The sequence below is a fragment of the Pseudonaja textilis genome, chromosome 1, assembly GCF_049901715.1.
Source record: "Pseudonaja textilis isolate UNSWEBS1 chromosome 1, rPseTex1.2, whole genome shotgun sequence".
Taxonomy (NCBI): domain Eukaryota; kingdom Metazoa; phylum Chordata; class Lepidosauria; order Squamata; family Elapidae; genus Pseudonaja; species Pseudonaja textilis.
Window position 1 is genome coordinate 210,303,839 of NC_141990.1, and position 72,089 is coordinate 210,375,927.

The following is a 72,089-nucleotide window of genomic DNA, read 5'->3' on the forward strand; positions in this document are numbered from 1 at the left end:
ATGGTTGTTGACTTCGCTCATCAAGAAGGTCACAAATGGTGGTCACATGACCTTGGGACACAGCAACAGTCATAAGTATGAACCAGTTTCCAAGCATCTAACTTTTGATTACATGTTCCTGGGGATGCTGCACAGGTCGTAACTGTGAAAAATGGTCATGTCACTGTTTTCAGTGTCGTTGTAACTTTGAACGGTCACCAAATGAACTGTTGTAAGTTGAGGCCTACCTGTACAAGCATTTTCAGATTTTACTGGAGAATTACAACCAAGCTCATAAGCGACAACTGTATGTATCCTAGGCAAAAAGCAATGAAGACCATTACAAGTTAGAGGGATTAAATATTTAAAAAGCAATAGTATGTCCATGCTTTGGTTATCAGTTTGGAAAAGTTATTGCTTCAGCATCATAACTCGAGTCTTCAGCACATTTCATGTTCATTCACATTCATTTTTTAAAAAAGAAATAAATCCATAAAAAGCCTGACTGCAGAAATAAATGATGAATGGTTGGCTTCACCACCATTCAACAACGGCTCCAAGAATGATTGTTGGAGGCTACTTTACATTATCTACAGTGGGAAATGTATCTGAAGTCCATTTCAATAAGAAACATGTATAGTATTGCTTTTTCAGCTATTAGCATCTAGTGGATGTCTGGATTTTTGTAACTTGAATATCCAATAAAGGAATCCACATTTCATAAGGGAATTGTAATTTGCATTTACAGAGTTCTTTTTGAAGCATATGAAGCACTTAACATTGTACCAATTCATAACTCATACTTAAAATTGGTATTATTTTTCTGGTATTTCAGACCTTAGCTGAAAGCTTGGGTTACAGACTTTACAGCTCCATTTGGGTAATTGTTGTACTGACAAGTGATACCTCAAATCATTTTAGTTTAATGCAGAAATAAGGCTTATTGAAATCAGCTAATAGATTTTCTGTTTTAATTTCTCAGCTACATCAAGAGTGGCAACACCTGGTGGACCTTGGATCTTCTAAAAATTTAAACAGGATCTCATCTGGTTAATATTTCATAGAATCCCAGAGCTAGGAATAGGTTGAAAAGGTGGAAAAAAACATCTCAGAAAATCACTGGAAAACAACTACTTTGTCATGGACATGAGTCACTCAGAGTCAAACTCAATTTGAATGAGATTTCAGTTTTATTAGTTTTCTCACTGAAGAATATTGGTAATACAGCCTGTGGTAGAATGTTTTGCCCGTAGTATTGATATACATTTGCTTAGTAAATAAATACATATTAAAAATCTGCAGATCTTCACTAGTTTCCAAAACAGTGGTGGTATTCAGCCAGTTCGCATAGGTTCAGGTGAACCAGTAGCAAGGATTTGGTGTGGGTCACCGAACCGGTAGTATGTTCTGGCTGGTCACAACCCTGACCCGGTCGCCCAGTTGTCACTGGCTCGCTTGCCCCACCCGCCCAATGCTCGCTTACCTTGCCCTCCTGACGCTCGCCCCTTAAGGTTTTTTTTCCCACTCCCGACAATCATCTGTTCATATGATCAGCTGTGCCGGATACTCCTAGCTGTCTCACTGCTTCGCCCAGGAGGATTCCCCGAGGCCCAGGAAGGCAAAAAAATGGAGGAAGGGGAACAGGCCCCATCTTCATTCTTTGCCTTCCTGAGCCCCAGGGAAGCCTCTGGGAGCAAAAACGTCCCCAGGAGGCTCCCCTGAGGCCCAGAAGGCCCCAAAAAGGAGTGAGGGGCGGTGCTGCTCCAGACTCCATCTTCTTTCTTCCTGAGCCCCAGGGGAGCTTCCTGGGAGCAAAAAGGCCCACCTCCAGAGGCTTGCCTGAGGCCCAGAAGGCCCCCAAAACAGGTGGAGGCAGTGGCTACAAAAAAGAAAGAAAAAATGCCACACCTACCCAGTCACATGGCTACGCCCACCAAGCCACGCCCACAAAATCGGTAGTAAAAAGTTTTGAATCCCACCACTGTTCCAAAAGCAATTTCACGGTTATATGACTTTCCACAATGTTACAAGAAGCAATGCACAGAATTTAAGTTGGATAGATTGAAACACAGGTGAAACATGGAAGATGGACAAAAGGAAACCAGTCCACGGGGTTGAATATGTGCTAAAATCCTTCCTCCCTATTCCCTATCTTTTGACTTCCCTATTGAAACAAGTTGATCAAAGCAATTTCCCACCTTCAAATAATTTGCATTGTCCAAAACCAGTTTCCACTATTATCGATGGACACTGTTTAAAACAAAATTCCAATGTTGAAAGGCAGATGACAATACAGGAATATTAAATCCTAATCGCACAGTGAAGATGTGTACATATGTGTGTGTCTGAAGATGTGCAGATGATTCCCTCACAGTAGGACTTCTCCCTTTCCCCAGTATGATACCAAAAGTGACCTCTACTAGCTTATAGGGCATTTCCAACACAGGATATTTATTGTAGATGTCATCAGAATGGAAATTGAATGCTACAATTTGGGCTAAATAAAATTGTTCTTGTTTGAGCCTTGCAGACTCTAAAGGGAACCTGACTACCACTTTATGAAGTAAACATGTCTATGCATATGGTAACAGTTGCCTCGAGGGATAAGCTTCAAATTCCTTTTTGATCATTGCTTTACATGTGGATTATTTCCAGGTTCAGTTTTGCTCCTTGTGAACACAAGAGGGCAAAACAGAGCACTGTAAACCCTTTTTTTCAATATGGTAAGTTGGCCAAACAAGTTAGAAGTTTTTGTTTTACATTTTACTGATTTATTCTCTGCTTCAAACATGATCCGTGTATTGCAACTGAAATCTTAACTAGTGCAAAGATAAAATGAGAGAGGATTACATTTTTGAATAATACTGAAAAATGTGTGAGGAATAATGAACTTGATCACAGCAAAAAAAGAAAAATTCGGCCTGAAGTTCTTCAGGGACCCCTGGCCTTCAGCTTCGACAAAAGCATTTCATTTTTCCGGCATTCCTGTTGATGCAAAAGAGACAGGTGGATGCTTCAAAACTTAAAAAGAGACATCTAGGCTAAACAACAATGCTAGTCCTGCCACCCCAGGCACCATTAGAAAGATGTAATTCACACCATGTTAATGGAAGCTCCTTCTCAAAAGTGACTGTTAAGAGTTTCAAGATGGCTGCCTACTTTGAATTCAAATTCCATAAACATGAGAACCTGAAGCAAGGGAATTTGACAGGTCAAAGGTAGAAGGAATAGAAAGGGGATCAATTTGGCCTGTTTGGATCATGTTGAAAAGTAAAAGACTCTCTAAAAAAATCACAGTAGCCCTAAATAACAATGCTATCTAGGTTAGTTTTCACCAGTATAGGCAACCCATTCACTATACACAGCCTTCCCACCCCATTTGTTTGCATTTTTTTTACTTTTCAAAGGGGTGGGAATGAATCCATTGTTTCACAGAGGTCTCCCACTTCCATTTTCTAAACATATGAAACAAGGGGTGGGGGGGAAATGGGTCAAAAAAAATTGTCCTTTCCTTTGACATCATTATGTCTTCTACTCTGGTGTGTGTGCATTGGTGTGTCTGTCCTAAAAATGCTCAAGACCTGTAGATTTCTATCCATGTTTCTGTCAAGTAGCCAAGATGACAGAGGTCAACAACACACTAAATAATGAACTATGATCTGTAAGTCAGAATGGTTTGGGTTCAGGCTGATATGATAAGGCAGAGTTCCCAACCTTTCTGGGATGGTGGCCTGGAGGTGGGAGGGGAGGAAAAGGGGATGGTTTTGTGGGACAGGTTGGTGTGTATGTATGTGTGCTCATGTGAGTAGGACCGAGAGCGCCCTTGACACTCGTGTGAGTGGGGTCGACCTTTGCACAGGTAGGGCCACAAGCCTCTGTGACCGATCGGCCAAGTAGGTTTGCGATCGCCTGCGACACTTGCATGAGTGAGGCTACGAACCAGTGATGCTTATCCAAGTGAGGCCACAAGCCCCCGCAACACTCGCATGAGTGGGGCTCTGCATGCACAACAGCCAGGCACTCACACATCCCACTTGTGAATAGGCCGCAGCCTGGTATTGGGCTGTGGCCCCACAGGTTGGGGACTCCTGTGGTAAGAAATAAAACCACCCAAAAGTCACTTGTTGAGATGGCTGGCTATAGAAATCAATCAATCAAACAAACAAACAAATAATAGTCTAAGTCCTGGTCTGTCATAATGTGTGACCCTAACAATCCCATACACTGCTTTCAGCTTTTAACAACCAAATTAAATTCCACTGATTACATAAGACTGTTTTATGTGACATCAAATGATAAAGAATATATGGTGATATCAAAAAAAAACCCTTTGCTGAAAAACAACCCTATTTTAAAATATTATCAAGCTATGATGTATCATATGTAAATCAATATCTGTTCCTCCATGTAGCATAACCATACCGTATTAACCTAACCCATTGTGAAAACCATTGAAACCTGGTTTAAGGAATGACCCGAGATCTTTGAATAAAGTTTTGGTTGTGCATTATTGTCTATTACACAGCTGTCACATATTGCTGATTGTTCTTTCCTTTCTAAAACCCCGGTACAGTACCTGGAGTGGCAAGCTGCTTAGAACTCTAGGAGAGAAAATATAAATTATACCAGTTCCATAACCGACATCCCTCTTTTACCTCTTTAAATTCTTTGACTGTTTTGAAGTAAAGCCTCTGCTTCTCTAGTAATTCCAAATATTCATCATTTAATTGGTCCCTTCTCATTTTGTTTTCTTGTTTTTTTCTCTCCAACTGTTGTAAGGAAAAAGAAAAAAAAAAAGACAGGTGGCACTATGCAACACTATTCAACACACAGTAACTACACCAAATCAAGCAATATATAAAAATATATTTATATATACATACACACACACACAATAACACACACACACACAAATAAACTTTCAGGGATTTTTCTCTGTACTCCCCCCCACCCGCCCAAACAAATTACCTTGTTCCACAGCACCTTAATCTATAAATCTTTAAACAGGGAAATGGGGAAAACAGGCATACCCTGAAAGATCATATAATAAAGTTCTATAAACTCCTCAATACCCTAACTCTGTTACCTGTGTTGTAACTTTCCTTGCTCCTTCTGCTTAAAAAACAGAAGTTAGAACAGCTCTGAGGCGCCACTTTCACGGTCCATATTCATATGAAAATCTAGATCAAATGGACTTTTATTCTTCTCTCATAGGCAATTTCTCTCCTATCTGAATCCACAATGGATCAAATGAAGTTTAGCCAGAGAAAAGCACAACAGATTGTGCTTGATTTGAGCATTGGTTGCTTTGAACTATGACAGTTAAAATTGATTAAGTAAAACTAAATGCTTTGCAATATCATCCAGTTTGTTAATTTATAGCAAGATATCATCTTCAAATAATATAGGGTACAGGCAATATTGAACAGCCCTTATCTCATCCAAAAGAATCTACAATTCCTTTGCCAAGGTGAATTCCCCTACCTCAATGTCAAAGTTTTGATAGGCCCTATCCAGCCTCAGCTACCCCAATCAAGGCAATATTTTCTGTGGTTGAACAACTCTTAACCCTTCCATTGACTTCTCTGAAAATGTTTGCTCTAATTCAATTCTCTGTAGCACATTGAGTTATGCTTATATTTAGAGGAAGTGAAAGGGTACCAGCAAACAATTCTACTGACATTTGAAAAAAGGAAACATGCACACATATCAAATATCTGAAAAAGGCTATCTAACCTTCATTCGGTTCTGTTTAATTCCTTCTACAATCTGTTCCATTTGTCGCAGAAATTGGTCTCGAGCACTAGGGGAAGCCATGGCTCTGAAAGGAAAAGAAAATGTTTGACATGGTGGACAGGAAGATTGAGACTGGGAAAGTGAAAAAAGCTACATTTTTGCCCAGTTTATTTTTCTACAGCAATATACAGTTAAAGAAGGATAGCATACATATATGTTCATTCTACTCTTTTTATATAGTCTTATTTTCCAGCCTTTGATAAGTCCCTGCAGTTTTCTTGGCAAGGTTTTCAGAAGTGGTTTGCCTTTGCTTGCTTCCTAGGGCTGAGAGTGAGTGACTGGCTTTGTGCCTAAGGCAAGCCTAGAATCATGGTTTCTAGCTTGATGCCTTAACCATTATACCAAACTGGGTCTTCATAGTCAATGGAGTTATTGTAAGCTTATGGATTCTAGGATGATAATAAATCATCCTAGAATGAGAGGAAAGATGTAGACTTTGTTTCATTAAAACACTATTTGGAAATAGTATCTTGCATCTATGAAAAGCAGTACTGAAAGTTTAAGGCTCTCAAACCTACAAATCATGGCCAAACGTAACCTTCAAATCCTTGCAGCCCTCCAGAATTCTTTGTAGAAATTGAGATACCGCCTACCGATAAATGATATCTAAGCAAAGGTACTGAATATCCAGGATGAGCTACAGGGTATGGAGTGGTCTGGTTCCCATAACTTGTCTCAGTCCCATTTAATAGCTATCCCAGCTTAGGAGGGTATGGTTAAGTGGTCTCACAGTGAAAACCTCAAAGCTGATCCTGGCCAGTATCTCCTGTTCTCAGACTATGGCAGGTCATGCCTTCAGGTACAGACAAGGAGGAAGTGAAATTTGGTCAGGGAGGATAAGCAGGAGACCAGGGCAACCACGAGGAGAGGTAGTTGAAGAGGAGGAGTCTGGCCATCCCTCCATACTACTCCCTGTCTTGAGCAAGGACTAGAAAGACAAAAAGCAAGCAAGATTTTTCTGCCCAGCAAAAAAAGGGAACAGAAAGGAAACCAAGGGAAAAACTATCACTCTAGTCAAGAAAAGACCAAAAAAAGAAAAAGGCAAGATTTGGGAAACTTGACAAAGCATAGTTTTCCTACAGGGTTATTTCCTTCCTTCCTTCCCTTCCTTCCTTCCTTCCTTCCTTCCTTCCTTCCCTTCCTTCCTTCCTTCCTTCCTTCCTTCCTTCCTTCCTTCCTTCCTTCCTTCCTTCCTTCCTTCCCTTCCCTTCCCTTCCCTTCCCTTCCCTTCCCTTCCCTTCCTTCCTTCCTTTCCCTTCCCTTCCCTTCCCTTCCCTTCCCTTCCCAATCCATCCATCCATCCACCTTGAATTCTGGCAACTGCCTGCAGGGTTCCTGAAGTTTTCTTAGCAACATTTTCAAAAGTGGTTTGTCTTTGCCTAGGGTTGAGAGACAGGTCACCCAGATATCAGGTTTCTATTTCAAAGAAATGGTTTTGTTGTTGTTGTTAATTTAATAACTATATGATTAACAGTATGCTGTGATACTTTTCATTCTCTTTATTTTTTGCTTGTCCAAGTCTTTTGTATCAATTTAGGAATATGAGGAGGCTTTAGTGTGGCAATCTTCCAGTTAATGGAAGTAGTTCTCACTGTGGCACTCGTGATGATTTAAGTTTGAGACCCCGTTTTAACAAGTGCTCCAAATCATGTTCAATGAGCATAAAGAGCTCTTACTAAAACAAGACAATCTGGCAGGCAAACACTCTCAGGAACCCCATGAAATCTTTCTGTTCTCAACGAAAGTCTCTGTGTGTTTGCAAACACAACCACGACCAATTATGGTTTAGTTGCAAACATGCCAGGGGACTCATTTCTTTAAATGGTATAACTGCAAACCAACCTTTTATGGTTTCTTGGATGATGTACAAAACTGACATGGTTATTAGTTCCAGCCATGCTGCCTGGGGACAAGCAATTTTATTTATGTGCCCTAAATAAATAACTTAGATTCAGAAGAATAGTGCTAAAGCACAAGAAATACATGAAAGCCAGTTTCGGATAGTGGTTAAGGCACCAGGCTAGAAACTGGGAGATTGCAAGCTGCCAGGAGTCAAGAACAAAAAACCAAATACTTAGAGGACCATTTTCTATTTCTCCCTGGAATGCAACAAATAGCATATGTATTGTTTATTAGATTTTTTTTTACCTTGATTACTTTATAAATTACCTTATTATTTATATATTTAAGATGGCTAACATACCAAATACTCCTCCCTCCTATTTTCCCCATAACAACAACCCTGTGAGGTAGGGTGGGCTGAGAGAGTGACTGGCCCAAGGTCACCCAGCTGCCTTTATGTGCCTAAGCAAGACTCAAATTCAATCTCCTGGTTTCTAGGCCAGCACTAATCTAGTTGGCCACTACTCTGAACTGATTCGGTTTAAAAACTCAGAGAAAAATAGCAGGAGTATATTTTGCACAAGCAACTATAACTAAGATAAAATTTAAAATTTATTGTCATTGTACTCAGAACCTGAGAACAACAAAATAAGGTGCTCTTTCACAACATACAACTGAACAACACCAAAGGACATATACAAATAACAATGTAAAACAAATTAAAACAAATAACAGTTAAAAACTATACAACCAGGATATATATATATATGTTAAGACCACCAGATTCATAACTCTGCATTTAACCTGATCACAGCACTTGGGTAAAAGCTATGTTTAAATCTACTTGTCCTGGCTTTCAGCACTCTATATCGTCTTCCTGATGGTAGGATCTCAAACAACGAGTGGCCTGGATGTGAAGGGTCTCTCAAGATCTTTTGTATCTTCCTTCTACATCCCATGTAATACAAATCCTCCAATGAGGGAAGAGAGCATCCGCTGATCTTTTGTGCCCTTTTTATCACTCTTTGGAGTGCCCTTTTCTCCGCCTCTGTACAACTCCTGAACCACACACAGAGGCAATAGGATAAAATGCTCTCTATAGAGCTTTGATAAAAGGCAACCAACAGAAACTCTGGGTAGAGTTTTATAATTCATAGTATGAGATACTTTCCTGTATATGTAAAGGCTTTACCAGTGTTTCTTAAATTGAAACTGAACATGAGAAGTCATGAAACTATGCTAAGCCCAAAGGGAAAAAAATGTGATCAGTCTACTTACTGCTGGAAGTTATCATGAACAGAATTAAGCAAATTAACCTGAAAAAGCCAAAATATAAAGTGTAAAAAGTTTTGTAAAGTCATTCAAGCAATAAACTTGCTAAAAAGCAATTTTTACATGATTACTGGCACAAGAGCATGTGAACTCTTCATATCCTGGTTTGTAAAAAAATGAGATGTGATGCTTGATAGCTCATTTATGCATACCTGCAATCATCGCAAGAATATTTATCCATGAACCAGCTTGTGTTTACCTTGGTATATTAAATGCAAATGCTACCAGCTATCACATTTCCAGCACTATACAAAATGCGTGCTGGCAGGAAATTTAGATTACCGCAGTCTAAAATATCCAGATATTTATTGTATTTTGTTCAAGCTAGCACAGATATTTAGATAAACATAACATAACATATTTAGATAAACATTACTATAGCATACTACAATTTCTCACTTATTTTCCCAAATAACCTAGAAGAAATTCAAAAACCAAGTCAAAAGGTTCATAGGTGTGGGAGTATATACAGCTATATAGCCAGAGGGGTACAAGCTAAAAAGAAATAAAATGAATTCTGACAATAAGGCTGCAATGTTTTAAAAATAATAAAATACTAAATAAAAAATACTAGATTCACTGAGTCATCCTCAGAACAGAATCACACCGAAAGCAGATTAAGCTCCTAATAAGTTAGTGGAACAGGCTAAAACTGACCAAATTGAAAAAAATTCTAAATAAAACAAATTATGTTTGGCGGTATTCCGTCTTCCTGCTTCCAAGGCTGAAGAAACCAACATTAAACAGAATCTATGTGGAAAAATAGAATTCCTACCCAGCACCATAAGATGTACAATTACATTGCATAATCTAGATGTATCCTCTTATCCCCCCTTGTATCAGCATGTGGCCATTGGGTCTAGGACACCTCATCACAGCCAAGTTGCCACAGGACAAAAGTTACATAATACTGAAGAAATTGTGAAATAGAAGAATTAAAGAAAGGATGCAAAAGGAGGAATAAAATGAGATGTGAATGATAAACATGAAAAAAATTTTTAAATTATTTTAAATAATTAAATGGAAATGGAAATAGGCTGGTCACAAAGCCAGAAGAACTGATCGCAGGTGGACCAAGGCAGTCATAGAATGTATTCCACTTGATAAAAAGCATCCACGAAAGAAACCTAACACGAGAGGGATCGACAACATCAGCAAGTATTGCGGGCCCAAATGGCAAAAGAAACCTCAGCAGCACATTGGTTGGATACATGCGGAAGAGGCATTCATCCTGCAGTGGATAGACAATGACTAAAATGATGAGTTAAATAAAATAGTTGAACTGTCCCATGGCGAAACGGCCGCAGTGAATTGTCCTGTGGTGAGTTGATCAAAGTGAGCTGGCCACCATGAGTTAGCCGTGGCAAATTGGCAGCAGCGAGTTGGCTGTAGCAAGTTGACCGTAGCAAATTCTACTATTCCGTGGACATCGGTCGCATATTGATTCACTGAGACACAACACTACTGAACCTGTCTTTATATCCATAACGTGAACAGTATTTTTAAGCAAAGGGTTGTTTGTTTTACAAATTCCAAGTGTACCCAATATAATTAGTTAATAAGCAAGTATAAATGGATTGGAACGGATTGGAAAAGGAATGGATTGGAAAAGTGAAAAAAATTGCAGACTACAGGAACCAGGAGCACTACTCTGTTGACACTAAGGACATAGATAAAACTTCAAGTGCTTCAAAGACCCTTTAAAAGGATGCAAACGAGTATAAATCCTTCCATTCTCTACTATCCTGTCAGAGCTGGAGAAGCTTCTTGGATGAGAAGCGAAATGTCTTCAAAAGAAAAAACAAAAAAGTCCCGTTGCTTTCTGAAAAAGCACCTTTGGGACAACCATGACCTGGATGACGGAGAATCTCTGCAGACTTTAAGCAAGCATAAAGTATATTTTAGATCTAAATAAGCAGGTGTAGGATTTGCAGCCTTAGGTGAGTTATTTCATATTATCCAGCTCAAAAACAGGCTTTGTGTTTTCCCAAATTACTGCGAAACTTATTTACCTCTTTTTCCAAATACACCTTTTTATCATCCAGTGTGTTGTAGAGGGTAAAAAACTGCTTTGTTTCTTTGTGCGTTGCTGATACTGTGAAAAACCAAGAATTCAGAAAAGCAAGTTAAAAAGGTAGCAGACCACAACTGGTTGTATTTAATTTATTTAATGCATAGCCCAAACTCCAACAAATATTCAAAGATGCTGAAACAAAAATTAAAACACAAGGAAAACAATTTCAAAATGCAGATTAAAAGTAAAAGTAAAATAGCTCCCAAATCATTTAAGACTTAAATGTCTAAATCAGGGGTTCTTATTTTGACAATTTTAAGATAAGTGGACTTCAAATCTCAGAATTCCCAAGCCAGCATATATCTTTTAAGGACAGTCTCCTACAAGTAGTCCCTGATTTACGACTGTAATTGAACCTGGCAATTATGGTTGTAAATCATGACAATCATAAAGCAGTTTGAAAAAATCATGTTTGACCAATGCAGCTGTTGTTAAGCCAACACAGTGGTTGCTAAGAGAACAATGAGGACATTAAGTCCAGCCAAAATTGTTCACTATGGCCTTTTTTTTGTTGTTTTTGCTGGAAAGTAGAAGTAAATGCCAGTTTCTTGCAGACTTATTGTAAATTACTTATCATGTGATTTCAGGACACTGCAAAAAAAATCTTTTTTGGGTGGGGTCTGCTGTAACTTTGAATGGTTGTTAAGCAAATAGTCATAAACGGAGAACTACCTGTACCATAGTAGTTGAGATGTGCTATAACAAGGCAAGGCATGGGTAATTATTGCTACATCTAACTGACTTAGAATATGTCACAATCCAGGTATCTAGCACATCTGTTCAAAGGAAATCCTCACTAGGCTGCCATAAGTGAACCCAATGTTATTGCAGAGTATTTTGCACAAATAATTTTTTTTTCCAGTTATCCGGTTCTTTTCCTTATGCCAAATGATGATTATCGGGAGTGAACGTCTGTGTTCACCTTGGTACTGTTTTGATCCATGATGTTAAAGGGGTTTTTAAATCATGCGTTCAGGATGTTTTCTTTTCACAGATCACCACTGTTCCCTTCGTGTTTTTATATCATTAAAGTAGCACCTTTTCTACTTTACGGCTCAATTCTCGTGAGCGAATAAACCGCGTAGGGATAAGATCGGAGCCTCCCCCGATTGCCTTCCAGCATTCGGGTGTCCCGCGGGTAAAAATAACACCAAAAAAATTCCTTTCACAGAGGCAGGCAGCCACCTTGGTGCTCCCTGGCTAACATGTGCCATATAATTGATAGATAGATAGATAGATAGATAGATAGATAGATAGATAGATAGATAGATAGATAGATAGATAGATAGATAGATGGGTAGGTGGGTAGGTAGGTAGGTGGGTGGGTAGGTAGGTAGGTAGATAGGTAGATAGGTAGATAGGTAGATAGATAGATAAAGCACCCTTTCTATATTTCAATGTTCAGAAAAGATCTAATAAAAACATTCCATTTAAGAAAGCAACTGTATGGGTTATTAATTTCAGCAGGCATTCCCCTGGGTGCCTGGGTTTAGAAGAGCATCCATTTTTAATGTAATTGTTCCTACATAGATCTGTTTCCAAAACAGTAAATTACTAAACTGTATCCTTAATCTACACCAGGTGTCCCCAGCCTGTGAGTCATGGCCCACTACCGGGCCATGGCCTATTTGCAAGAGGGCCACATGAGTGGTGGGCCAGTGCATTAGCAGCCCACTCGTGCGAGCCCCAAAGTTCTCAGCTCCATTCACACAAATGAACCCGGATGCTCAGGCACCCATGCCTGATCCTCGCACAAAGAAGATCCTTCTTCCCACCCACCTCCATCCCCCACCAGGCTGCCAACCCTGAAAGTTTGGGGAATGCTAGTTTACACCATGGGTTTTACAGTTTCCCCGATCTTAAGCAGATCATTTAAATTTTATAGGCAGGTCATACTATATTCCATCAAATTACTAAACAAACCCGCTAGTAAAATCAAGTATTTTCAACCATCTAAAAATGTTTACAATTCCAATTCCAATACCCCAATTTGGGACTAAGCATCAGACAGTGGCTGGAACTTTTTTCTGTTATGAAAACCACCCATAATGGTTATAATGGATTTGTATTAGAACTTCAAATATCTAGCCCTGACTTATTTTGAGTCAAGTCTCTTTTAAATTATCAAGAGGTTATCAAAAGGTAAGAAATGACTAAGAAGTTGGCTGTATCTGTTTATATATATATATATGCTTTCTTAATACCCCTCAGACCTATAGTCAGTTCCAGAGGAGCACCACTACAAAACCTAGCCAAATACCTAGCAAAGCAGCTACAACCCCACGCTGAAGCAGCAGCTTCACATGTACAAAACTCATACCACTTCTTGGAAATGATCAAAGATCTACATGTGGAGCAAGAAGATCTGCCTGTAAGTTTCGATGTGGTTTCACTATTCACTCAAGCCCCAATAAAATAAACTCTCAAAATCATCAAAAATAAATACCAACCGCCCAAACACCTCATGGAACTAGCAGAACACTGCTTAACCAACACATATTTCATATACAAAGGACAAAGATACAAGCAAATTGAAGGAGCCCCAATGGGATCAACACTGTCACCCGTCATTGCAAACCTGTTTATGGAAGAATTCGAATCCAGAACCCTAGCCAATGCCACCCACAAACCCAAACTATGGTTAAGATACATCGATGACACATTTGTGATTCGGCCCCATGGAAAAGAAAACCTAAACAATTTCCTAACACACCAAAAGAGCACATACCCCAAAATCAAATTCACCATGGAAACGGAAACAAACAAACAACTACCATTTCTAGATGTACCGTATTTATCGGCGTATAACACGCACTTTTTCCCCCTGAAAATAGGGGGCAAATGATGTATGCGTGTTATACGCCGATGTCCAGGGAGCGGAATCCTCTTTAAGGGATCCCGTTCCCAATAGTGCCTAGCGGCGGCGCAGCATCGTGACATGATGTCAGCGCTGCGCCCGCCGCATATTTTTTTCCTGAAATTTCCCTCTTAAAGGGAATGCGTGTTATACGCCTGTGCGTGTTATACGCCGATAAATACGGTACTAAACTACAAAAAAACAGATGGCACACTAGGACACACCATATACCAGAAGAAGACACACACCAACCGCTACCTCAATGCCCAATCCCACCACCACCCAGCACAGATAAACTCCCTGGCCAAAACACTAATCGCCAGAACCAAACGCCTGGCAGACAAGACACACATAAAGATTGAACTATGCACCCTGACTACAGTACTGACAGCTAACGGCTTCCACAAAAGCAAAATCACTGGCTTGATCCACAAAAACACACTGAGACATAATGGAGACCTAGAAGATGAACAGACCTATGGAACAGCTGTCCTGCCCTACATAAGAGGTACTACAGACAAAATCAGTAAGATACTACAAAGGCATCACATCAAGACTGCCTTCAAAACAATCAGAAAATTAGCAGCCATCCTAAGAAACCCCAAAGATAAAATTGATCTGGAAAACCAAGGCATATGTGAAGTCCCCTGTGCATCATGCCCTGCCACATACATTGGACAGATCAATAGAAGAATAAGTACCCGCCTGGATGAACACAAAAATGCAGTGAAAAAGCTGGAACACACTTCCTCCCTAGTCCAACACATGAAAGCCACAAGTCATAGCATCGACTTCAATGGCACCAAAACCCTAGCCACTATAGAAAACCCCAGCCACAGAATCATCAGAGAAGCCATAGAGATTGAAAAAAGACCTGAAAGCATGAATAGAAGAGGTGATTCCACCAGACTGTCAATTATCTGGAAGCCTGCACTCTCAAACAAAAAAATCTCCACACCACAAGCCAGGCAAACACCTGGGCACAAACAGAACTCCCCTGATACCTCCAACTCAAACAAACCCCAACCAGGCACCCAGATGAAACCTAGCTTCCTAACAAATGATGGCCGTCCATTTACTCGGAGCCAAGCTGCACTAAAAGCCTCCAATACAGGAACACAATGTTGCTAGCCAACCAAGACAAAAAAAGCCACAAAACAGACAGAAGATATTAGAAACACCAATCAAGCAGAACACAGCAAACTCCAAGACCAATAAACACAGACCAAGACTCCCAACCAATCAGGATGAAGAAAAAACCATCCTGGCACAGCAGTAGGCTAGCCCCAAATTTAAAACTGAAACAGCTGTGAAAGTCTGACTCACAGACGAACACAATACAGAAGCCTGATGATGGTAGATGAGATTCTGCCGAAACGTTGCCATAACTTTAAAAGCACAACTATAATGACGTGGGAAAATACCCGAACAAAGCTGAATACCATACATGTAAGTACCCGCAAAAACTTAAGAAAACATGTGTGGGTGTGTGTATGTATGTGGGTGTGTGGGTGTGTGTATACACACACACATACATACATACACACACACACACACACACACATATGTTATTGTATTTTTTTCTTTCTTGGAGTTTGTATTTTAACACTGCGAATAAAAAGTATTGAAAAAAAGAAAAGCCTAAGCTGGTAAGTAATCAGCCAGTCTAAAAACACTAGGCAATAGATCTTAACATAAAATCAACATTCTGTGAATTGTAGCTCACGTAAATTTATTGGAAGTGACAGAACTTCAGCTTGTAAAGCAAAAAGGGTTATTTTAAATGATTTGTAATGCTCGTTTAAGCATCTATCAGCCAGGCAAAAGGTAGAATTCTCCTAAATCATCCATTCACTACATTAAGCACAACCAAGAGGAAAAAAAAGCATCTGTTCTAGAGACAAATAAGGCAGATTCTGACACAAAACACTCTTAAGGCTATTAATGGTACTGGAGAGCTTGAAAAGGCATAATGGTAAAACTCATATATTATTTTGGTGTGCCGGCTGATCCATCATATGCATGCATGGCTATGCACACACAAATGGATCAAACGGATCAATCTGCTCTCTTATATTTTTACCGTCTCTTACTGCTTGATGTGTGGTTCTATTTTCCCGCATTCTTTACTTCCGTGTCTATGTGTATACACACACACAAACACTATTTTTAACTCATTGCCTCAACAGCTTTTGAGGAAAGCTGATGTACTTCTTTTATTTAAAGTAATTTTTAAGAATAAGTAATGACAAGTGCCAACTAGCAAAACATCAGCCTGGGAGTACAGCAGCAGTGATGGGAAGAACCCATTCAGTGCAGAGATAATGTCATTTTCTACCAGGATAACCTTAGTATTGGTCACATTACATATACAGAGTAAATTCTGCTTTCACAAAGCACAACACACACATATATACTGTCAATCTCATCTCCAAACCAAATGTCCAACTTCTGTTTAAGAAAACTGAGAGACACAAACTACATTCAATTTCGGAATACACTGCCCTACAGGGGGAACATGAGTTAATGTCTAAAAAAGTTCCTAGACCTTATGGTTGTAAGCAAGGATCTGTCAATACTCGCATTTCTGGAGGAAAACAACCCAGAAAAGGGTAAACAGCTGTGCTCTCCACTTAGTTTCCCAGTTTTACAATTCATCTACTACCTGCAGCAAGAAATAGGAATTTTCTCATGCAAATGCATACATTGGGAAGCAGATACCATGTTTTAATGCTCCTAACGTTAGTATTTATCCAAAGGACTTTTCAAATCTAAACAGACTTTAAACAACCTCAGAACTCTAAAACACCTAACCCTTCTGGCATTTATTACCCAATCTTCATAAATAGGGTTACAAATGTCACTTTTGCAGTTAGTTTCCCAATAATGAGTTTCCCAATAGTGAGTTTCCCAATAAAAGGAACTTTTGGATTAGTGGTGGGATTCAATTTTTTTTTACTACCGGTTCTGTGGGCGTGGCTTGGTGGGCATGGCAGATAAAGGATACTGTAAAATCTCCAGTCAGAGGTGGTATTTGCCGGTTCTCTGAACTACTCAAAATTTCCGCTACCGGTTCTCCAGAACTGGTCAGAACCTGCTGAATACCCACCTCTGTTCTGGATGTGCTACAGGCAAATGAGGCTAAGAACAAATGAGTTATTAGAGCCAAAAGGACCTTTATTCAACCCTGCATCCTGACAGCTTCTAGGATTTAAGTTTTCCCCACTCTACAGGTAGTCCTCGATCTACAACCATTTGTTTAGTGACCATTTGACATTACAACGGTACACTTACGACCACTATAGCATCCCCACGATCCCCACGGACGCATGATCGAACTTCAGACGCTTGGCAACTGACTCATATTTATGACAGTTGCAGTGTCCCAGGGTCATATGGTCCTCTTTTGTGACCTTCTGACAAGCAAAGCCAATGGGGAAGCCAGGTTCACTTAACAATTACAGTGTGATTCGCCTAACAGCTGTGGCAAGAAAGGTCGTAAAATGGGGCAAATCTCGCTTAACAGCTGTCTCGCTTAGCAACAGAAATTTGGGGCTCAATTGTGGTAGTAAGTTGAGGACTACCTGTTGTTAACTAGCGAATGGGTAGCAGCATTCTGTATGGAAGTGCTAAGTGATCTTGATCTGGCTATCGTCCACCTGTGTCTATCCGCCCATTTGTATGAACAGGGCCTAGTTCTCTGCTGATACACTTCCTACGCCAGTGGTGGCTAACCTTTTTGGGCTCCTGTGCCAAAATTGCGAGCTCGCCAGCACGCCGCACTCACGTGCCAGCACGCCCGCACTCATGTGCCAGCACCCAGAATGCAATGTGTGCGCCCCCCTCCCCATGCCCCCTGCGCATGCCCACCCCCACCTCCTTACCTGCCACTGCACCTCACAGCTGATTTTTCAGCTGGTTTGAGGCCTTTTTTGGCCTCCTAGAGTCTTGGAAAAAGCTTCTGCAAGGCTTCTCAGGACGAATGATAGGCCCATTTCGTCACTTCCGGTATTACAGGAAGTGACAAAACGGGCCTATAATTTGGCCTGAGAAGCCTTGCGGAGGCTTTTTCCAAGCCTCTGGGAGGCCAAAAAAGGCCTCAAACCAACCGGGGAAAAAAAATAAGCTGTGAGGCGCGGGATTGCGCAGTGATGTAAGTTTGCTTGCAGCTCACGTGCCAGCACAAATGGTTCTGCGTGCCACTTGTGGCACGGGTGCCATAGGTTCACCATCACGGTCCTACGCCCTCGTGTAGAGAAACATGATGCTCATGGAAGGTATGAACCTTTCCCACATTTTATGACTCTATCCAAGAAGGCAATCCTGCATTTATGCAGTTTTCTTGGCAGCGTTATAGACATGGTTGGTTGTTTTCAACTTCCTAATCTTGCTGTACAGAGAACTAATTTGGTGGGCAATGGTGATTTGAGACCCCAGGGTAGAAATCAGGAGACTGTGAGTTCCAGTTCCACCATACGCACAACACCAGCTGGGTGACCTGGGAGAGAACTTGTCACTCTCTCAGCGCAAAGAAACAGGTAAGGCAGACTTCCAAATATATTGTCAAGAAAATTGCAGGGACTTGTCTAGGAAGATAACTGACTCGAAGGTATTCATCATCACCTCCACTACTATCTAGTCTCCAGCTCTGGAATTCCCGCCAAAAATACTAACAAAGGCCAAGCCTACATAGCTTCTGAGATCAGCCAAGATTGATTAGATCAGGGGTGTCGAACTGGATTTGTTTGAGGGCCGGATCAGCATTGTAGTTCTCTGTTGGCCAGGGTGTGAGGGGGAGAGAAGATAGATGTTCCTGCAGCACTCTGCTGGCTAAAATGGGCTGGACCTTTGCTAATTCCAGGCTGACCCCATGGGCAGATTTAAGCACCCCCACGGGCCAGATCAGGCCTGCGGGCCTTGAGATTGACACCCCTGGATTAGATCCTGCCATCTGCTGAAATACACGCTTATTACCCTTTACCCCTCAAAATCATAGAAGTATCAAATCTTCAACCTGCAGGCAATTATTAAAGTACCTGAGATTAGAGGCACAGGAGGTGACTATCCAAAGGCAACTAACAAAGCTAGTTTTAATGAGGTGCATTATCATGCTCTGTAAGTTCATGCTATTTAGCAGTGAGAAATATACATACCTTGACCATACAGTTCAATAAATCTCTTCTGGTACTGTGTCAACTCTGCTCTGCTAGGCACTTCATCAATCTTACGTTGCAAAATAGCTATTTCCCTATTTCGGTGGGCCTGAAGGGAATGAAAACAAATATAAAAACTAAGTAGTTTTAAAAAATGGAGCGATATCTCAAAAGAACAGAATCGACTGTGCTACAGTGCAGCTGCTTCCCTGGGATAGCGCTTCGTTAAAACAGCTTTTTTAATTTAAAAAAAATTAATAATTGGTTGAAACAATGTTTACATTATGAAACATTTGTTTTAAGAAATTAACATTCATATATTAACCAGAAATTAGGTCGAACATGATAGGAAGACATTTAATAAGTATGTTTTCCACATCTTACTTACTAGAAGCAGCCTGATCTTCTGCAGTTTCTCTTTTTCCGTTTTATATTGTTGATCTATAATTTTAGTAGGTTCCTAATATTCAAGACATAATAAAAATAATATCCACATTCATAAGCTTTATTGAAACCAATCTGAGCAGCAGAACAGTATACAGCGATATAGGTAGGCCTCGATTTAGTAACTGTTCAATGTGATTTAATTAATAATGTGGGATGACAATGTTTATGAAACATTGTGACCATTACACCACTAACACAGCATTCATACACAATTAATTTTTCATTTAATTTTATATACTTTTTACATACTTTTATTACCTTTTTAATTTCACAGAGACATATGTTTTGGTTCACCTTAAATCACACAATCACTGTCCAAATTTTTTTTTAATGCCTTCAATAAAGAAATATTAAAAAGAAAAGAGCTATGTGCCATCTAAGCGTTATTTACCATATATTCAACTACCGGTTTTGAATAAGAAACAGCTTTCAATATGGATGAGACAGGAGAAACATTAAATCAAGAAGTGTATTAATCTCAAAGTGATTATAGGTAAATTACATCATACAGATCTAGGACCTGCCAGCTAGAGATTAGCAAAAACAACAACAACAACACAAAACCACGTCAGTTTCTAACCAGAACTAGCAGATAATTGCAAGGGTTTTCTCAATCAAAGATAATTATCAAGGAAGCAAAGGATAGAAAGTTCCAATACTTGCTGTTTACCCTTTCCTCTCCATTTTCAGCCGCTTCTGCTTTTAAATTTTCAATGTTTTGCTGGAGGCGTGCCATCTCTTCCTTAAAAAATGATAAAAATAGAAATAATTTATTTCCCTTAGCAAACATGGTACTCTTTATGAAAAAAAAAGCCAAAAACTGAATAATCAAGAACATAGGTTGTGTTTAAATTAGGTTAAGCTACACGTGGACTACAGGCAAAATAAAATTAAAACATTGTTATTTAAGATAGAACTTCTTTTACTGATAAATGGGATGCTCTATTATTGAGAGTTGCATACTTTGGGGGCAGGGGCGGGAAAGAAACACAGATAATTTTTTTTCTGAAATATTTTTTGCACCGGAAAATAAAAGATGTATGCTGGCTTGAAAATGTTAATATATCTACATTGATTAAAAATGTATCCACCATCAAGATTACAAGAAAACATAGTTGAAACATGTACCCGCAAAACAACTTTCATTTTAAAAAAAAAATCAAAGGAGATTTTGAAGCTACAACATTTTAGGGCATTGAAATGAGTTCGGTAAAAACAATTCCCTAGCAATCTGTAACTGTTATCCTAAAAGGTGTTAAGCTACTGGAGCTGAAAATTCATGACATTTCATTTCTCCTATCTTGATTCCTACTTTTATTCTAATGCCTTTTCAGAATAAAATGCATGCCATTGCACACCAAAAAAGTATGCAACAAATTTCTGTTAACAAGGTGCTGTTTTAGCCTCCATTTAACATTAAAAACTCATGCAAACGTTAATTACAGCCTAAGACTACAGACACAGTAATATAGGAAGCAACCTTATACCAGGTTAAACAAATGATCCATTTACCCAAGAATGTAATTAGAAATTTTCTTAGTTGAGAATTCTGGGAATTAGAAAACATATATCTGATTAGGAATAACTTAGCTCAAGTCAATCCAATGAAGTCTATTTTGACCAGATGTACCTGAAGATGCCTGAAATTGGACAGGGACCACTAGAACAGTAGCTATGTGACACCCATACTGATATTTAACTTAGCTAACCTAAATTAGCAAATGCCAAGGCAAGATTATTCAGTTCAACTTTGCTATTTACCAGACTCCACAATCTACTGTTAGATGGAAATAAGTCTGATCTAAAGAACACAGTACCCAAGTGTTCCAATCCCAGAGCCATCTTTTCAAACAAAAAATCTATGGCTGATTATTTTAACTTTCTTCATCTCAGTGGATTAATTTAGATTTTTTTTAAAAAAGAAATCAGCTCTTAGTGTTACAAAATAATCAGGATTACAAAGCCTTTGCAAATTTACAGCCTGCTCATTCCTGCATAATCTACCTATATAGCATGGTTTGATCAGAGGTGAGCAATTATTTTGCTATACCATACTGCAAAATGAACATATGTAACAAGATCTTAAAAGAGCTTCTGATACAGCATTACACAAACAACAGAAACGTATCTAAATAACTTTCTCAAACTTACTCTACAATGTGCTTTAAATTCTTGTTCTTGACCCTTAAGATTCTCATTCATTGCCACCAGCGCTCGAAGTTTCTGCAATACACTAGGATAATAATGTGTATGAATTAAACCCGAGGATTTAGAACATCTGTTCCAAGCAAATGTAAGCATTAGATGAAGAGAAAACCTTTTCTTCTAATTATGTGAAACGCTCTAAGCTGGTGCCACAGAATGAAAGATGGCAAATAGGCTCAGTAAAACAAAACATTGTGAAAAACAACCAACTAAGTTACTAATTACATTTCTTCCTACATATATTTCTAAAATGGTAATTTTGAAAAAGAAAAACTCAGAAAAGGAACTATACTTTGAACCTACTGTATTTATAAAAGAAGTCTAACAGGTAAGGTTCAGACCGAAGTTCCTAAAAGGAATATGCTTAACATTCTGTTCAAGCAAGTAAAACTGAATGGCATTTGCATCATGTTGATGGTGTTCTTTCAAAAATTATGCAGTAAAAATAGGAATCAAAAGTTTCATTGGGAACATTTGTAAAACATTTTGATCTATAATTTGTTTGGACATGATTTGACCATTTTGGAAAGTCTCTGAATTCAAATCACCATTGATCAAAAATTAAGACGTCTAACCTACCGTTCTACCCATATGTATTTAAGTGCTTGAACACCATATAGGCATCTTTATGGTGGAGAGAAACTGAGTTAGAGGAATCACCTTTTCCTCTGTTTAGAGACACTTGGGAAAAGCTGTTGCTTTGGTTTTCTTCACTTTGTCCACTGGGTACCAAGTGTTCATTCGGCACACTTGTAGCAACTTTCCTTTTTATCCTCTTGGAGATCAAGAAAATATGGCTGTGACCTTCCTGAAGCCATAGATTAGTAAAATCAGATCACCCTTTCTTAAGAGGCCTTTCTCTTTGAACATACACAGAGACAGAGAGCTTTAAAAATATTGTTACCTCTGGAATGCACCCTAAAATTGTCCTGTAAGTCTTCCTGGCAATAATAAAATACTAGTGAGTATTACCTACCTTTAAAAGTTATGCTAATTAAGAGAGTACAATGTTCCAAATTTAAAGAGGAAAAGGGAAATTAAGGGTGAACATGGTGAACCTGATGGTAATAGTTCAAAGATGTCACATTTTTCCTGGGATCACTATGCTACCGATTGGAAAAGGTCCAACAAGAACAAAAACATGTGAATTTGCATGTATACACATGTATGGGTACACAAATACAAGCCAACATCAAAGGATAGGAAGACCTCCAACATGGACAATATTTCTGTCTGTCTGTCTGTTTCTTTCTTTCTTCTCTCTCTGTATGCGTGTGTACGCACAGATCCTCTAAATCAGTTCACCAATATTAAATTTTTATGCATATCAAATTAAAGTAATTTCTGATCACTTAAATATTACCAAATGTTATTTGCAAGTTCTGCTTTTAAAAAAAATACATATAAAGAGCCCTGCTTCAAAAATAATTTTTAAATTCATTTACACTCTAGTGAAACTAATGCCCTAACACTTGGTAAATTAGAATTAAACTGCGACTCATTTAATTCCAGGGAGAAAAACAAGGATGTAATTTAAAAATAAATCGTCATCAATATTTTGTATCCAGCCACTGCCAAACTTTCTGATTCTTTCGAAATGCCAATGCTTGCTGCATGTACCTTTAAAACTACTAATCCTTCCTACTAATTCTTTACTACTCAGTGTAGTAAATAATGAAGAACAGAGGCTATGAACCAAGGCCTATAATTTTGGGATGTAACATCTGGGTCTCTTATTCACTGCCATTCCAAGCCATGTACTTTGTGTACATAGTGAAAACAAAACTTTGAACCAAATAAACACAAGTAAAAAGTATATGCATTTCTATTGTGTGCATGCTCTTTCTAGCTTTGCATAAAATAAAAAACAAAAACAGATAAATGAGTAAATCTTACTGAAGGTAAGATTCTATTTGCTACAAAATATAAGAAGCACGGTGGCCCACATGGTTAGGGTGTTGAGTAGATTAGCAAGCCCACGTCCAAGACCCAAATGCTGCCGTGGGGAGGAGTTGAGCTCCTATCCCTCGCTCCAGCTCCTGTTGGAGACATGAAAGCCCCCTTCCCCAACTGGGCATCCCCCAGACAATGGTGATATCCTTTCAGCTCAGAAGTATTTCAGTGCTTCTGACACAAATGCTGTGCTATTAAATACTTTGTGGGGGGAACATAAGCAATCAAGGACACCACTACGAAAGGAATACAGCAGAATGGGAATAGATGTAGCACGTACTTTGCATCTGCTTGGGATTCCACCACTTCCAGAGCCGCCAATTCCTTATCTAAATTTTCACTATACGATTTAACCTATGAAATCAGAATTTATGACAGATGGTGTAAATATTTTGAGGATCAAAAGATGGTTAAAAGAAGTCAATCTAATCAGCAAGAAACACTCTCTAAGATGTTTATCTGTTTCTGTTATGAACTCTTGGCAACATCTGGCAACGTTTTCACTGTATAATGAGCATGATTTCTAAAAACATAATTGTTTCCCCTAAACAAACAGTGGTAGCAGATCACATGATACATATTACACATTCATTGTTTGACCACAATTGCTACACTCTTTGATTCTTTGAAATTTAGAAAACAGGAAACACGAAGCAGACATAACACTTATTTCTGCAGAAATCTAAGAATGAAGTGAAGTACGCTGATTTCACTAATCCATTCAACATTTCCAGTGGTGACTGAATCCTTTGAACATCTGATGCAATTCCTCCACTAGCTTACAGTATTGATCAGATGCACTAAGATATCCTACATCAAATAAAATTTAACTTGAATTGTTTTGTCCATAATTAGGCATACATGTGCCTAATTATGTGCAGGTAAAAGATTAGGCTACAGTCCCTCAGAGTAAGCCCAAAATAATTACTTGGACCTCAGAATAAACATAGCTTGGAGTGACATGTTCTTAGAACTGAAGAAGGGCAGAAGATCTCTGTGAACTTCAACAGAGTTGCTGGGAATTGAGGGTGGCATATAAATTTAAATGATGATGATGATGATGATTTGTCACAGTCAGCCAGATGTTTAGATTTGAATTGGCATTTTTATCCACCTTCCCAAATATGTGGGACAGGAAGATGTTTCATTGTTTCATTCTGTTTTTATTATTATTATTATTATTAAAAATGTGCTCAACCAGACTGTAAAACCAACAATCTCGGTTGGGAATAATTTGACAACAATTCTTCTATTGCAAATAACAATTGCATTTTATGGAAGCAATGCAATAGGATCTGGATAACTAGCAGAGCTACCCAATGGAAAAGGTTTCAGCAATGCAAATTACCCCTTTGATTTGCTGGTGTGTATGCACACAATTTTAAATTGCTCCATCCATGTTCTGCAATTTCTACGGCAGGTCAGAGAAAAGGCAGCTGGAAGAAGGGATGGAGAAAAGAAAGTTTACCTCGTTTAGTGTCTTTTTAGCCTCATCACATCCTGCCTGCAGATCAGCACATTTAGCGTTCAACTATTATCAGAGAAAGAAAAAAAAACAGCAAAAGGAAATCAGCTGACCACAAATTTGATAAGACTTTAGTGTGCATCTAAGTGATTCGTGAAAGATAGGGAAGAGCCTTGTCAACACCTACCTCATCCAAGTGTTTGGTTTTCTGTAAAATCTGTTTGTTTAAGGAAGCCACCTTCCTTTTATGCTGCTGGGCAGCTCCAAGTCTCTCTGGGCGTTCTTCGGAAGAAAGTTCTGATTGCTGGGTGTAGGGTTGGATGGGATGAGAAGTGGGGTGTCAAAAAAAGAACAGAGAAAGAAGTTGTCACTTAAGGTTTTGCCAGCTTCTCAAGTTCAAGTTTGGCTGCAGTTTACACATGGATCTCTACAAAAGGGCAGATGTATACTGTTTGATAGGGTCACCTTCCTGATCAACATGTGTTGCATTATTTAATAAATAGTAACCACAATCCTTATGTTGACAAAGTCTAGTTTCTCAGGATAGCCACAGAAAGTTGGAGCTATGATCATATGTGCTCTTCCTTAGGACTTAGGAATCGGGACCAAGGCACATGGTCCAATTTCTTTCTAATTTTAATACATTACTTTTGGTATTACTGCTTCGTTCTGTATTATTTCCAACCCAAAAATAAATATTGGCGACAAATTATATAATTGGTTTTGAGACTTTCCCTTTGTGTTGGTGATATAATTTTCTGAAAACAAAATTCAAAATTAGCACTGGCTCACTCCCATCATTATTATTCTAATGGGCAGAAGTTTGTAATTAAAAAGTTGACATATAGGAAGCTGAAAACGAAACAGCCTTAGATCGAAGTTTGTTTACAAATGAGAACATCCTACCTTTTCAGCATATTCCGATACAATCTGCTTGATCTCATCGGACTGAAGTCCAACTATCTGGCCTACGGTGCTTGCCGTCAATCTGCCCTGAAAGCATAGCTCAAGTTGGTTTAAGGCATACAAATCTCTCTATGAAGATCAAGGATATAATGAAAATTGTTTCAAGAACTTAATTGTTTCACTTGTGTCTCCCTGTTAAATTGCCACGTGCAATTAAATAACAAACATTAAAAGCAAATAATTAACTTCTTTCTTAAGACATTAAATATAGAACTAATTTACCTCTTCTGTTCCCATTGCAGCCATCTCAGTCATCAAAGTTTTGATACGAAGCTGATTTAAAAGAAAAAGAGGGGGCAACATCAGAAAGTTAGTTTCTGAGGAAAACCTCAAGGTTTTTAGACAAGAAATATCAATTATGGGTACCTCTTCAGCAGCTTGAAGGTCATCCTCAGTATAAGCATCATTTTTCCCTGATGATGCAAGTCCAGCTGGCAGTACAACTTTCTTGTCTTCAGGCTATTACAGAAGAAAGGATGTTTGTATGATTAAAATTAAAAATGGATGAAATAACGAGACAAAAGAAGCCATCAACGTACAGCCTAAATTTATTAAAGAAACAATGCTGAATCCAAACAAGCACAATTTGGTTCACACATGATACTAAATTCACAGTTCGCTGACTCAAACACAGATGGATGGGTCTAAACACTCAAAGGCATAATTCTGTCAGGCAAAAAAAGTCACAACCATCCGCTAGGCTGCAGCAAAGAAGATTTATTCAAACCTATATACAACAATCTAGTCAACCAAAGTCCAACACTAAACTGATGCCAGATAAGGGTCAACAGAATTCAGGAGGGGTTGGACTTTGCTTGTGTAAACCTAATGACTCTAAACTGATAACACATTTAACTCCACCTCCACCAAATTTATATTAACAAACCATAATAGTATAGTATACCAAGAAAAAAAAAAGCCAGCACATAATGTAGGATGTTTGAACCCAGCCTATTTCTTCCTGTTACATGTCATTCCTAAGAAGTTGTCTAGAACAATTAAGAAAATAGAGCTACACCTCTGCCTTCCTCAATACCCCTTGCATCCCTGAACTAAATGGGAAAATGTGCAACAGGTTCTACTTCCGATCATTGGACATCTGCCCTTACAGAAATTCTCAACAAGCAGGATTTCCATGGGTGCAGAGGCTTCTGCTTACTTATAAGAGAGGAATAACTGGAATTCCTCTGCCAATCTGCGGAAGCTGGGATACTGATGGCAGGTTTGCAAGCACACCAATTTCCTCTCCTCTTCCATACACCCTAGTATCGCCAATCTCGGGACTGCTGAATAGATTTGGAATGAAAACTACTGCACCTTCTTTGATCTTATTAGGAGGGGAGATAACTTTGGGACAGTGCAGTCCTGCTGATATCCGGATATTGAGTCATGCGTGGCTTCAGAGATGACAAATTCCACCAAACTTGCAACTGGAGGTAACTAATAATTAGTGTTGCCCTTGTAGTTGTGCTATATGAGCAAATAGTGAAATCAAGCTGCAGCTTTCAAATGCTGTTTCTGGATAATCCCAGGTAGGACACACTCCAAAAGTCTAGTTGAGGTCTGTGTGCGGTGTGTTTATTGAGAAAGAAACAATCTTACCTTCTCAATTTTTCCTTGCTTGCTGAACCCGTACCTCCTGTAATACATAAACAGAGAAAACAAAAAGATGTTTCAGCTTCCTTTTAGTTTAATAAACAATGTCACTTTGTCCATGCATAAGGCACTCTCCACACAAAAATCAGAAGTGGCAGTTCTGGGTTAGTTGTGAGTTCAAAATAAAGTGGTGAACAAGCATCTTATCTATAATAATTGGACTTTCACCAACACTGGAAAGTTCTATAACAATGCAGCAACAAGCCAAGATAATCAGACGATTCCCTATACTGTAAAATGTATCAGCAGCGAGGAATTACCACTTTGTCTCCAATCCTTTTAAAGACTAAAGGGAGTGATTGACATGGCTTCATTGAAATAAGCAAATCCTTTTCAATCCTTTCTGGCAGACTGGGAGAACTTTAACACAATCTTCCTATAAGCAATCTGAATTTACTACTCTTGAATTGTTCCATTTTGTCATTTTTCAGTGGTTTTCAGTAGTTTGGGAAGGAAGGGATTTGCCCTCAGAGGCCTCCAGATCTCTTTCCCAACCTTAATTTCAATAAAAAGAAAAGTCACCCATATTCTAAAAATTTTGCCATTAAAATTCAGCAGCTCAATCCTGGATGTTGAGAAGGGCACCTGAACCCCCAAACTGCCTACACTAATGTAACAGCTGAGGCTTCCATAGGAAAGCATGATGTTGGAGGTGGTTGATAGATTAATAACAGATCCCACCTCCCCCCCCCCACTCATCCTACTCCCTCCTTCCCTATCTTTGAGTTATAGCTGATAATTTGTATTTTTATAGTATTCTATTCTTATTATAGACATGTTTTTGTATTCTTTTATTCTTTTTTTTAATCACTGTAAGCCACCCAAAGTCACCTTTGGGTGATGGGCAGCCAACAAATTTAATAAATAAATAAATGAAACAGCACACCATCCTGATGATTAAAAATAAAATAAATACATAAAAAGTTGCTCACAGTTTTGCTACTCTGGTGCTTCTTGTTGCTGGAATACCGAATAAAGGACTATCTTCATTCCAAGAGCATTTCAACTGTTGCCCTGAAAAGTTAGACTCTTCCTAAAGCTGTACATTTTTTTTTTTTACACATACCCTCTCCAGTGAACTTCTAGTTTGGACATTTCTTTCAACTGCAGCTCTATTTCAGCTTTCCCTAACAGCTATCAAAGCTGGTTAATTCTGTTTTATTCTACAGAAATTATATTTTATTCTATAGAAATTATAGCAGAGGATATAGCTGTACAGATTTGTAGCAGAGAATGGTTTCATAGCCATACAGATCAAAAAATAGTGCACAGTGTACAGTCACTATGGGCCTTGCAGCTTAACGGTTTTAACTGTCTCAACTATCACAAAAAACCCTACCCTCAAAACGACGCTATAGAGCACTGCGCACCAGAACTAGACACAAGAATAGTTTTTTTCCCAAACGCCATCACTCTGCTAAACAAATAATTCCCTCAACGCTATCAAACTATTTACTAAGTCTGCATTACTATTACTATTAATCTTCCCATCCTTCCTTTCACCCTCTCCTCCCACTTGTGACTGTATGAGTGTAACTTGTCGCTTGTATCCTTACGATTTTTATTGACTGTTTCCTAGTATGATTTGATTGCTTATTGTACCCTATGACTATCATTAAGTGTTGTACCTTATGATTCTTGACAAATGTTATCTTTTATGTACCATTCTTGACAAATGTATCTTTTATTTTATATACAGAGAATATATGCACCAAGACAAATTCCTTATGTGTCCAATCACACTTGGCCAATAAAGAATTCTATTCTATTCTATTCTATTCTATTCTATTCTATTCTATTCTATTCTATTCTATTCTAAACTCTCCTCAGAAAAAAAAGAACCATGGATTATAAACATAGTGTTTAGCAAACTAAATACTGCCATATACTGGCTGAATGGTTCTGTAATTATTGCAATACAAAATACATTCTAACATGTATTCCAACAAAGCTATAAAACACAGCAGAGGAGAGAGGCCACAGGTTGGTGATGGAACATAGGCTTAGCATACAAAGGTTCAGTCCCTGACATCTTTCCTTTGCATGGAAAAGGCTTGAGGCTGAAACTCTGGATGGAAAATAACAGAATCCTTATTTGTTTACGAGATTGTTTAAGATTACAATGCTCGACTTACAACCGTAACAGAGTCTGCCTATTATGGTCGTAAGTTGTAGTGGTCATAAAACAGGTTGGGCATGTGACCGACCTGATTCTAGGAGTTTTTTTGTGGTGGTGTTGAAGTGATTGTAAATACGAACCCATTGTGCAGTTTTGCTAAAAACCGCAAGTTCAGTCAAACCACTGAAAAACACAGATGTGTGACCTTGGAATGCTGCAAACAGCCATAAATATGGCTGAGTACCCAGAGTGTAATCATGTGACTGTGGGGGAGGGCTGGGCTGGTATTTGGTATTTAGGCTTAGCAAGCCCAATCTGTTATATTTTATTAATCATTCATGCTGAGTAAAACACAAGTCAAGATTAAGGGTATAATACTGTCACACCAAATGTGGTTCTGAAACAAATGTGAACAGCTGTATATTCTGATTTGTTTGAAATATATATTTTGGCATGGAGGAAATAATGAGAGTGAAATCAATCCTAAATCACTGTGCAGCTAAATAATGAAATCAGACCACTTTGGGTTTGTGATAATGCACCATTTAATATGTGATATAGCTGGGGTTAAGGAAAAGTTAATTTTCATTTAATACCTCTTTCCCCCACCCCACCCCAAAAAGAACTAAATTTTACTCTGAACATATAAATAACTAAGAATGTTCATCAAATATCACCACTGAATAATAAAAGTACAGCCATATTAATGAGAACAATGCAAATTCAATTAGAAAAAAACACACAAAAGGAAAATACTCACAAGAAATACTCAGTGAAACTAAGAAGAGGGATAACAAAAAGAGATGGAGATTTGAAAATACAGCGAAGCCTGCAGTGGAAAAGCCATAACTGATAAAATTAGCAAATGTTTCTCGATGTGTAAAAAAACCGTAAATCTGACACTAAAATTAGCCTTCGGACTGTGGAATATTCTCCCCCTCCTGGAGGTGTGACAGGCCCCCATCCTCTTGCCTTCTGAAAAGGAGTTAATCCATGGCTCCAAAGCCTCCATAGGGAGCCCAGAGAAGTGTGCAACCATGGGGCTGACTAGTGCCCTGAGACTGTTCCTTTGCCTTTTTAACTAATGTTTAATTGTGGTTTTTTAACTTTTATATATTGTTTTTATATTTCATAGTAGTTGTCTACTACTAGATGTTATCTAGTTTGGTTTCATTACCAAACTAACATCATCCGTGCTATTAAGGAGTGGTGTGTGTGTGTGTGTGTGTGTGTGTGTTCTCATTTTATTTATTAGTGGCTTGTGCTATCAAGTGTTGGTGGGAATTATCTTGGTGGTTTACTGATTGGGCTGTTAATATTCTCTTATATCAGAATGTCATAAGCTGAGGACCATCTGTATTTCACAGGGATCTACTTCAATACAGTTTTCACTGCACTGCAACACTTCTAACAGCTTATAAAATCTCAGGATGTATTCACTCTTAACTTACCTGCCATATTCCAGAAGGGTAGCGTGAACTTTGGAATCCTCATCCAGTAATTTCTCTGCTCCCATTCGTCTTTGATATTTCCTCTGTGGCTTGTAAACCTCCTGGAATACAATAAATACCCATCACATTATTCAGAATTATGCAAAGTATTGAAAGGGAGAAAGACATAATAAACCAAAGAAATTAAGTCCCAAGGATGCTTTTTTTTTTTCCAAGAGGCAACTGGATTTTCTGGTTTTTCTTTGAAGATGTTTCGCTTCTCATCCACAGAAGCTTCTTCAGCTCTCTGAAGCTTCTTGGATGAGAAGCGAAACATTTTCAAAGAAAAAGCAGAAAGTCCAGTTGAAAAAGCAGCTTTGAAACAACCCTGACCTGGATGACTGAGGATCTCCATAGACAAAGAAATTAAGGCATGAAGTAAGAAAAGTAAATAGAGCTAAATTTAAGTAATTTACAACAGTAACGTCATTTGCTATACTTCTCCATACTCGTAGTCTACGTAAGTATCCTTGTTTCCACACGTGGGTATGTGTGTGGGGAGAGACTAGGACGGGGGAGGATGGGAATCCTTTATTGGACTGCATGAACAGATCTGAGCTCTTCAAGATCCACTGAGGGAAAATCCTTCCTTAAAATTTTATCTCCATTCCTGCAGCCCAGTGATAGATTTCCCCTCCCCTCCGTCTACCAAGAAGAAATTATTTGTTGGACTCAGCGGACCCCTCTCCTATTTCAGTAGATGGAGGAGAGAGAAAATCCTTCACTGGGCAGCAAGAATGGAGCTATGATCCAGCCCAATGAAGCATTTCTTCACAAGTAGACAGCGGGGAAGGGAAATCCTTCCTCAGCCTGGAAATCTCAGCCTGGGCTGGAGGGGAGAAACTTAGCTTCATGAAACAACTCTTCATCACTGAAAATATTGTTTCTTTTTTATGGTTCATTACAGCTAATTCCAAAATTAATGAACAGATTTTGATGAGATTCCTCAATCATTATATACATAGAAACAGGTTTAAAAATTGATTGAATAATTTTTCAGTATTATACAATTGGCTAGCCTCAGTGAATTTCTGATCACTCACATTTGTTTGGTTATGCCATCTTTTGAACAGACTGTCCATTTAAAAAAAATCAATAAGAACATGCATAGTTGCCAACTTAAAAAATAATAAAGAAAGACATAGGTGCAAACTTGCCAACTTTTAAATCTGTAATATCCTTGGAAATAATAAAAGAAATGCCGGTCCTTTAAAAAGGGAATACCTTACATACTTAAATAGGATTTAATTTTGAATCTCTGAAGATCATTGATCATTAATTCTATCTCTAGTCTTGAATAATTATGCTTAATTACCAGAGATTTAATTATGGCTGCTTTAGCTAGCTATATAAGGATCGTTTTAATATAATTAAGACGGGAAAAATGAAAAACATCCATATCATCTATAATAAGCTATTAAAAGATATAAAACAAGGCAACGTACTAAAATTTAAGGTAAAACAAGTGAATTGAACAAAGAATGACCAATATATGACCCTATGAGTAATCCACTTAAATTGGGCCACATAGACCATTTTCATTAAACATTTATGCAGGATTCCACTATTTTTTAGCTATCATTTATTTCACTGGATAAAAGTCTGCCATAAAAATATGATTAGAGATCATCATTAATTTGAAATAATTGATCCATATAATTGGCAATCCCAAGAATCACAGGGAATGGGGGAAGAAGGAATACAAACATGCAAAAAAAGGCTAATAAGCAAATTAAAGTGGATTCTCAAAACATGTCTTTCATTGCATCCCATCCTTGTTTAGTGCTGCATTTTTTTTACAAATGAAGAAAACAAAAGAAGTGCCTTTCTAAAGAAAACTGCTTTAGAACTGCAATGTCTGAAATGAATTCTATTTGATGATATTATATCCTTTGTTTATAGTATACCCTGACAAAGGCAGTTTACTTTCTCTTAGCTACAGTGGCAAATATGATCACTGTTTCTACAATTTGGCTTTTCTCCTTCATTGGCTCTGCCAGAGAAAGTCGTGTTAAGAGCTTTTTAACACCCCCCCCCCGATGTTTTGATCAATGTTGGCAGATACACAAGTGGGTAAATCTGTTTTAAACTACACTACATCAGATGAAATGCAATGCAAGCCATGCAAATTATGCATCTTTAAATTTCTTTTTATGTGATATTTGAAACTGACACACCATTTCCTACAAGGACAAAAGAAAAACCCAAATGTATTGCTAATATTCAAAACATACAAATGGGATTTCAATTTATCACAATTCTACGTGCCACACAAAATTAATCCAGTATTAACCTAGTAGTGCCATCTGAAAAATAAGAGAGAACTCTTTTTTATTTTTATTGTCTCCAAGAACTCTCACTATAAAGAAGAGGAATAAATTTTTGCAATATAAATTTAACAACGGTATACTATAAAATACATGGATAGCCAAAGTTGGCTAGTTTTCCACTAGGAATCTTGCATCCCATCCTCTGTCATGCTACACCACAACGAACCATGATATGATTCACAATACACAAATCCAGCCAAGCATACTGTTATTGCTAATGACATGGAAACTTTTCATCATAATATTCTTTGCAAAGCAATTTGCAATTTGTACCAGAACATAACATTAATAAGAAATACAACAGGTATTATTACTGTAGTTATAATTCAAGGTTTTCTAACTTAAAAAAAGCAATCATTTTATATATAGGGTCTATTTGAAAAAAAATAAGGTAAATTTTTTTTAAAAAGCATGGCACATTTAAATCAAATATTCGTTTTGAAAAAATCTTTGAATTAAGGTGCATTGCATTTTACACTTACACTGATCTCATTAACAGTTTTTATAGCTTTTTCTTTTCGTTGCATGAATTCATCATCCTGCAAGGCAATTGAGATAAGTTTAAACAATAGCAACAAAGTTTTGGTTTCTACAGGAATAGCAAAGACGGCACACCTTGTTGCATAAATACTGTGATGCTCAAATGTACAAAAATGGAAGCTATGTCATTCTGACACTTTCACACTGAAAATACAATTCCACAAGTACTTATCTGGGTCATTAAATTCATCGGTACTTACTTCTAAATAGCCACAGATACGCCATTTATGCTTACATCCTAATATGTACTGTACTATGGTTTTAGAAAACTAACTTGTCTAATCAAAAGCAAAGGCTTTGACATTGGTTATCACAAAGGAGACAGAAATAGATGCTTACCAGCTTATAAATAATAAGAGCCAGTTAGATATACGTGTTCTGGTATTGAATGTTTTAACGATATCTCAATCTCTTAATGATAGTTCTTAAAACCAAAGCTTTTAAATTTGAAGCATCATTTTCCAGCAGAAGATAAGATGTGAATATTGAAAAGTAATCAGTTTTAATGACAACATGCAAGAACTTTTTGATTTAACTGTTCTGAATATGTCCCATTTCAGGTTTTTAAAAAATATTGTTTTTAATTTAGTTGTTACAGAATTAAAATGGTTTGCTTTGATTATCTTTTAAAAAGTGTTTGGGCTATGAGACAGTATTTTGAGATAAAATATTTCCAAAATTATTAAGATGTATATGCTTTGAATAGAAAACAAAGGTTTCAAAATCTTTTATACAACTGTTTCAAATCAGAAGCCGGATGTTTCAATACAAAACAGTTCAAATTCAAAATATTTTGCACATACCTATTTTTTAAACATAAAAACTTCGCAATTATATTTTCTTTCCATAAACGAACTGGAGACAAATAACTTGGACATATTTTGAGTTTTCTAACTGAACATAATGTTCTTAAGAACAGAGGATAAACCTACTATATAGAACTATACAGTACTATGTTCATAAGTATGGGACATTAAACATCAAATCCCACTGTCAACAGAAATTAAACTTGTAATAAAAAATAGTTATATGTCTATCAGTGCTGGACAAGCATATTGCTTTAAAATGCTGTTGATAACAATTTTCCAGATGATTTTAGAAATGCTCCCTAATGGCTAGCAATACAACTGGATATTTAACATTAAAGAAAGAGTACTGACATTTGTTTTTCTCCAGTATCAGCTTCTGACATTTGATACATCAGTTTCTGCCTAAAAGTCTATGAGCTGAAACAGCTGTGCAAGCTTTGCTTCAATCGTGTACAATTTAAAGATGCTGAAGAGAATCACTCTTAATGCCAGTTTTCAAATCACAGAAGATAGCAATAAAATGTTTACCTCTGGTAAACTGTGTATCTTTTGAAACTGAGATATGGAATACGACCGGATGTAATCTCCCATTTCTTCCCGGGTTTCTATTGCACGTTTTACAAGCCACTAAGAGCAACAAAGAAAAAGAAAGAAAAAAGTTGTGGGAAGGAAAAAAAAAAAGATCTGGATATGTTACATCTATCAAAAAGAATTAAATTGATGAAATGAACCTCTTCTTTTAATCAGCAGAGCTAAAAAAGAGCGTCATCTTTATATATTAAGATGCATGTACCTGTACAACAGGAAAGATGTGGATGAAATCCAATCCCTGTATTTGATGTGGCTCCAAGCGGTGAGGGCATTTCATTCTAGGTAAAACTGATACAATCTTCTCTGTTAAGGCACTGGAAAAAGACAAATATGAGACAATTGAGACATGTGCAACTATATATACACAACATCCTAAAAGAGCCTCCTTGTGGATATAATTGAACTGCTGGTAAACAACACATCCCATTAATTTGCTTTAAAATCTCATCTTAATTTTCACATACGTGGTATAGGATTACAGACTAAATGACTCATAAAAAACGTTGCACACAAGAACTCAACAATATTAAGACAGGTCTGCCAATTTCTATGATAAATCATTTGACTCATATAGCCTCTTATCTTTTGGAAGAAAAAACTGAGATAAACTTTTAAATGTTTAAAACTATTATAATGTGTCATCTTTAAGTTGCCTCTTACTAAGAAAACATACACATACAGTAAACAGACTGAGTTTTTTTTTTCATAAAGTGATCCTCATAACAGAGTATAAGAGCTGTGGTGGCGCACTGGTTAAAATGCAGTATTGCAGGCTAATTCTACTGATTGCTATTGCCAGCAGTTTGACTCTCATTGGCTCAAAGTTGACTCAGCCTTCCATCCTTTTGAGGTTGGTAAAATGAGGACCCAGATTATTGGAGGCAATATAGTGACTCTGTAAACTGCTTAGAGAGGGCTATGAAGCAGTATAAAAGTCTAAGTGCTATGGCTACAATAATGCTCCATTCCCACTTGAGTGGATCAATGAAAACAGCATGTGAATATTTTGGCATTACCTAAAAACTGATCTGAGAATAATGAATAAAACAAAGTAAAAATCTTACTTTCATAATTACTATAAAATAATTCAAGATAATTGGAAATTCTTGCACAACTTTCCTAGATAAACAAAATTTGTGCTGAAAGCATCATGCATGCAAAGAAATTAGTTTTCAAGCGTTTCCCTACCAACTTACATTTTTTGACCAATTGTTGAGTTTTCCTGAAATAACAAGTCAACATCAATGTCAAAGTTGCATGTTGTGATACACCAAGTCATGCCACCAACCACCTAAAACCAAGACAAACATATTCATTAAATTGTCTGAAGTGGAAAATCCAATTAATGTCATATTATTACATAAAAATGTAATTCACTTTAACTTAATAATGTAATTTTTAACTTAGTAGCAGTCCCAGAATTTATTGTTGAATGCAAGATGTTTCTTAGAGTAGCCATACTTATTTTACTTATTTTACCTTTTACTAAGAAACATAAGAGAATTAAGAAAACAAAACAGTTGTTTTATAATCTGTACTTCAATTAAAACAGGTAGTGATCAGTTGAAATCAGAAAAATGATGAAAAACTATTAAATATGTTTAGAGCATGCAGCCTGCACACAACATTTATAGTAATGATATATGAATACAGTCTTACCTTATCAAAAGGAGACAGGCCTTTAATTCTTGCCCTGAAGTATCCAGCAGCAACCAAGAGTTCTAAAATTTCACTTAACTTGATATTTTGTTCTTCATCCTCTCGAGTTTCAATCTAAAAAGAAAATTAGAGGGATCTATATTAATAAAAGTTATCAAGAAAGAGTGGGATGATGAAAATCAAAATAATCATTATTTTTTCTGTGTATTATATTTATGTCATAATATATGTTCTACAAATTACCTCAAGATATAAATCAATATTACCATAACCAGTTCTGCACACTCAAAAAAGTGTCCAAGGTTGGGTCTTCATTTCAAAGGATGGTTTCTCAGCAATAATTATAAAATGTGAGACATCCCTGGCTGTATAAGATTTGCAGCTTAAAAAATTGCTTATTGCCAAATTATTACTTTTATGTGACTATTCATTTTAATACTACTACTTGTCAGAGCTCTTTGGATGAAAATAATTATGTTTTTATTAAATTAATATATTGTCTTTTCACCAGAAATAATGCTTAAGAGACAGGGTTTTATCCTGCTGCAAAATGGAGAAAAGATACTTAAGAACAGCTTATATATTTTACTCATTTTGATGCCAGCTGACTTCAAACAATTCTGTTTACAACTCTTGGATTTATTTAGATCTCTTCGAAAATGCTGGTAAAACCTAAAATATACCACAATCTTAAATGTAATGATATAATTCAAGTATCTAGTCCTCAGTTATGATTAACAGTACATGGGGAATACAAAAATTGTGAAAAAAGAGCATTTTTATTATATCTGTATACTGCCAATTCAATAAAACATGACTGCCATGGTTTTGCATTTGTACCAATCCCAATTACATTTCACAACACAGGAATGTAAGCGAAGACAACAAACTCCAAGTTTAAAACAATGGGCATCTGCAAACACACCTCTAATAATAATTAAAAATAAACCTCTAAATCTCATCAGTCATTCTAAAAAGTGATCACCGGTGGAGATCCAGCACCTGGAGCCTCTCTACATTCACAGGCCAGTGTCCAATGGCAGCCTCAGGCCATTCTCCTGGAACCAACAGCCAGCTTGTTTCTCAGAATGGATCAGTGGCTGAAAACTACTTCACCAAAACTCACAAAAGCCAGTACAAATAGCAGTAGGAGAACTAACATTCAACTAACTATATTTCAAAACTCTTACCAACTTTTGGGTCTACGTAACTATGACATTTTTAATAAGCAACCCCCAAAGAAATATACAATTAGGGAACGCAGTGATCTTAGTCACATAAAAATCAGATTTTTTTTGATCAACAACTTTCTTGACCAGCAAGTTCCTATGAAAACCTGTTATGGTTATGTCATGAGCGCCATTATACAACATTAAAAAATGGTTTTAGAAATTTTGGGGTACAATTCTTAAATATGCGTTTAAAAATGGGAAGAGATAGAAAGGTAGGTAACCATAACAAGTTCTAGTTCATAATAAAAAGTGAACTTCAGTGATCTTAGGAATGAAGACATAGGGGAGTGTGTGATTCCTGCAAACACCTAAATATTTAATAATCCAGAAAGGGCTCATCTGCACAGCTCAATGTGTTTTCCCCTTGTTCTCAGGAAGGATGGAAAATGTGTTGTTTTGAGAACCACTGCCCCAACCATGTTCCTGTAACCATGCCTCAAGATGACAGCCATGCGACTGACAATTTGAGGTGTGCTAGTGGTGGAAATGATGAGATTGAGAGCAGCAACCAAGGAGAGAGATTTTTCTTCTCTGCTGCAAAATGAGATTACTTTCTTTAAATGTATAGGAAGATGTTATGTGAGCTGAATTATGCTCTTCCATACCACACATGTTTCACTGTTATGTTCTACAGGGTATATCTCTTTTAATTGGCATTATCAAGCTACGAACGCTTCTGACCACGACCAAATCAGGTTCTGACCAAAAGATTCTTTTTTTTTTTTCACGGCCGATTTCTCTTTCCACAGCATTTTTTTTTGTAAGCACCCAAATTTCCAAAATTAGGTTCGGGTCACGACCAAATCAGGTTGTGACCAAAATTACAGAACAAATTATGGTCGTGACCAGAGGTTCTACTGTACTATAGAAGGATGAAGTAATTGTTTTGTGCAATGGAGACTACAGAAGTAGAAACACCAATGAAAAGTATAAAACCACTAAGCATTTAATGAAGCATGTTAGGGATCTGCAAGAAAATGAGGCAGAAATACAGGTAGTTCTTAACTTACGACCTCAAATGAGCCCCAAATTTCTATTGCTAAGCAAGGCAGTTGTTAAATGAGTTTTGCACCATTTTACAAGATTCCTTGCCACAGTTCAGTTAGTAACATAGTTAAGTGAATCTGGCTTCCCCAATGACCTTGCTTATCAGAAATTCATGAAAGATGATCAAACACCCCAGAACACTGCAATCATCATAAACATATGCCAGTTGCCAAATATCCATGGGGATGCTGCAACGATTGTATGAAAAACAGTCATAAGTCTCCTTTTCGGTGCTATTGTAACTTCAGTCACTAAACAAATGGTTGTAAATCAAGGACTACACGTACGAGAGAATAGCACCGAGGAAAGTACCTCAGACTGTGTGATACCTGTTAAGGCTGCAAGGTTACCAGAGGAAGCCTAAACTTAAGAAAATCTATTTTTGGTCTTCCACTAGAGCAGTTTCTCAACCTCAGCAACTTGAAAAGGTGTAAACTTCAACTCCCAGAATTCATAAACCGGCATGGGAAAGGAATTCTGGGAGCATACTGACTGGGAAATTCTGGGAGTTGAAGTCCACACATCTTCAAGTTGCTATGGTTGAGAAATACTGCATTAGAGAATTTCTTGGTTATGCATCAGACCTGGGCCATATCTCCAATAATTCTGGACAGCTGTTTTTCTGTATGAGAATTTTCTATGAAACATCCATATATGTCTGAAAAAAAATTAGGAAAGAAACTTAGGTTGCTTTAATTTTTAAACTGTTTTGCTTTATTTATATGCAGTAATAAAACAAAGGAAGGGGGAGGAAAAAACAGTAAAGAAGAGAGGGAGAGTGGAAAAAAAAACACTGTATACATTCCCTAATTGTAGAATCCCTTCCTTATTCTGAAAGGTGGGCCCTAGGGTGTTCCAAGCACAAGCCATTTTATTCCCACAAATAAGCCACCAGGCACAAGTGCCTTTTGAAAATGTTGCAGCCCCAATCTGCACTCTCAGGGTCAATACCAAACCTCTTTGGCATCTAGGAAGCATTTTCTGTGCTGTAGTAATCTCCCACATTTGCAATAATAGAATCGGCTGGAATGGAATGGCATAGCGATGCTAGTAAGTACATATTTTAGTTTTCTTTTATTATTTCTTTTATTTTTATTATTTATTTTATTTTATTTTTTATTTTTAAAAAGAAAGCCCTGATCATATGCCGAAGTGATTAGAATCGCTTTCATTACCCAATCCAATTTCAAGGGGAGGGGAAAAAAAAGAGTGAGAGAGAAACTTGGGGCAAACCTAAGAGACCCAACACTTCATGCGAGACGTAATACATAACGAGGTAACACTTCACGGACACCCGTGTTCTCAGATGTAGAGAATTGCCCACAGGCCATGGGAAAACGGTCACTGAAAAAAAAAAACCTCGGAAATAAACTGTTTTTTTCTTCCTTTGGAAAGAAAGCGGCTCATTCTCAAATCGTTTTTCCTCCCTCCTACTCTTCTTCCTACAAGGGACGTGGATTCTCCACTCCCGAGTGACATTCGGGAAACAAACCAATGCATGCAAGGTTCGCTCGCATAAACAAGGGAGCCAACAATCCCACGACTCTTTCCTTTACCTCCTGGGCAGGCTGATACTCCTGCCCCTTAAGGGTACCCATATCCGCGCCTTCTCCGCAGCTGCTGCACCGCTTCCTTCTCTTCTGTCACATCCGCTCACGCCGGACTAAAGACTCGCCCACTTAAGTGGGGAAAGCTTGGGTGGCGTTCCGCCTTCTTCCGCATAATCCTACTCTCCCCCTCTTCTTCCCTTGGTTTGGACCGCACTCCTCACCCAAGCGCGCAGATTTAGCGCGCACCGTACCACTCTGTTTAAAAAGAAAGGGGGAAGGCGAAAACGGGAGGCTGTCAAGTTGCTCTTTGGAGCGCAGAAGGTTGGCTGGCATGTTGATGATTGCACGAATGCTCCAAGGCCGAAATCAGATTTTGGTAAAGAAGTGCCTGCCCCTTGTTCCCGTCTCATTCCTTCTGTTTCTTATTCAATATGAAAATTGGTGAAAATGCCCCACATTTGAAAAGATAGATCATCGTCGGCTGTAAACATGCCGTCGAGATGAGCTGAGTTGTAATGACTGCATCTTTGCAAGTATTCTGGCAGAATTGTAAAATTTACACCCTGCAGTTTCTTGGTGGCTCGTTTGAAATACAGGTAGTCCTGTCCTAACAACAACAGTTGTTACAGTGAAAAAAAAGTGATTTATGACTGCTTACTACCATTGCAGCATCCCCATGGTCACATGATCAAAATTCAGACGTTTGGCCACTGACTCATATTTATGACAGTTGCAGTGTCCCAGGGTCATGTGATCACCTTTTGCGTCCTTCTGACAAGCAAAGTCAATGGGGAAGCCAGATTTACTGGTATTACTAACTTAACACCTGCAGTGAGTCACTTAATAATTGTGATAAGAAAATTTGTAAAATGGGGCAAAACTCACTTAACAACTTTCTCTAACAGTAGAAATTTTGGGTTCAATTGTCATAACTTGAGGATTACCTGTATTGACCAAATCTATCTATTTATTATTATTTTTATTTATTTTGTCAAAAGCTTACAATACAATAAAAATAAAAATAAACATGTTTAAATGTAAGGAATAGGTACGAATAATTGGGGACAATAGAACAGGCACGGTAGGCATGATTGTGTGCTTATGCACGCCCCTCACGGACCTCTTAGGAATGGGGTGAGGTCAATAGAGGTTAGTTTAAGGGTAAAGGAGTGGGGGTTTGAGCAGGTGACAACAGAATCAGGTAATGAGTTCCAGACATTGACCACTCTGTTGCTAAAATCATATTTTCTGCAATCAAGTTTGGAGTAGTTTACATTAAGTTTATATCTATTATGCGCTCTGGTGTTGTTGTGGTTAAAGCTGCAATATTAACTGGTAAGATATTGTAACATATGTTTTTATGTACTATGCTTAAATCCAATCTTCGCCGGCATAGTTCAAGGTTGTCTAAGCCTAGAATCTCAAGTCTGGTGGTGTAGGGTATTCTGTTGTGAACAGAGGAATGTAGTACTCTTCTGGCAAAATACTTCTGGACTTGCTCAATTGTATTTCTGTCTGATATACAGTGTAGATTCCAGACAGCAGAGCTGAAATCAAGTATTGGTCTAACAAAGGTTTTGAATGCCCTCGTTTGCAAATCAGTATTACCAGAGGAGAAGCTTCGTAAAATCAAATTTACAACTCTTAAAGGTTTTTTTGGCAATACTGTTGCAGTGAGCTTTGGCGCTTAGGTCATTCGATATGAGAACTCCAAGGTCCTTGACAGAGTGAAGGTCATCAACAAGGTCATATCCACCTAGCTTGTATTTGGTATATAGATTTTTTTTTTACCAATGTGTAGGACAGAGCATTTGTTGGTAGATACTGTTAGACCATTCAGACACATAATCAAGGTCTTTTTGAAGGATGGTAGCATTGACAGTGGTGTTGAATAGTTTTACATCATCAGTGAAGAGGACGCAGTTGCTAATAAGATGATCACAAAGATCATTTATAGAGAATGTAAAGAGTATGGGTCCTAGAACGCTCCCTTGGGGGACACCGCTGATAACTGGTGCAGGGTTTGATAGGGTGTTTCCTATTTTACTATTTGTTGCCTGTTTGACAGGAAGGCAGTAATCCACTTGTGAGGTGATCAGGAAATGCCGTAAGAATTTAATTTTAATAGCAGTTTATCCTAAAGTAGTTTTTTGAGGTGAGCCATCTAGGGTGCTGTCATCTGACTGAACTTGATCAATGGAGAGATCTGCTTTTCTGTTATTTATAGCAGAGTGAATTACTAAATGGCAAAACATTGTCATGCTTTGACAAGAGCTTGCTTAGCCATCTTCTGTCTGTATTTAGTAAGAATGTATTTATTTCTTTAAATTTATTTATTTTAATCAATTAATAATGGCTTCACATCTCAGAATGCAATTCTGGATGGCTGACAAACACAAAAAATACAATATAAATTTATTTTATTTTATTTAAATGATTATAATACAAAGTGGCTGCTGAGGACACCTGCAATGGGCATAATTATTCTGAATGAATATGTAAAAAAATTTAAAAAAATATTTTTCCTGTGAAAACTGTCAGGTCTTTAATGCTTTCCAAAAGGTGAGCAGGAGAGCCAACTTAATCTCAGATGATATGGTGTTCCAGACGGCAGTTGAAACCTACAGACAAGCCCCCAGAGCATGTCCTTCTGCCCAGCTTAATGATATGAGTAGAAACAAGGAGAATAAGATGATTCCCTCAAATACCTTGTCCCAGGCCTTTATAGGTAATAACCACCTTGATTTGCACCCATAAGCAAATTGAAAACCAGTGCAACTAGCATAGCAAAAGTGTAATAGAAGTATAGCAAGGCAAACCCACAATAGCCATATTGCTTCATTCTCGATCAACTGAAGTTTCTAGATGTTCTTCAAAGACTGCTCCTTGTAGAACATATTGTAGTATCCACTCAGGAGGTTAGAAGGTGACCAAAGCATAAATGATTATATGCAGTTCCTCTGATCTAGGAATGGGGAAAATCTGTACTCAATGCAAAGTTGTTCACACACACACACACACACACACACATATACACACACCAGTCCCATCTGCCACTTACTCTTTGAAGGGAAAGTGGACCCAATATTGTCCATTGGTACTGTCTGGAATACTGCAAAATCATCCAGAATTAAGGATGGAAAATCACCAGAGCCAGGGAGTCCTTACAGCCAAAGCTAGCATTGATTTGAAGCCTGATCATTCCCATCAAGATCCCCACAGCCTTTAGGCACCGAGGCAGAATCTCCATCCAATCATTTGACTCCAATCCGGTGGAGATACATAGCTGAGCATCATCAGTACATTGATGACACCACAACCCAAGTAGCTGAATGACCTACCCAGCAGTTTCATGTAGGAGTAGGGAGAGAGTCAACCCCCGAGACTCCATATAAGAATAGCTATAGAGTCACCATTAATACTAACTGGAATCACTCTGGAGGAAGAAGAACTAGCATGGTATTGTGCCCCAAACTCCTAATCATAGGCAAAGATATCTAAGGCTAATGGGCTAATGAGAAATCAAAAAGATCAAGTAAGGACAAACTAGTCCCATCCTATTCTCTCCAAAGATCACCCACAGGTTTAACTGACTCATAGCCTGGCCTCAAACCCGACTGGAAGAGATCCATATAATCTGTTTCATCCAGCACCTTCTGAAGCTACACAACAATCATATTCTCAACAGTCTTCTCTACAAAAAGCTGAAGACAGGGCAGAAGGTGTCTAAAACAGTTGCGTCTTGGAATAGCTTCTTAAGGATGAGCAGAGCACTGTCCCCTTAAGACATGTTTCAAGAATGCATTCATCATTGTCCAGACCCAATCACAGATTGGCTCCTGGGCAGTCTTTGTAGCCACAAAGGACATAAATCTAACACCGAAGTCGCTGAACTTTCAGTCCAAGAACCCTATCTGTTTTCTCAAGGCTAACAGTATTAAATTCAGCCCAGATAATGCAGCCAAAAGGCACTTCAGTCAACTCCAGAGATCATGCACTAAGGCCAGATTCCAAATCTGAGGGGCTTTATGCATAAGATGTTGAGCGTATTCTTCACCAGTAAGTGGATGTCAAGCCTTAAGTTCTCCAGAAGAGAGGGGGCCACCCAAAACAGAGTCAATATCCTCATGGACTGTTGAACACTCTACCACCCTGGGACACACACTAGAATTCATCATCCATAGCACTGAATGACCAGAAGTTAGTTGGAATCATAAATGCATATGATATGTATGGTATACTAAGTGAAACTTAAGCAAAGCACATTATAACATATTGTGTCAAGTACTGTAACTCCAGTTTTTCTGTTGATCTGGTAAATTGGGCTATACTTCTATGCATATTTATTTGGCAATAAATCCTACTGATCACATGGGAACATGTTCCTTTGTAAAAACATACAAGATATACATTTAGTATGGTGTCAGCACATATATCTCATAGTCAATGTTATGGAGGAGCCTCCCCAGAGAGATCAGTCTGATGGCCTTTGAGAAGCTTTTGAAAAGTGAAGTGTTTTCAAAGAGCTGTCCCCTGGTGCAAACATTGCCATCTTAAACTTAAAAAAAAAGAATAATCTTACATTGAACAGTTTATGCCTCTAAATTGTTTTAATAGTTCATTTTTACCACAGATATTTCAAATTGCCTCCTTTCCATGTAAGCTGCTGGGTGCCTTTTTTGACTGCGGTATGGAAATATGTTAAATAAATAAATAGTATTTCTCGATTCTAAAGAAAATCCAATCAGAATGCCCCTTGATATTCTGCGCCACTCTACCAACTAACTTCTTTTAGAAACCTACCTTGAGCAGCAGTTGAATGCCATTTCAGCACAGCTAAGATTTATATTCACATATGCTCATTTTATGAGATTATTTCTAACTACATCAGTAACAGAATTCAGCTCAGTATCTGAAAATCAAGTCATGTTTTTGCTGCTTCCCAGCTCAACACCTGTTATTAGCAGCACCTGTAATTCTGATTTGAAAACTGTTGGAGGATGGCAATTTCCTTATTGCTGCATGGGGAAAGTGTGATAAAATATCTCAGTCTACAATGCTGCTGAATTATGTGCCTTTCTGTAATAATAATTATTTGTTAGAAAGCCAAACAGGTTGCAGCAGCTGCTGTGCCAGCCCCACTGAGTATCTTTTATCTGCCAGTAGGTGATACTCGACATTTCAATGCAAAACAGACTCACCAAACAAAGCAGATAATAAATGTAGGACTTGCTCATACATGGTTTTACCTCTGAGGGTTGGAACTTCAGCTATTAAAATTATGAGATAACAGCAACATCAGCTATTTTGATCTCAGAATGAGTATTTGTTAACATTAATGCAAATGCTGACTTCTGCCACTACAGTACTTATCACACTGCAAGGAGCCCTAATTCAAAGAGACCTAATATAAGTTGAAATTATTGTCAAACTATCTTATTTATTTATTTGATTTATATTGCCGCCTATTCGCCCATGGCGACTCATCTTGCTGTAAATATGGTTGCTGTCAGCTATAAGAGAATTATTTTGGTGATATTATTCCTTATTTTCTCTTTTAATAGATAAGTACACAGACAAAACATTCATGGTATGCCGCACATGGGAATTTACAATTGGCTGTGTTCAATAGAAATAAATTGGAATAAGATTATGAATGTTCACAGGATGCATAAATTATTTTATATTTAGCTATGGATCTTTGATTCACTATTTCATGAATAAAGTAGTAATTTACAAATGTTCTTTAACTAATCTTCATTGGGTCTTTTTTATTTTGGTTTGTTTTGGCTTTCTTGCAAATGAAACTATAATAAATTATAATGAAATATTGCAAGAAGTTTGATGTCTGTATATTGTTGAAGGGATGTTAAAAGAAACTACATTGTTTGTTTCATACTTAATCACACAGGGTGCTCTTATTTAAGAGAAGAATTCATCATACTCCAAAATTTCTGTCAGACATAAAAGAACTTTTCTTAAGTGTCTTTCAGAATAATATTCCTTATTTCCAGCTGAACAGTATGCACTTTAGTGCATATTCTTCAGTTTAGCATCCCTGATATTTTCCACAATTATGATTGTTTAGCTTAGCATTAAATGTCAAAAATCGCTCTGCAATTACATTTTATGTGAGATAAATGATTATACAGAAAAGATAAAAATGTTTCACTTTCTATAAAAATCAGATTTTAAAAATTAAATTTAATTGTATTCAGAAACATCTACTTGCAGATACAGATAGGAGTATGTTTTCACTACTGCTGACTAGCCTAATCAAAATTTAGGGCATCATTATTTATATTATAATTTACATTAAAGAAACGCTTATCTTGATCTCAATAGAAAGTACCACTTATTACAGTGGCGAACTAGAAAGGCCTAATATGTTCATTTGCTTATAATTGTACAATGTATTTTGTATTTCACATGTTTACCAAGCAAATCCTACTGTATTCTGGATTATTTCATACTTAGCTTCAAAGGTCAGTGACAAACTACTGGGACAGTTTTGCAGCTGGAGGGAACTCCCAGCTGCAAAGTGCCTTAATCATTTTAAGGTAAATCTATCTTCTGGGTTTTGGTGATTTTCTTTTTTTATACTTTCAAGTCATTGTTGACTTCTGAGAACTGCCTGGACTGAACTGCCTTGCAGATTTCTTAGCGAGATTTTGGAAGTTGTTTGCCACTGCCTTCTTCCTAGGGTTGAGAGAGTGTGACAGGCCCAAGATTACCAAGCTGGCTTTGGGCCCACAACAGGACTCGAATTTATGGCTTCCTGATTTTTACCTTGTTGCCTTAACCACTACATCACATTGGCTCTCTTCTGCTTAGGAATTCTGATCAGAAAGTGTAGGAGTGTGTGCCAAGACTTCTACTTACGAACATATATTTAGCATAATCTGGTTAAACATTCATTGTTGTGGTACATCTATAAAACATTCTCTTTCCAAAACTAGAGGAATCCAACACTGTACACGAAACCGAAATGTTAGAGCTGACGCATTGTCTAAATTGTTCGCAATCTCCAAGACTCCCAAAAGACTTTTTAAAAAATGTAATACATTGTTGGTGTTGGACAAGGAAGATCTTGCTTCTAGTTAAGTATAACATGGAGAATCCTACCTATGGATTAAATGAGTGAACAGACTCAAAAATAGCAAAGTTCTAGTTAAATGGAAGAAAACAGAACGCATGTTGGACCATATAAAGAACTGTGGCTGCTAGAGTGACAGTAGCTGAATTCACTCATCATACAAAATCATAATATGGTTCATTTTGTTCTGGCTTTATGGTCTATAGCTGGCTTATGGCATAGATTGCATAATGTTTATTCAGCAGTCAATGGTTAAAACAAACCCAGTCTCCATTTTCTTTCAGTTACCTAATTACCATCGCAGAAATATGCTGGGCTAAGTTGAAGAAAAGCAGTCATTGTATGACAGACTGACTACAGTGGCATTCTTTAAATACATGTCTTTACCAAGAGAGAAGGAAAATATTGATTAGATAGGTTCACATATCCTTAATTTTACTAGGACCTATGGCAAGAGCAGAAGAATAAGCGGAAAAGGTCATGTCACTAAAATAGGCACTTTTTTTTAACTGGCTTGCTCATAAATCTTTACTTTTGCAGGTCATAATAGTCCAAATGATAAAATCATTATTTTATTGCCATGGTTGTGAAAAAGGTTCTTTTTCCATAAAATGATCATGGTTCAGAATACTGTTAAAAACCCCAGCACTACCAATAGGTAACAACTTTAATCATTTTAATGTAGATTCTCTTTTTTTGAGAATACTATTTTTTTCCTTTTCTGATCATTTATTTTCACGATGGAAAGTTAAAATTAATTTTTCATCCTCTCGTTTTACCTTGTTTTTTTGTTCCACAATATGCAGGGATTTTCTCTGAAGTCACAACAGATGGCGCTGAAGTTAAGCAGATGAGTGAGCCTTTAACATGCCAGCCTCTTTGGCATCAGCCTACTTGCTGAAGGAAAATCTCTTCTGGGTGCATATTAATAACATTTGTCCTTGTATTTGAAAGCCAAATTTTCCAGTGTCTAAACTAACCACACAGCTGGAATTAAGAAAGTTTTTTTCCCCTTGCTTAATTCTATATTGTTTATTTTAACACATATTGCTTGAGATGTAACTATTACTTACTGATCCTGAATACAGAATGGCTATTTGCAGGCAAGTACGTTCTCTTTTCCAATTACACACATAGAAAAAGTATATTAAATATTAGCTCCAGAATGCCTTGAGACTTTTCTATCCATCTCTTACATAGGCTTGGATATCCCTATGCTGTTGGGAGCTGATTTACTGGATCAGACTACCTGTGCACCCTAGTTTTGCTCTTTCATCAATCGCATTTCTTTGAAGTGTTCCTAAACACAGCATAATGGAAAAAGCATTAACATCCACCATTTTTTGAAATGTTTAGTTCCCCTTTTAATTATTATGTTCTCCCTGGATTTATCTGATTCTATTTGAAAGCCATCAGAGCAAAAGGCAATTGCCACATCAGATTGCAATGATCCTCTGCCATGCCTCAAAACACAAAGGCACATAAATTTTCTCTTTTACATCTAACTTAAATCCCTTTTTATGCTATTATCCCCAGCATATATGGAACTCCTGCACTTGCTGCCCAGAAATCTCCTCCCAATTGACCAAAGATAACAGGAACTGAAGCTGTTGGAATGTGTGTATGGCTGAGATCAGATCTAATTTAGTTTTGAGGGTGTCCTTGGTTATTTTCTTGCAGATGTAACATCAGGTAACATCAGCAGCACTGATTATATTACCTAGTTTGGTGAATGAAACGTCTGCAAGAAAACAACCAAGTTCAGAGAGCAGGAAGGGTCCCTCATTTCAACCCTGAACTACAAATATTCTTCTTTATTGGTAATTTAGTTTTAGAACATCATCAGGTTGAGGAAGGCTATATCAAATTTCGATACTTCCTCATGTCAGCATCTGCATTTTCCTAGTGCGGGGATGATGAGTACAACACCAAGAGCTTGCTTCTTTGTCCTTACCCTTTCTGCTTGTGCTTCTCTTTGATGATCAATGTGCGTTATTAGTTGCCATGCAGTTCACCCAGGATTCGTTGAAACTTTTTTCCTACTTTTGGTACTGCTGCTGTTTTCACAGTGAAAAAGTTAATTTTATTTTTCCTTTAGAAGCATTTAGGAGCCTATAGTACTTACTGCATTATTTTAATTTGTTTAAAGAGCCCTGATCAAATCCATGAATACTGTTTAACAAAATATTACTACAAAGATACGATGCCCCCAAAGCGGTGGTATTCAGCAGGTTCTGACCAGTTCTGGAGAACTGGTAGTGGAAATTTTGAGGAGTTCGGAGAACCAGCAAATACCACCTCTGGAGATTTTACAGTATCCTTCCCCTGCCATGCCCACCAAGACACGCCCACAGAACCGGTAGTAAACAAATTTGAATCCCACCACTGCCCCAAAGTATTGTATGGTATGCCAGCATGAAATGAAGCAGCCTTCTACATATACAGCGATATGCTACCTCCTCTTAATACTATAGATTGGAGTTTCTTTTTGAACTGTGTAATATATATGGTTCATGAAGTGATGCTAGAAATGTAAACAGACAGAGTTTTCTCCCAATGCCTGCATAAGGGAGAAAAACTTTTCTGCAGCACAGACTTTTAAAAAAAATCCATCTTAAAATATCTGTAGCAAAGAAGAGAGACTTGTAATAAGTAGAAGAGTGACCGGACTGGAAAAAGTAGGGTTACATGTTCATGAACAATTTAAAAAGAAAGTGGGGTATCATGCTACTTCAATAGCCACTAGTCCAAAAATCAAACCCGGTAAGAGAGTAGTATTTTCACAGTCCACATTTGGACTCTCCTGTACCTATGACAAATGCACTAACTAGTATAAGCCAATGTCATAAAAAAGAGGAATATATCAAATATCAGAACATGTTAAACTTTCAGTCATTTGTTGGGAATGGCCCACCAAGCATATTTAACCGGGTATCTGTTTCTCTAGGAAATCTCTATGCCATAAAATCTATTCCCCGAATGATTCGCAAAATAAGTTAGAACAGCAATCATAAAAGGAGCACTACCGTTAAGTCAATAAAACCCACTTAGGCTCAGCAATTAGCTAAAACACGTAACAATTAGGGAGGTGCAAACAATTTGCACAAGGATGGCTGGCTAAATATTGCCTGATTTTCTTACCATTTGTTGAAGGTGAAAACTTCAACAGGAGCAAAAGCTGCTGGATTCATTCCATCAGTAAAAATAGAACCAACGTAAGGTTGTGCGATGATTTTCCCAATTGGCTCAAGGTGTCAAACAACAAAGGAGCACCATCAGCTGATACCAACAAAGCAAATATTTTAGGAAATTCTGCAAATCAAAGAACATTCTTCCAAATATGATTTCATGGATGTCTATGGATAGCACAGAGAGAGTTTGGGGCTTTATAGTTCATTTAATAGTTTTTAACCTCTACATCATTGATCAGTTACTACGTGGTTATAGTTTTTTACACCTACATGTATTTTGTGTTACACAGATAGTCCTAGCCTTTTGTTTAGTGACTGTTTGAAGTTATAATGGCACTGAAAAAAGTAACTTATGACCTTTTTTAATACTTACATAACTGTTACAGCATCTCCATGGTCACGTGATCAAAATTTGGAAATTTGGTAACTGCCTCATATTTGTGATGATTACAATACCTCAGGGTTATATGATCACTTTTTGTGAATGTCTAACAAGCAAAGTCAATGGGGAGGCCAGGTTTACTTTACAACTGTGTTACTGATTTAACAATTACAGTGATTCACTTAACTGTGGCAAGAAAGGTAAAATGAGGCAAAACTCACTTAACAACAGTATTGGTTAGCAACAAATTTTGGGCTCATAAATTTTTTGGTCATAAATCAAAAACTACCTGTACTTAATTTTCTAAATTCTGTGCTGTTAGTATATGCTGGTTAAAGGCTGAAAGAAAGGTACTGTGTGATTTTTACATGAGTTTACAACATCCCTGATAAAATTCAGGGACCAAAATCAGCCATGGGGTTGCCAATTGTCCGCTCCCTCATATTTTAGTTTAATTTTAAATGCTAATTTGGGAGTTGGCTTGATTTTAGCCCATGTCTTAAAATATGTCTTAGAAATATGATATGAATCATTTCAAATGAAGTTAATTGTCATCCATATATTGGCTGGATTTACACAGTGTGTTAAGCCATAAATACTTCTTTACAATCTAATATGCTAAGCCAAAAAACGAAAAAGAAAAAATCACATTATTGCTTAGTGCAATGTATGAACCTAATCTCAGTGTTACTAATTACAATATGGCTGGTACATGAGCCTTAAAAAGAAATTACATCCTTTCTCTTTCCTATCTGCAATGCATTTAATCAATGATGCACAGTTTATACCAGAGATATTTACCAGATATTCTAAATGTATTTTCCAAAGAATTGGAATAGGGGTTTCTAACTGAGCCCAACATGCTTTGATCGGGCTCTCAGGAATGTAGCAGGAAGAATGGCATATTTTATAGTAATTGTTCTTCATTATGCACTTCTAATCATTTCTGACATGAATGGAAGCTATTCATTAGGGTAGTGCATTGCTCTAAGTAGAATTAAAGCTCCAGCATTAGTTCATGATTTCATTAACTCTCTTATAAATATGCCAAATTATACATTTTCTTTTCAGATTCTTTATCCGTCTATCTGGATATTTTTAAATACCGTTTCGGGCCTAGTGGACATAATTTAAATTTTGAGAGTCTCCTGGGTACTGTCATAAAATGATCACAAAATGGCTCCCAGCAAAGCTTGTTTGTTCACAGAATGGCTGTGGTCATCATGAAACAAAAGCAACCATGTTCCACAAGGCAAATCGAATTACCCTAAAAGAGAAGCGCAGGACAGAGATAATGGTTCTGGCATCCCAAATATAAAAGCTTTCTTTTGAAACTCCGGTTGTCTCTTGTGATATCATAAGACTCAAAGATAAACCATTTGGCCAAGAAAGTATGACAGACAAAGACTTCAGAGGAAAATTAGGGCTGCAGAAAAAACAATTACTACCAACCTGCCTTCAACCGAGGACCTGTATGAGTCAAAAAAAGGGCTATGAAAATATTTACAGACTCCTCACATCCCGGACATAAACTGTTTCAACTCCTTCCCTCAAAATGATGTTATAGAGCACTGCACACCAGAACAACTAGACACAAGGACAGTTTTTCCCCGAATGATATCACTCTACTAAACAAATAATTCCCTCAACACTGTTCAACTATTTACAAAGTCTGCACTTCTCATCACTCTTTATCACCCATCCCCACCCACTTGTGACTGTATGACTGTAACTTTGTCGCTTGTATCCTTACGGTTTATATTGATTGTTTCCTAGTGTGATTTGAATGCTTATTGTACCCTATGACTATCATTAAGTGTCGTACCTTATGATTCTTGACTCTTGACAAATGTATCTTTTCTTTTAGGTACACTGAGAGCATTTGCACCAAGACAAATTCCTGGTGTGTCCAATCACACTTGGCCAATAAAAGAATTCTAATTCTAAAGTGGGTGCATGATATAGTTGGAATTTAAGCCCCAAATGCCAAATTATAATTCACTCTCATGAGGTAGGACAAAATATCCATTTCCAGAAGCCAAACTTGCATGTACATGTTAAAAAAAAAGAAGCATTTTTAAACACTTGGGACACAGCTGAGTTTGAGCATATTACATTAGAGAGGAAGATAAAATTACTATTGCTCAGTCAAATGAAGTCTAATTCAATACAGGTAGTCCTCAACCTATGGCCACAATTGAGTCCGAAATTTAGGTTACTTAGTGAGACATTTGTTAAGTGAGTTTTGCCCCATTTTATGACTTTTCTTGCCACATTTGTTAAGTGAATCACTGCAAATTGTTAAATTAGTAACACAGTTGTTAAATTAGTAACACAGTTGTTAAGTGTAATCTGGCTTCCCCATAGACTTTGCTTGTCAGAAGGTCACAAAAGGTGATCACATGACCCTCCAACCTTCATAAATATAAACCAGTTACCAAGCATCTGAATGTAAATCACATGACCATGGGGATGCTGCGATGGTCATAAGTGTGAAAAATGGTCATAAATCACTTTTTTCCCGGTGCCATTGTAACTTTGAATGGTCACTAAGTGAACTGTTGTAAATTGAGGATTCCCTGTATATGATTAGTAGAAGAGGGACTGACAAAGTAACATAGCCAGATAATGCAAGAATGTTATGGAAACACCAGTGCCTCCAGCATCCCTGCAAATATTGCTACTGATAACATACAGACTGGCACAACAACACACTTGTGCTACTAATGTATAAACGCAACCAATGAATTCAAAATGATACAGACACCTTCCTCTAATGCATGCCTTGCATTACACTGTCCCCCTTAGTGCCATGAACCAGACAGCAAGGATCTCAGTAATCCAAGTTCTCAAGGAGAAGGAATTCAGTAGTGAAGCTCCGTAGAATTGTTTTCGATCAGCAACATGCAAAAAGAAAGAAACAGGACCCCTGAGACATCTCTAAAGCCCTCGTCACTTGTTTTCTGAATGCAGCAGAACTACAATAGGGACCAGCCTGACTGCTCAGTTCCTTAGCCTTGTCACACTGAATGTCAAGGGGAATTTCACACATATTTATCTGAATATAAAATAATAATGTCCTGGGCTTGGACATAAGTCTGAGTTTGGAAATGGGCAAACTGCGGGTTTGATGGACTCAGGTGGATGATTCTATAGCTGGGTGTTGGTTATGCCCACTGACCTCGTGTTAAAAAGCTGTTTGCACACAATCCTGTGTTGGGTGGGTCATTTTCTTCTGTAAATGCACATGGAATGCAACCAAAGCAGTTCCAACCTTAAAAATCGAATGGGCCCACTGCCAAGCTGAACCCAGAGATTATACGCAAAATGACATCCAAAATAAATGATCTGTTTTGAAATGTTCTTTCTTTCAAGGCAAAAATATGGATCATTGAAATATTGCTACCATGATTTTCTTTATCTTTGGAAGATAGTGATTTTATGAAATCCCAGATCTAGTACTGAGAGCAAATAATTGAGGTCATTCTGAGAAGCTCTAGCAGCAAATGCCTCATTGCATCACAACCGTTTGCAAAAATGCATTAGCATCAAATGCTGAAGATAGATTTTGCTTAGAGATCTATTCATCTTGAATTTGAGCCCTTCTAGTTCAGATGAATGTCTGGAGGGTAGCATCCTCTCAGCATAGAACCAGAGAGATACAAACCATGCTGACAAATATTTATACCCTCTTCTATTTATCAAATGTAAAATAAAACATTATGCCTTAATCTGCCGATCAGTCTATGCTTTATACAATGCATGGATACAAACTGCTTCTTAGATTAGTTATGGGGACTCACCAATAAATCTGCCAATAAATTTGAAGGGCAGATCAAAGAATATGTAGCTTATGTCAATTCATAAATGTCAATGAAAAGCTTCACTGACTACCAAAGATACTGTTAAGACTATTTTTATATTCTGCATGTGGAACATCATAGTCCGAAAAGTCTGTTCACCAACCATGTCTCCTGACAGGAAATTTTTTAAAATACAGAATCTAAAGTCTGACTTCTTTGCTGCTGCTTATTTATATATATCCATGTTTAGCCTGCTTTCCATGAAAAATTATATTAAACAGGCCTGATAATAGTGATGATGAATGATTTTTAAAATAAAACTCCAAGCTTACAAATTTGCTATAATCCTGCTTTACCTGGTTTTATCTTACTAACATAGAACTAGTCATCTAATGAATGTAGGTAACAATCTTATAGCGAGTCAGATCATTGATCTAGAATGTATTTATTTATTTATTAAATGTATAGGCCATCCATTTTACCACAGGATATTGGCCGGTTTTCAATATGAAAAAGATAAAATTATATAAAACCTATGGACAATATAAATAAAATGCTATCAAAATACAAATGCTCAACAGATATTGTATTATCAATGGATAGTACAAGAATGGTAGTTCTTGTGGGCATATTCAGAGGTTTTCATAGTCTCCAGGTCTACCCAGAAATGCTAGGAAATTGAACCTAAAATCCATTGCAAATAAAGCTGTTCCCTAGAGATGTGGCTTTTCCTCTTTTGAATTATTTTGTCTACGGAAAAGTCCAAGATGATATGTCTTTCACTCCTCGCAGCAATTGATTATTCCAACAGCTGAATCTTTCATCAGTTCTGTCAGTGGAGAACATCACTACTCCTGTGGACAGAGGGACAGCTCTATCTTCAAACATATTGTCATTCCATGCCACCACCAGCAGCTTTGGTTATTCAAGTTTGCTAGCATATTTGCAGGCTTTGGCCCTAGAAGGCAGGCTAAGAGCGTATGAGGTCCATGTTGCAGAACACTGGTGCACCAATGTATGAAACAATAAATGGAAAAAAACACACACAAATACAACATTTAATCAAAGGGCCAAATCCAAGAAACGGGACTTACATTGGGGCACCTGGAGTATATAAATCTTTCATCATTTATGCCCCATTCAGTCTCCCAGGAAGATTCCAGTATTTTAGATGCTGAAATAGATTTTAAAAATGCAAATAAGCAATCAGCCCAGTGGTTTGAGTTGATTAAAACAGAATCGGTCCTAAAAATTGAGTTCTGGGGCTGAGATAATATTTTATCTTAGTTTTCCATTGCCTCTGTTCACACAATTATCACACTCTGGCTATCCTCTTGTTGTGGTAGCAATATAAGAACTCTGATTTATCTAGTGCTAATACTTTATAGATGTTGCATATTAAGAGATCTATAAGAATTGGACCCATAGTGCAGGATCCTTTCTTAGGTCAGAAAGAGGAGACTGTGCTTGCAAATAGGGGCAAATTCTCCTCAGATGTTCCTTGTCTTTTCTCTTCCACTGATGATAATTTCCTATATTTAGGTCTATAAATCACATTAATAGAGTTTTTTATATTTCCTCAATCCAAACTATCCCTTATATTGATTTAATTCTGCTCTAATTGTTAGGTCTCTTATTTGCTACTCAGGCTCATGGAGTGATTTTGGAGAACACACATTTCAGGTTATAGTTTACAACCTGGGCTGTGTTCCACATCATAGTTCTAGAGCAAAGGATAGAAGCAAAGGATTTTAGAACCAATTGCTAGGTTTCTCCCTCCCCTTACCAAAAGAGATTTTTAAAAATGATAAATTGTGCCTGTGAAGAAAGTGAAAAAGTGAACATTCAGCAGAGAACTTTATAGAAAACACCACTGAATTAACTTACAGTACATTTGTTAAACATGAATGGCTCTAATAATGACATTTCATTTAACAATGCCCTTTGTCTTTTCAGTTCATCAGTTACCTATTTCAGTAATGAACTGCAGTCATACCATTCTGGTTTTCTCCTAATGTAAAGGCTGAGATCACTTCGTTGCTAGTGGAGCATGATGCTATTATTCAGTTTGTGGCTTAAGGGGGGGAAAAGCTATAGAATATAGCACTATTCTAATTGGCCAATGGATACTGGGATTGCTAAGGGCAGCTAATAATTCTGTTCAGCTTCTGCTGGGAAGAAATAAAGCAAGCAATGTATCTCCACTGACTCTTGACAGTTGTGCATACACACACACACACACACACACACACACACACACCAGATCTAGAGAACCAATTTTGCATAGTGATTAAAGCATCAGGCTACAATTGGGAGTCTGAATTTTAGTCTGGAAACAAAGCTAGCTGGGCGACCTTGAGCCAGTCACTCTCTCTCACCCTAGGAATCCAGCAATAGCAAATCACTTCCAAAACCTTGCCAAGAAAACTGCAGGGACTTGTCCAGGCAGTCATCAGGAGTCAAGACTGACTTGAAGGCATGCACAAAAAATTGCAGGCTTAGCCTTTATAGGTGCTGCAGTAAGAGGGAGACTGGAAGGCCAGAAGCTGTTTATTAAATGTCATTTTCACTAGTTTAGATAGTAAGTTTGGTGTTAGTGGTGCAGATTTTTAGCCACAGTCAAGAATTTGCAATACATTTTATTAACACACTTCCCGTTTCCTGATCTCACAATAAAATGATCAAGATACCATATATACATACATACATACATACATACATACATACATACATACGTACGTACACACACACAAAAACCATGACATGTTGTATAAAGGCTTTTATTAAGAAATGGAACCAAATTTAGTGACTTCAGTGACTCTTATGTAAACAAATCTCTGCAAATAAAAGAGAAAAGAAGGAGTTCTAAACTCCTTTTGCTTTGTTGCCGCCAAAAAGATATGGAACAAAAGCTCTTTCAAAATAGAATCAGTGCACCAAAAAAGGGGGTTTATGAATCTTTTCTTCTTACTAAATACATGTACACAGATATCCCTCCATGCTAAGAGCAGCTGCATCTTATAGATCTCTCTCAATTACTACCCACACTATATTTAGGCATTGTACAAGAGCAAATTTTACAGTCCATGAAGAAATGAAGTGAAATCGAGATGAAATTCATTGTGACAGGTTTTCTGTTAGTGCCCTGATGTGTCTGTATTACAGAAGATAGACATTCTATTAGCATGGAAGCTCCCATAATGGACTGTGAATCATTTCAGGTAATAGAGATGCCAAATGGAATGACTGAAAGAAGCACTATTGAATTCCATTAGAGGTCTTTGTTTTTGAATCAGTCATTTCTTTGTGAATAACCAACTATATATTTCTTGACCCTATCATGAAGCAATAATTGCAAACTAATATCACAAAACATTAATCTGAGATACCATTCAATTAAAGCTTTGTTTTCTCTGGGATTATTTCTGTATCACAAAATGTGAAATAAACGTGATTAAGAATTACAAATACAGTTTTGGATTTCTGCTTCAGAAGAATGTATTTTTTCCCATTCAACTCTTCCAATGTTTGATTTTAATATTTAGATTTAAACAACATTTTACATTAGTTTCCATGTGTGCCAATGCGTATTTGTGTGCAGAGAGAGAGAGAGAGAGAGAGAGAGAGAGAGAGAGAGAACACACAAAGAGGCACATATAACAACCATATTTACCAAATCAAAATAACTGCAATCAACACATGACGTGAATAGTCCTTGTGCAGTCTTAGTTAATATTAGTTAAATCAATAAATAATCCTCCATCTTACAAGCCAAACAGCTCCACCTTATCCATCTATCACATATGATTTATCCAGCTTCATAATTGCTTGGATAATTAGTACAGGATTTAGGTTCATTTGGTATGCCAAACCCTTTGGGAATCTTTGAATAATTACTATTTGTGGAGATGATCAAGTTATGAGTTATTCTTCCCCATACAGAAAGGCGGCTTGGGAATGTTGCAGGATGTCTTTTTTCATCCATCGTCCTTCATATAAATAGAAATTTACGTACCGCTCCACACTGAACATACTTCAGATTTTAGAAATGCAGGCCCACGAGCTGCTTATTTGCTGTCAGATATGTTTTTGAAATGGTATGAAGGTAATTCAGCAAAAAGAAGGCAATCATGGTGTGTGTACATTTGTGCGCTACACATCTGCTATGCTATTGCATAGTGTAAAGCCATCTTTGTTAACCAATCTTAAACCTGAATGATCCACGAATCTCTAAAACTCTCTAAATACTTTTGACTATCTCTAACCAATATGACCTGGCTTTTTTTCTTCTTCAGTCCAATGCTAGTGAATGGATCAGATCTTATATGTGCCTATTTCCCTGCTCTGTTCTTTAATACTATTCTTGCATGAAAGAGATTGCACTGATTAATGCTATAGTAGATGGTACACCCTATATTATAACCCTATTAATTCAGCTGATCGTGTTTTGTTTATTCAGAAAATATCTACTTATTCTGAGGGGCAAAGAAAAGGAATGACCCTTTATAAAACTTACTTGAACACTAGTTTATTTTTCTTGGCCAAAATTCAATGAGACTTTTGTAGTAAAAAGGAAGTTCTATATTTTTCTAAAGAAAATATCCTGTTTTCAAATCCAAGAGATCAAGATTATATCTATATGCTGGCATTATCTCTGCTCACGGGCTGAGAAAGAGACTTTTTCTAACTGTTGTAATGACAGGTGTAAGATTAACTTTGTTAGGTGTTGAACCATTCATGCAAACTAAATTAAATTAATGGAACAAATTTCTATCATAATTAAGATAAAAATTCATGTCAGCTGTAACCTTGCTGTACACTAATTATGTTCAAATGATTTATCATCTGTTTCGCCCAGAATATTAATCCTCACCTCATTGATAACTCCAGCCAGTGTTAAGAGATGAGAGTTGATTAACAATGACAGATTGGGCAACCACACTGCAGAGTGCCTGTACGACTAGGGAAGCCAATAAAACTTAAATGGCACCTCTTATTTAGAAATCCATTCCCATGGAAACAGATGCATGCTTAATGAGGGGAATGGAGATGATTTCAATAATGATGGATATTGGAACAGTGGGCAGAGCCAATCAATAACAATTAACTACTTAGTCTACCAAAGCTATGGTTCTATAAAGCAGATTACATACACATTAAACAAAACTTAGTTCAGGATGTGCTTTATATAAATGTCTTTATGCTTTGCGGTCAATGTTATTTGCTTTAATAATTATGGAAAGCACCATGCAGATCATTTATGCTAAGAAGGTAGTTTTCCTGGGTTTAAAAAGAGTACTTTTTTTATTGTCATTTGGAAATCCATAAAATGTCCAGATTGGGCATCAAAAAGTAATTACATCAATGTACAGTTTGCCTCTGTTTATTTAGCGACTGTTCAAAGTTAAAGCGACTTATAACTAGTATTCCTTCTTACAACTCTCGCAGCATACCATGGTCATTGAATTGGAATTCAGGCAGTTGGTAACCAGTATGTATTCACGACAGTTATAGCATCCTGGGATCATCGCCATTTGTGATCCCAGCTTTTGACAAGAAAGTCAATGGGAGAGCTAGATTCGCTTAATAACATATTAACATAACTTATTAACATGCTTATTAACATAACAACAGCAAGTGATTTGCTTCACAACCAGGTCAAAAAAGCAACTCACTGAACAACCGAAATTCTAGTCTCAATTGTGGTTACAAGTCAAGAACTAACCGTATTGCTATTTCGATATATCTACGAATATTGTCCGGCCGTGTTCCTTCTAATAGCAGTGTTTATATCTATGCATAAAGAAAATTTGAGCATCATACATAAACTTATCCTAAAAAAGAAACCATGGGTTTTGAGCTTATACTAAACAGGGAAAAAAAACAAGTCACTTCAAGTGTCAGATTGAACCATGATCCTAGCGACTTCAATCCCTTATTTAAAAGCTCTTTAGAATGAAGCATCAGAGAGCGGGGGAGGCATAAGAAGAGGCATCATTGGCTACAGTTACAGTCAATCTGAGCCAAGATTAAAAGATAGTTTATACCAACTATCAAAATCCAGAGGGTGAGCAGTAGTGTTCTGTCAGATCCAGCTAAAAGTCGGAGTTCCCAAATAATCAGGCAAAGCTTGAAGTCAAACACAGAAGATACAATCAATCTTCTTGGAGGTTGTTCTAGTATTTAAGCAGAAACTCTTGGGACCCTTCCCCCATTCAAGTGCAGATGTTATTGATCTTACCTAGTTGCAAGTACTAAGGTATTTGAGTGTAATAACCAATTCCTAAATAAATTGCTATTTCTTAATCTCAGGGTCCTCATACAAATATCCCACCAGTTCTCTCTCTTTATGCCTTTTCTGTTTCTAGGTGATTGCTGGGTTTCTCTCATAGTCTAAATACAGGGGTGGGATTCAAATTTCTTAACAACTGGTTCTGTGGGCGGGGCCTAATTTGTGGGTTTGGCTTGGTGGTCATATGACTGGGTGGGTGTGGCTTGGTGGGTGGGCATGGCTTGGTCATGTGACTGGCTGGGCATGGCTTGTATGTAAATATTATAAATATTTATGTAAAATTGAATATTTTATTTAAAAAAGAGCAACTTTTACCCAAAATCAAGCAAAGCAGGCAGGCAAATTGAATTGCTCTGCAGAATCACAGATTCACTCAGAGATCTATCTTTCTGCAATCTATTGCCTGAGTCTATCACATAAAATTTGCTTTCAAGCAAACTCATAAACTTAACTCACAACATACCATATATGTAAATATTGAATTTTTTATAATAAAAAAGAACACCTTTTACCCAAAATCAGGCAAAGCAGGCAGGCAGATTGAGTTGCTCCCAGAATCACAGATTCGTTCAGAGATCTACTATTCTGCAATGTGCTACCTGAGTCTGCACTGAGAAATAGAAGCTTCAGTCCTAAGAAAGGTTCAGCTCTGCTTTTAGATTAGCTAGAAAGCAAGAAATCCAACGATTTGTTGCTTTCTAGCTAATCTAAATCTCCCAGCACAGCTGATAGTTGGAACAGCTGATGGTCGGGGGAAAAAATGGAAAAATAGGAACTTACCAAAAATTAGGGGAAGGCACAAGGCAGGCAAGTTGGATGGCATGCATGCCAGGTAAGGAGTGAGTGGGTGGTGAGAGGTGGGGCGGGGCCAGCCAGTGGCACGATTTGCCAGTTCTCCAAATTGCACAGAATCATAACAACTGGTTCTATAGAACCAGTCCGACCAGGTAGAATCCCATCCCTGTCTAAATATTAGAGTCAGGAGTCATGCTACAGGTCAGAAACTGGGTAAATGGCTTCTGCCAGACTGGTTTCCCAGAATCAAAGCTTCCCTTTGTTTCACTGAGCTCATACTCTTCTTTTTTTGATTGAAGATCTATCTGATGGATCTTTGGATAAAAGGGACAGAGGTTTCTTCTACCTTTGTGTGGTTTTCAGTCCTGTGGATAGATTTATTTCATCAATGTTAGGAGCAGGAGAATATGCAATGTATTTCACCAGTGATATCATTCAGCTATAAACTTGCTCTTATATAGCCATCTCATATACGTGACTTTTCTTTCCTTCTTCCTTAAGCAATAAATTCAGTTTACAATTTGTGTTTTATTCCAGATGGCAAAACATGTTTTGGATGCTTAAATGTTTGAACCACTATTGAATGAATGCCTGGTTCTTGAAGTCAATGATGGCCCAGTGGTCTCAAAATCTATAAAACCTAAATGTTTAAATGCCAGTCTAGAGTGAAGCTATGGATTTGTTTTATTTCAGATTATCAAAACAAACCTTGGAGACAAACAAGTAGCTGAAGCTGCTACAATCCCAAATCAGGGGTGCAATTAAGTTAATTAAATTTTGGTTTAAGATTAGACTTTTGCAATCAACAGCAAACTTTAGCTAATAAAGTACAATATATCACTTACTTCAAGTATGGAAGAAAAGAAAGACCAGGAGATATAGTGGGAAGAATTCTAACGTGCAAGGAAGAAGAGAAAGGTTCAAAAGGTTCAAAACATCACTAAGGTCAAAGCTGATGATCCACTAGATTAAGGGTGTCAAACTTGATTTCACTGAGAGCTGCATCAGGGTTGTGTTTAACCTTGGGGATATGTGTGTGGCCAGGGTGTGTGTGGCCAGCTTGATGTCATCCATGTTAGGGGCGCCGGCACGCAGGGCTGGGGGGGATCCATTGCCTCCAGCAGAAGGCGAATCCATTGTCCTCCAGAGGAGCCTCGCCGTCCTTCTCAGATCACATGGATGACCCCCAGATGGTGCAGGCTGTCCAGAGCCCTAGGCAGCAGAGTGCAAGCACTCAACCTTGAGCTCCCAGGGCACTGGGATCTCACAGCCCGGCCCAGCCCCACTTCCCTGAGGGGGTGCCTGGTGCGCCTACCTCTTCCTCAATGCTGCTACTGCTGTGCTTGCTTTCCTTGGCCAGGTTGCTCATGGTGGGTGCAGGAGGGCAAAGTGTGTGAGTCAGAGGGAGGCCCACTTCCTCTCCACGCAAGAAGACCTGGCTTTGTAACCAATGATCCTCAGCGACAGGATGGGAGACCATCAGGAGCTCCATTTTTGGCTGTGATGGCCTCCTCCAACACTCTAAGCAGCAAAGACAGAGCTCACCAGGTTGTACATCACCAGGTTGTAAATTAGCACCTGTTGGGTATATGGATACACCAACCAGGTTTGGGTTGAATAAATATGTAAACCTAGTTTTAAGTGTTATGTAGCTTTAAGCAAGAAACTGCAATGTCATTGTGGGTGCGGTTGCAGGCAGTAATAAAGGTAGGAAGGGAAACGTAATAGACCCCGGCTTCTGGATGCACCTGGTTCTGTTCCTGGTCTGCTGCCTGCTGGAACGTCTATCTGCTTACTTTTGGAGGCTACTGTGCCAGATACCATTTCACCTGAACACAAGGACTGTTTGCCTGGTGAGCTGAGGATTCAGCGTTGTCTTTGAGAGAAAGGTATCGGGAGGAGAACATTTACAAGCAGATAAGGACATTGTATTTACTGTTAATGGACTTGATAACTGGATGGATATACTGGATAATGACATATGGACTGAATGACACTTCTTAATCTCTGTGTGTATTAAATAACTATTTTAAAACCACAAACAGTGTTTTTGTCTCCAGTGTGTGTATACTCTTGGGCCCACTCTCTCTCTCATTTGCCTGCCTGGCTTGACTGCTGCTGCATACTCTGCTTGGGGGTTTATCCCCAAACACTAACATTGGTTATGGGCCCAGCAGTGTGCACAGTCTAACTAACCAGGATATAGCAGTGAGAGCTGGTGGGAGTTGCACATTACTGTAAATATAAACTGTTTGTTAAATAGTTATTTTTCACAAGAGCAATGGCACAAGTAAATTTGCCACATCTGTCCATGATATCCAGACTAGATGGAACAAACTATGTTTCATGGTCAATGAAATGTAGTTTACTTCTACGAAGAGAAGGTTTGTGGGATATAATAACAAACCCACCAGATGTATCAAACTTAAATCCCAATGATGAAGAGGATTATAAACTGATACAGGATTATGAATGAAAGAATGAACAGGCTTTGTGCATCATAGGTCTAACTCTGTCTGACCAGCAACTCATTCATATCCGTGGAGTGGAAAATGCTGCAGACTGCTGGGAGAATCTCAAAAGGATTTATGTTCAAGACAGTGTAGGAGCTCATATCAATCTTACACGGAAGCTGTTTAGAACACATCTTGAGATAAATGGAGACATGTTAACTCATTTAAACTGTATGAAAAGCATTTTTCAAGAATTGCAAGAAAAAGAGCTTATATTTAATGAGTTGCAACAAGTATACATCATATTGTCTTCTTTGGATCGAAGCTATGATGATTTTGTGACTGCATTAGAGGTATTGCCAAAAGACAGTTTATCAGTAACTGAGATTACCGGCAGGCTATTAGAAGAAGCCAGAAGAAGGTTTGAACGTGACCAGCTGAGAGAAGATAAGCCTAATAAAGAAGAGAAATTATCTTCAAAGCTGGAAAGAAACCAGCTGTGTAAAGTAAAGCACCCGGAAGAAGAGAATTTATCTTCAACGGCATACACAATTAAAAAGTGTTTTAATTGTGGAGGCAGAGGACATTTGGCAAGATTCTGCAGAAAAGAAAAAAGCCAGAATGTAAAGAAGCCAAAGAAATCCTTTGAACTGGCCATGTTTGGCAATTGTGATATGAAGAATGATTTATGGGTGGTGGACAGTGGTGCATCCCACTGCATCACGAGAGATAAGACAAAGTTTATAAAAATGTCTACAAGCTCTCAACGTATATCACTTGCCAATGGTTGGCACCTCAAGGCCAAGGGTGAAGGTATTGCTTATTGTCCATGTTTAAACCAGAATATAAAAATGTTATATGTACCACAGTTAAAGATGAACTTACTTTCTGTAAGAGTATTAGATAAACTAGGATATGTAGTTACATTTAAGAATAATAAGTGCATACTGGAAAAAGATAACAAAAAGGTAACTGCAGCTTTAAATGGAGCATTATATGTCTTTCATGATAGTAAGAAAGGGGAGGCACAGACTGTATTTAATAATATCAAGCCTCATGATGAATGTATCCATTTATTGCATAGGCGTTTGGGGCATGTGAATTTTAAAATGCTAAAACGTACAGTAGAGTTATCTGAAGGAATAAGGTTAAAACCCTGTGATAAGTATTTGCGTTGTAATGTCTGTTGTGAAGATAAGAGTAAAATATTGCCTGCAAATAGGCTAAATGGTTTCAAAACTAAAGAACCTTTAGAAGTAGTATTTGCAGACATTATAGGTCCAAAGAAACCCAGTATGGGGGGTGCTCGATATATACTGAGCATTATGGACCATTACTCTAGATATGGGTTTTGCTACCTAATGAAAAGCAAAACTGAAACATATCAACATTTCTTCAACTGCTTAAAGTTTGCTGAAAGAAAAACCAAACGGCAAATTATAACCCTGGTGACAGATAATGGCATGGAATTTGTTAATAGCAAATTCCAGAGTAGGTTAAAGGCAGCTGGAATAGCTCATAAGACATCTGCACCATACAGACCACAACACAATGCATTTATTGAAAGGCGAGGCCAAACATTGCAGGCGATGACCCGTACTATGTTAACTGATTCTGGGTTACCTGATTCTTTGTGGGGGGAGGCCACAATGTGTGCTAATCATTTATTAAATAACGTTGTTAACTCAACTACTGGTGAAATACCATTCACCATGTGGCATGGCAGGAAGCCTGATCTGAGTTACCTGCACACATTTGGTGCACCAGCATGGGTGCATATCCCTACACAACTCAGGCGTAAAGGGCAACATAGAGCTAAACAATTATTCTTCGTTGGTTACCAAGCTAACCATAGGGCATATAGATTTTGGGAGAAAGGCACATCTAAGGTGTTATGTAGTGCTAATGCCCAATTTCTAGAGCACGTAGGATGGGATAAGTTAGAGCAGGATAACAATAACGAGGTGATTATTGAATCATACAGAAATCCCATTAAGTATCCCTGTAACTTTAAAAATAATGTAAAGGAAGAAGTACAGGAAGAAGTACAGCCCCTAGAGGAAGAAATAGCTGAGGATGAGGAACAGGTAGTAACTCAACCAAGCCCAGTAATACCCAGAAGGACTACACGTATTTCTAGACCCCCTGATAGATACCAGGCTAACACAGTGTGCCAGGAAAATAGAATCCCAAATACTGTGGATGAGATAAAAAGATATCCTTCTAAAGAGAAAGAAAATTGGTATGCAGCTATCAATAAAGAATTGAAGTCTCTGAAGGATATGAAAGTGTATGAAAACGTGAGATTACCTAGTAATGAAAAACCCATTGGCTGCAGATGGATTTTTAAAATAAAAACAGATAAGGATGGAAACACAATCCATAAGGCAAGGTTAGTAGCCCAAGGCTTTAGACAAAGTGCAAAAGACTATGATGAAGTATTTGCACCTAGTCTGAAAGCAGCAACTTTAAGGGCAGCATTAGTGTGGGCAGCAAGCAAGCAATATATAGTTAACCATTTAGATGTGGAAACTGCTTACTTGCACGCTCCACTAAGACATACTGTTTATATGAAAAGGCCTAATGGATTTAAAGGAGACAATAATAATGATTGTTGGTTATTGAAGAAGAGCCTTTATGGTCTTAAACAATCGGGCTATGAATGGAACCAGTATATTGTAAAGGAACTGAACAATATAGGGTTTAAAGCTGGTTTAGCCGACCCATGTCTATTTAAGAGAGAAAAGAATGGGAAAATATCATTATTATTGTTGTTTACTGATGATATTGCTCTGATAACTAAAACTAATGATGAAGCAAATGAAATAATAACATCATTAGCCAAGAAAATAAAAATCAAGCAATTAGGGGAGATAAAGAGATATCTAGGATTGAATATACTGAAAACACAGAAAGGTTTTAGGATATCTCAGGAAGATAAGATATCTAAATTGCTAATAGATTATAAGATGGAACTTTGTAAGCCTGCAAAGACTCCAATGAGTCAGGATATTTGCAAAATGGATACACAAAGTCCCAAATGTGATAAGGAACTATATCAATCCTTGATTGGTAGCTTATCATATATTAGCAATTGGTCAAGGCCAGATATTGCTTTTAGTATTAATCAGCTGGCACGACACAATAATGATCCGCTTCAATGTCACTGGATAGCATTGAAAAGAATCCTAAGATATCTTAAAGGTACATTACACCATGCACTGTATTTAGAACCAAAAGGTGATCTCATATTGAGTGCTTATGCAGATGCTAGTTTTGCAGCAGAAAGAGATACTAGAAGGTCGACTTCAGGAACAGCCATAATGCTGGGTAAGACATTAATTGGCTGGAAGTCAATAAGGCAACAGCATATAAGTTTGTCTACTATGGAGGCAGAATTCTCCTGTTTATCTTTATTGTGTACTGAGTTGATTATGTACAAACAAATGTTGAAGGATATGGGTATAACGGTAAATTACCCTATAGTTGTACATGAAGATAATCAGGCAGCAATTCAAATGGCCACTAATATTGCAGTTAAAATGAGAAGTAAACATACAGATTTGAGGTATCTTAATGTAAGACAGTCTGTACAGAGTAAATTGATACAGCTGGAGTACTGCATGTCGGAGGACAATGTAGCTGATCATTTTACTAAAGCCCAAGGTGCTATTAAGCATCTAGAGAGTTGTGTAAAATATGGGTTTAGAATGTAAAGGTATTACATATTTATATCACCCAAAAGGGGAGAATGTTGGGTATATGGATACACCAACCAGGTTTGGGTTGAATAAATATGTAAACCTAGTTTTAAGTGTTATGTAGCTTTAAGCAAGAAACTGCAATGTCATTGTGGGTGCGGTTGCAGGCAGTAATAAAGGTAGGAAGGGAAACGTAATAGACCCCGGCTTCTGGATGCACCTGGTTCTGTTCCTGGTCTGCTGCCTGCTGGAACGTCTATCTGCTTACTTTTGGAGGCTACTGTGCCAGATACCATTTCACCTGAACACAAGGACTGTTTGCCTGGTGAGCTGAGGATTCAGCGTTGTCTTTGAGAGAAAGGTATCAGGAGGAGAACATTTACAAGCAGATAAGGACATTGTATTTACTGTTAATGGACTTGATAACTGGATGGATATACTGGATAATGACATATGGACTGAATGACACTTCTTAATCTCTGTGTGTATTAAATAACTATTTTAAAACCACAAACAGTGTTTTTGTCTCCAGTGTGTGTATACTCTTGGGCCCACTCTCTCTCTCATTTGCCTGCCTGGCTTGACTGCTGCTGCATACTCTGCTTGGGGGTTTATCCCCAAACACTAACAGCACCCAGTCAGCCTGGTCTGGGCCAAGGCACCATGGGCCGGTCCTTTGCTGTTTCCGGGGTAGCTCCATGGGCCTTAAGTTTGACACCCCTGCCCTAGAAGAAGAAATCCTAAACTAATAATGAACAACTAAAGGACCAAGACTGTATGTAACACTGAAAATATTAGCTGATGTTGCAATGAATATTCTACCAAGTTTCAATGGGAAATTATCAAAAATTAAAAAAAAACCAAAGTCTAGTGGGTTTACTGAATCCTGGATAGGCTTAAGTAGAAAAAAAATTAAGAAGCCCCTAGAATAATGCCCTTATACTTCCCAGTGATATCCTTGTGCTGCCACCACATTTGTTATAACACTTACCAATTTTCCCTATCTTTAGGAGATAATAGGATATAAATATTATAAATCAATATGCAGTAAACAAGTTTTGTTCTATTGAATCTGGACCACTGCACAGCTGTGTTCAATCAAACATCATTCATCCAATTTTGGCTATCATATATTGTCGGTTACCTAGAACTAATTTTGGTCAACTGGCCCCAAATTGCCCATCCCCCGTCTCCTTCTTTGCCTTTAAAACAAGGCATGCACATACAGTATATAGTTCCATATAATCAGAAAGGCATAATGCCAAATCAGTGGTATTTTCCTCTGAAATGTAAACCACTGCCTAAAAAGAAAGTATTTTTCAGGTCATCATGATCAAGATAAAGAGAAGATCTCTCAAAATCTGGAGAACACATTTTCATATACACAGAGGTCAAATCTACAAACTGCCACTGAAAATTTTATACGTATATTGATTGTTTCCTAGTATGATTTGATAGCTTATTGTACCCTATGACTATCATTAAGCATTGTATCTTATGATTCTTGACTCTTGATGAATGTATCTTTTCTTTTATGTATACTGAGAGTATTTGCACCAAGACAAATTCTTTGTGTGTCCAATCACACTTGGCCAATAAAGAATTCTATTCTATTCTATTCTATTCTATTCTATTCTATTCTATTCTATTCTATTCTATTCTATTCTATTCTAAAAAGCTGAAGTTTTTGAATACCATTTTTAGCAAGATTCCTGGGGAAAAAGAATCTCATGTTATATAGGTCCCTAGCCCTTTAAAAGAAATAACAAACATACATTTTGTCACCACAGTTCCCAGGTAAATAAAGATCTACTCGGGCACATTTATTTAGCGTTCTCCATTGTTGATCAAATTCCGGTTAAGCTAAGGGAAAAACAGGCTCCATTTCTAGAGAGGGGAAAAAACACATTTCTTTCTCCATACTTCTAGCAATTTCAGGGCTAATTGCATTTGAATTTGTAAATGCAGATAATTAGAAGAATTGTATGTAGAAAGGATTAGCTAGCGTGTACGCCGAGCAAGTCAAGTATTTGATTCTCCCATTTAATTTTGAACCTAATATCAACTTTAAATAACAGAGAGCACCATAAGATTTATCATCCTCTCCTCTCCAGGGGAAACACAGCTGCTCTGAACCTAATCAGCCACATTCTATCTCCACTGCTCTACACAAATGCTAATGGGGGGAACGTTGATGTGGCAGAACAAAAATGGATCATAAACACTTCCAGTCAGATGTGGCAACTAAAAATTGCCCTGCACATTCTCGGGAAGATTCAATGCTCGAGCTGTGCAATGTCTATTAGTCCTCCTCCCTCCTCCTTCTCAAGAATAAGAATTAGGAACTGTAGAAGATCCCAAAGGGAAGTACATTTTTTAAATAAAGCATGCGTATGCACCTATAAGCCACACTCAGAATCAGTATGTGTGGGGATTGCTCTTAATATTCTGTACATGCCACTTCTACTGTTTAGTCATTCTGCAACAATCTGTTATTCTGAAAAGCCCGCTGAACACATCAAGGTGCTTTGTAAAGGTGTTCGGGACTATCACCTTTGACAGGCAGAATTTCTCTCAGGTCTGGGGCACATGTCTTTCTCAGTGTGGTACCTCCCAACCATGCAGGGGAATGAATGTGGACCATATTTATATGTAAGATCAGAGAATGATCAGAAGAACCATGTTAGGCCAGTAAAGTCCTTATGCACATCAGAGGTCCCAAGACAGTCTTCAAATTGCAGTATGCAACAACCTGCTAATGTCTGAACGAAAAGGAAGTACTGATATTTTTTAGCCTTGTGGTATTGATTACTGGTCTTGTAAAAATGGAGCAGTGCTCCAAATAAATCTAAGACAAATCCAGTCACTCCTTTTTGAATGTTCCAATTCAGGAGTCATGCTCTGGCAACAATTCCATCAGGGATCGGATAGAATCTCCCATGGCAGGTCATGATAAACCTCGAGAGTTATACAAATACTCACCATTCTTCTGAAAACAAGTTCCTGGATATCACATGCCGATCTATTATATGCTCATTGCTAAAGTGTTTCCCAAGTCACATGCTAAAAGATCTATACCTTCTTGATTACTTGTAGAGTCACCTGGTGTAAGGCAGAGGAAGGAATCATGTAAAAGAAAAGGTGAATAAAATCAGATATGCCAGTAAAATTATGTTAGTAGGTGGAAATCTCAAGTTTGCAGCAGAGAGAAATATTCGTAGCTTGGGTGTAGGATAAGGATGGAGGGTTGGAGGGTCCAAGCTTGTGGTTGGTTTCCGAACATT

General features: G+C 37.7%; 1 protein-coding gene and 1 long non-coding RNA gene across 4 annotated transcripts; one reads left to right on the forward strand and one right to left on the reverse strand.

Moving 5' to 3' along the window:
• Positions 1-1,146: 1,146 nt before the first annotated feature.
• Positions 1,147-41,262, reverse strand: CCDC93 (CCC complex scaffolding subunit CCDC93). Of its 3 annotated transcripts, XM_026714625.2 has the most exons (24): positions 41,099-41,232; positions 37,264-37,377; positions 36,801-36,895; positions 35,807-35,918; positions 35,542-35,640; positions 34,147-34,203; positions 31,296-31,396; positions 30,605-30,622; positions 27,672-27,708; positions 26,436-26,528; positions 26,292-26,342; positions 26,010-26,096; positions 25,291-25,407; positions 25,107-25,169; positions 23,919-23,992; positions 21,632-21,713; positions 20,151-20,222; positions 19,422-19,493; positions 19,034-19,142; positions 10,962-11,044; positions 8,896-8,933; positions 5,716-5,800; positions 4,635-4,748; positions 1,147-2,964 (listed from the first exon to the last, which is right to left on the reverse strand). In XM_026714625.2, exons 1-24 carry the CDS (start codon positions 41,138-41,140, stop codon positions 2,911-2,913), a joined length of 1,869 nt encoding a protein of 622 aa, XP_026570410.1. In that variant the 5' UTR covers positions 41,141-41,232; the 3' UTR covers positions 1,147-2,910. The 3 variants fall into 3 exon arrangements, with proteins under 3 accessions (XP_026570410.1, XP_026570411.1, XP_087776475.1); XM_026714626.2 differs by lacking the exon at positions 30,605-30,622 and having other exon boundaries at positions 41,099-41,262; XM_087920349.1 differs by lacking the exons at positions 1,147-2,964; positions 4,635-4,748; positions 5,716-5,800; positions 8,896-8,933; positions 10,962-11,044 and adding an exon at positions 16,445-16,545.
• Positions 41,263-41,361: 99 nt separating this feature from the next.
• Positions 41,362-53,649, forward strand: LOC148128008 (uncharacterized). The gene is made up of 3 exons (XR_015740803.1): positions 41,362-41,468; positions 48,995-49,106; positions 53,629-53,649. It is a non-coding gene; the product is annotated as an uncharacterized LOC148128008 (long non-coding RNA).
• Positions 53,650-72,089: the final 18,440 nt, after the last annotated feature.

Bases quoted from the DNA above. Each gene is read 5' to 3' on its own strand.
- CCDC93 (XM_026714625.2), bottom strand. From the start codon at position 41,140: ATGGGTACCCTTAAGGGGCAGGAGTATCAGCCTGCCCAGGAG. The intron at 19,494-20,150 runs GTAAACAGCAAG...CTTGAATATTAG, and splicing joins CTGAAAATGGAGAGGAAAGG to GAACCTACTAAAATTATAGA. The intron at 5,801-8,895 runs GTAAGTAGACTG...TTTTCCTTTCAG, and splicing joins GTTCATGATAACTTCCAGCA to AGCCATGGCTTCCCCTAGTG.